Source organism: Parasteatoda tepidariorum, chromosome 7, assembly GCF_982258835.1.
Source record: "Parasteatoda tepidariorum strain Cologne lab strain chromosome 7, Ptep-v5.0, whole genome shotgun sequence".
In the NCBI taxonomy this organism is placed as follows: domain Eukaryota; kingdom Metazoa; phylum Arthropoda; class Arachnida; order Araneae; family Theridiidae; genus Parasteatoda; species Parasteatoda tepidariorum.
This window is the reverse complement of record NC_141761.1, coordinates 113,222,965-113,284,066: the sequence shown is the minus strand read 5'-3', so window position 1 is coordinate 113,284,066 and position 61,102 is coordinate 113,222,965. Positions and strand designations below refer to the sequence as shown.

Genomic DNA, 61,102 nt, shown 5'->3' with positions numbered 1-61,102 from the left:
ATACACAATGCGGACCTACAGATTACTATGTACGGTATACATATATATATATATATATATATATATATATATATATATATATATATATATATATATATATATATATATATATATATATATATATATATATATATATATATATATATATATATATATATATATATATATATATATATATATATATATATATATATATATATATATATATATATGTGTGTGTGTGTGTGTGTGTGTGTGTGTCTGTGTGTGTGTGTGTGTTTATTCAGAGATTCTGTTGGCGCTGATTTATTTTTATATTTTGAGTTTTGAGATCTCAGAAATCATTAAGATTGACACTTCATTCGTAAAATTCCAATCATTAGATTGAAAGTAATTCCAAATGATATCATTTTCTATTTTGAGCAGTGTAATAAAGCTCTTAGTCAAGCAAAATCTTGGTCATTATTTTAATTTCCAAAGAAACTGTATAATTTTATGGACTATTGTTCGAAATGCAAAAATGCATAATAAATAAAAATAATTAAAATAAGATAAATAACTAATACATTATTTTTTTTAATAAAAAAATATAATAATTTATTCTTATTTTAGAGAGGAAGAATATATTGCTTCCCATCGAATAAATTTTTTTTTTTCAGTGGGAAACAATTTGGCGAAATTTGGCGAAATAAAAGAAATAATTGTTGGTAACCTTTCCGATTTGCGGGAGTTTCAGATACAGTGAGGAGGAGGTTTATTTTCTCACTGGTAATCTAGATATCTAGTGTGAAAGTTGTTGTTCATCTAGACTTTCAATGGGTTTCATATTTAGTAAATTGTGGACTCCGGCAAATTACGATGACCCAGATCCGGCCACTGGGCTGACCCCTAGACAAAGGGACACAGTCCAGAATACGTGGAAAATTGTTAGGTCAAACATCAAAGAAAATGGATTGACATTTTTTGTTAAGTAAGACATTTTTAAAATTATTAAGTTTTGAAAGAATACTGTTAAGTAAATTTTAAGCATGGAAATTTTTCATTTTTTAAACCATGTTTGAAATGTGAAAACTGGCATTTTTTGTTTTGAAAATTTTAAAACTTCATAAAAATATGACTTTTTGGTAAACTATAATTCGAAAACTTGCATGTTATTCATATGAAATAAGTTTAAAATTTTTAATACATTTTTGAGGAATCAAGCTGCGGGCAGCGCCAAGCTGCTAGTGTCAGACCTGGAAGAAAATTTATTATTTTTTCTTTTTGTTAAATCTTTTAGTACTTCTCAAGATGGTTTTTTAGTTTACCATTTAGCTTATTATTTCATGTTGATGCCTTCGTTCTCGTATGAAGTTATCACCTTTTGTACTTCATCTTAAAATATTTTTTTCAATTATAAATATATATATTAAAAAAAAAATTTTTTTTTTAAATTATTAAGAATGTTTAATGATGTTTAAATTGAAAATATTAGATATTGTTAGCAACATTATGACAGTTTTACCAAGTTTTAGAATTAAAATATAATTTTATACATATGAATTGATGTGTTCTGAGAAAGGAATTGATATTTTCTGTTACTTTAAAATTAATAAAGATAAAATAATCGTGAATTCAAATAATTTAAAATCATATTACGTGTAAAGTTTGGCATGTTTTTATCTTTTGATTAATAGATTAATTGTAAATCATTATTACAAAGGAAACGATTTGAAAGAAATATTTTGAGTTATGTTACACAATTTAATATTATCTTAAAACTGATAAAAATATTCAAAATTTTAAGAAATGGAATTGACATCCTTGTTTGGCATGGCAGTTTTGTGTTTGTTTTAAAATATAAAAAAAAAATAAGTTCACCCTTTAAATAATTTTGTTTTGCGTATTGTGATCAATTTTTAGGGGGGAAAAACGTTTAGCACAATTATTTCATGTTTATTATGACAAGTTTTTCTTGAAAATATTGTTATACGAAAAAAGGAGATCATGTAAATATATACTGATGGACAAAAAAAATTAGCGCACCAAGGAGTCGTCAAAATGAAACGAAATTTTGCATACGTAATGACTACTTTGATATAAGTAAATGATTAGAAAATCAAATATTGTCGTTTTTCTTTGATTTTCTAATCATTTACTTATATCAAAGTTATCATTACGTATGTAAAATTTCGTTTCATTTTGACGACTCCTTGGTGCGCTAATTTTTTTTGTCCATCAGTGTATTCACGTGAAAATTTTTATCACCCGAATATTTTTGTTTGAAAAATTTACACACTTTAAATCGTTTTATATGAGAGATATTAACTAATTGTAGTAATTTTTTTCCTAATTGCAATATTTTGTAAAGATTTAATTAAAAATGTTGCTCAAAAAAGTTTTTAATATAAAATTATGGTGTATGAAAAATAAAAAAAATAGAGTACCTTAATATATTTTGATCAACTAATCAAATTTTAACCTGATAGGATGCAATCTTAATTTCTAAAGGGCATAACCTTAAATATGTTTATTTAGTGCAGAAGCTATTTTAAGTACGAAATTAAACACAAAAACAAGATTTTTTTTAAGACGAATTAGGATTTTAAAGGTATTAATGTGCATGAACATCAAAATGTTAAAGATATTTTACGAATTATTGATATTTAGAAAATAAACTAAAAATAGCAGTTTCCATAAAAAACCCATTTCAAAACAAGTTAGCGAAGATTTTGAAAGCTATTTTATTATACCTCTTACCGAAATCAACTTATTAAAGAAAAAAACTTAGGTTAGAGCACTCCGGTAAATAGAAATTTGAAGAGGTAAAATATATTTTAAATTTGACACTGAGGAAAAAAGTAGGGTCGTAACTACCAGAATACCGTAAAATTTACCGTGTTTCTGACTTTACGGGATGCCAAAAAGTGTGACTATATTTACCAAAATGCTTTAGTAATCAGTTTGGTAACATTAACAATTAAATAAAGCTTAATAATATGTGAAAAATTTAGTAAATGTGTTGAAAGTTTATTACTTAATCATGATATTTTAGAGCATGGCATAAAAAACTTTTTATTCTTTACAGCTTTATATTTTTTCTGAATGTGTGATAATAAGAACTATAATTTAAAAAAAAAAAAAAAAAAAAAAACAGAATTTCCGGTACACCATTACCATATGAGCAGAAAAATTACAAAATAAATGATTGAAATACCGTATAAAATGTTATTACCATACAGTGCGATAACCTTGCCAGAATTTTTTTTCTCCGTGTAAGTTACACACATTACTTCATCGCCTACTAGTGTCTATCATTAAAATACAAAATTTCATCTCCATTGCTAGTCACATTTTAATTGGAAACTTTATCTGAGTTAATTGTATGTTGAAAATTCCGAGATAAAAAAGATTTATGAAATATTGTAAATCAATCAATATCGTATCTGAATGGTTTTATAATTTTTAAAGCTTCTTAGAATTGTTTACTGTGTTAGGTTACATTATCTAGATTGATTTTTTTATTATAAGTTCGTAAATGGATGTTTTTCCATTAGAAAATGATAAACAGATAAGTTTATTTAAAGCCAATTTTAACCCATTAAAACGCCAGTGCATAAATTAACAAATCTATTCTACTTTATCAGTGCAAAAAAAAACTTACTTTAATTTATTCCAATTAAAATATTTCAAACCATACATTTAATTTCTATTCAATTTAGAAGTTGTATCTAATGCAGTTGTTTGACAATTTATTAAGTTGTGATTTAATATATCAGAAACAACAAAATAAATCTGTTGTTGTTGTTACTAATGCCACTGGCATATATCAGCAATCATGAAATCAAGCTAATTTTTAAGGCAGAGTGTTTGTTTCTTGTTTTATCAATGGCACTATCTATGGCCAAGAATACAACTTCATCCACACACACATCACACCCCGTTTTACAAGTTGGACCCATTCATTCATCCACAGATCGTAATTTTGACCTGAACCAGAGAACGATCAATCTCTAATTCAATTTTTCCCAGAGGTATTGATTTATAGTAACTTGGAGGACTAAGTGATCCCGACAGGTTTAACGTGCACCAGTGACCATTTAATATGCGGAGATTCTTCACCAGTGGGATTCGAACTGCCGTTCTCATGAACACGAGCTCTACGTCCTATCAACCAGGCTAGACCAGGCCAAAAAAATCTAGAAATCACAAAATCCTGCTTTGATTCAGCTGACAGCTGTGCCAGCCAGGAGAAAATCCCATTTTAAATCAATAAGTAAGAAAAATTGAAGACAGTTGGCTTAATTTTAGGGAAAAAATATTTTCGATAATGAATTTAATTATTAAAAATTTAATTAATAAAAAATAATTAATTGTGTTTTCAAACATAATTTTAAATCTTGACATTGATTGTCAGAACAATTCTCACTATAAAATAACCTTCAGCTTCTAGATTTAATTAATTGTTTATTCAATTTGAATAAAAGTTGTCTTGATTCTTTATATGCAGTTAACAGTTGTTGTCATAAGAAAAGGTTGCAAACTATTTCATCATTGACTGTGCAGTCCTGAAAACGAAGAAAAAAAATTCTATTCTGAAATTACTGAGAGTTGTTTCGAAGAGTGCCCTAAATAGCATTCTAATTTTTTTTTCTTTGTAGAGTTAAGTGCTTTTTTTCTTTTTTATTTTGTAGCATGCATGTCTATATGCTTTTTTTTTTCGTTAGTGGGCAAATCTAAACTCAAATTTGAAAACAACGTCATAAAATTTTCCAAAATAAACATAATTGACGCTTTCCTGTCGAATTAAAAGCTTGAAAAATAAAGAGCGAAAGAAAAAGGGTGAAGTTCTGTTAAAATGCATGTTTTCAAATTTTTTCCTAAATAAATCAAGATCTATAATTTGTATCAAAACAAAAATGAAAAGTGCACAATGTCCAGCAAAGTAAATAATAATAAGTAAATAATAAAATAAGTGTTAATGAAAAAATAATTAATGAAAATAATAATTAATAATAATAATAATAATAATTAATGAAAAAATTAATTGAAATAGCAATCCTATAACTTTAGGATACAATTATTGGATTGACTATCAGGCAAACTTAATGGTTCGGAAAGGGGTAGCCCTAGAGAAGCTAATTAACCCTTTTGAAGGCCGTGGTAAGTATACTTACCACCACGTTTTACCACTTTTAATATAGGTTTCCATTTTTCAATAACTTCAGCTTTCTTGAAGTTTGAATAAAATCTTGGAGTTTGAATAAAATTGGTAACCATTTGTCACTTTTAAAAAACGTATAAAAGTTATAAAATACATAATTCCTTTTGAAGTTTGTAGTATTTAAGAAATTTATTTTATTAATAAAGAAAAATAAAAGTCAGTAAGTTCCTAATAGGTCATGTTAAATATATTTACCACCAAAAAAAATGGCATTTTTATAAACTAAATGAGTTTTTTTTTATATCAATTACTGTTCTTAAAACAATTTCAATTCCAAAAATACTTTAATTTACCTTTACTAGAAATAAAAGGCCCATTAAAGGGTTAATCTGTGTTGGTGCTGCGTCCTTGCTTTGAATAAGCATATTTTTTTTTCAAGTATATGTATTTTTGACTCTCAAAATATGGGGTGGGGAAGAAACAATAATATGGAAAATAAAATTCCTGTTGTTTAGTACAGAGAGTGTTGTCGAAAAACTTTTAAAATGCAAGATACATTATTTTATTTTATAACCGTCGTTGAACAGCCGACCCAATTTTTGGGTTTACGACTACTAATGTTCAACTCCGTAGCTTTGTAAACTTGAACCCAATCCAGGAGATAAGGAAAGGGAACTCCTGGATCAAATATTGGGATAAATTTGCCTTCGTTGTTTTACTGTTTGATGGAACTAACCCGCATTTGCGTGACATAGAGAGGAAGATCACGAGAATCTCCCACAGTTAGCCTGACGGCAAAGGGACTCTAGCCCATGATCCATCTACCACTGAGGATATTTCACGTCAGCACTGTGGTCGGTGCAAGCCGGATGCGGATTCGCATCAACCAGCCATTTCTGGGATTCAATTCGCTTTAAACTGCATGGTTTGGTTGTATGGGTAGTTCCAGGAATCCGCTGACCGAAACAAAATCAGCAACAAAAAGTAGATCTCCTGTAAGATCCACCTTAGAAAGTCCAAGACAAACCAGTTGCTGGCTGAACACAGCATTTTTTGAAAGTAGGGAATATCTTTCTGCCTCCCTTAAAAGTATGGCACTTACAGTCCCTGGCCAAATTATCAGACGCACTATAAGATTATACGTAAAATCTTTATTATTCAGGTGATACTCTATACACAGCTTTATTGCACTTGTTTACGTTCGTGTATCAATGGGTTAATATTTCAATGCAATATTTTAAAAATAATTACAAGTAGAAAGTATATAAAAAATCTCCTCAATAAAAACCCATTACATGTCTGTTTCTAGTGCAAAACACGTAATTATAAAAACATTATAGTCCGTCGAATAATTTGGTCTAATTTTATTATAATTTACTAACATATAACACCTGATATAATAAATATTCTATATTCATATAATATATCGCCTAATTTATGGAATCGTCGAATTTATATTATATATCGCCTAATTTAACCAACCAATTGATGCACAAACGTAAACAAGTACAAACCGGTTTCAGTCTCACAAAAACAATAAAGTTGTATAGTATCACCTGATAATTAAGATTTTTACATAGACTCTTATAGTGCGTCTAGTCTGGGACTGTAAGATGGCCTCTTGCAAATCTGACCAAAGCGTCTGTGTTTTTCGATCGCAGTTTATGTCCAGCAGAGTACCAGGGGATGTTCTATGATACCAGTGGTGTGTAGGAGGTATACACCACAATTGATGAAGTTTGGATCTTTCAATAGGGCAGAGTTCCCTATAAGTAAGTGAGAAGCCTGTTTTGGCCTATTTTGCCTAAATTTTGAATTTTATTATTTAAAATGTTATAGTTTAAAAAGATGAAAAAGTTTTCATAGCTAGATTGAAAAAGTTTTCTGCCATTATCAAATAAATGATATGAAAAAAAAATTATTTTAAATTTTATCTAAATTTAAAAATTGCACATGTTATTTCTCCGACCTTACATCATTCAAAGGAACATATTTCTTAGGACGAAAAGTATATAGGCTGATATTTTACTTTTTGAAAAAATATCATTTCTAGTAAAACCAGTTGTATAATTAAGGACGTTGATTTCTTTCATAAAAGCAATAATAGTCTAAATAAGTTTTTTTTTTCTTTTGTATAAGTATTCCTTAATTTAAATTAATGCTCATCGCATAGCTCAGTATTAATTGAAAAGAAAGGGAGTTATCGCCAAAAGTCTCTAATATTCACCAAATACATGAGTTGATTTCTAGAAAAGAAAGTTTGATAAAGAAAGCTCTGCTGATATAGCTGCTTATCGTACAAATTAAACTCTTTTGTATTTGCTCGATTGATGAATTCATTCATCATCAGTCTTTGTTGACGCAATGAATAAAGCCCATCGATAAAAATAAATGAGGAAAATAAAAATAATTTTTAGTGATTTAATTTGGTAGACTAGTTTTCAGATTTCTGTTAGTTTTTAAATTGAGACTAATATTTTAAATAAAGATATTATATTTTGAGATTAGACTAGAAGTGAGAAAACCTTTGAAGTGGGTCAAAAAATCGACTTATTGTTCTCATAGCTTTAAAAAACTACTGCTTTTCTTTATTTCTCTACTTTTTTCTTTATCTATAGAACGCGTTAAGAGCTTCCATCCTAACACTGCCCATCTCTGGTCTCGACATTGGTCGTATGCTAATCAAATAATGCTTTTTTGAGCATATATATATATATATATATATATATATATATATATATATATATATATATATATATATATATATATATATATATATATATATATATATATATATATATATATATATATAACGTCGTTGCCGGGTGGAAGGATTAAAACAGGCCTTAGGCAGGGAAGGAGGGTACAAAATTTATTTATTAATTGTAGATAAAGCAGTCATGAAAGTGTGTACACGAAAAGTTATATGTTATGGAAAATCTTGCAAATTAAACGCGTAAAATGTTTCAATTTAGGGAAAGAGGGAAATCTTAGTAATTGCTATTGGTTTATGTAATTGGTCGAGTGATTCCCACGAAGATTAAAGGGAAAAATGTCCTACTTTTAATTAATGCATAGTTGAGCCAAAAATAGATTTAAGGACAGGATGTGAATTTAAAAGTGTAAGAAAGCATTTCGATTAGATTAATAAAATAAAAGAAAATGATATTCAGAAAGGAGCTAACATAAAAAGATTAATTGAAGCTTTTTATGTTTTATTACAATCCAAAAATTTTAAAAATTATCTATTTGCAAAATCTTCCCTCTGATAGAAGCACAATTAAAATGAAAACAATCAAATTTGTAATATTAACAATATATAAAAGTAATATGAATTATAAAACATTTACATATTTTTACTCATGGTAAAAATTTTAACACACTTCAAAATCTGTAGTAGCATTATCTGCTGATAATAAGATTTTCATTTTCAACAGTTTTTATGAATTAACAGTTTTTCCAGCTTCAAGTCTTTGTTTGAAGATTACTACAAAGTTATTCTCCAAGAAGTATTCCTCATAATACCACAATTTATGTTAACTTTTTAATCATGATGACAAAAATTTATGAACATTTGTTAGAAATGTGTAATTTCTTATGTAAAACACAAAATACAGTTTTACAGGAAAAATTTCAATCTGAAATTAGATTTGAGTATTGTTTATCTTGTTTGAAAACCAAATAAAATTAAAAAATTGACACAGTGGTTGTTATTCTGAAGTCTAAGATTTCAATATTGTCTTTATTTCACTTTATTTATTATTAACCTTTCACATTTATCACTTTAATAGCAAAATATCCGGAATTTTTTTTTCTTTATGTCCAAAATTTGCTTTCTGTAACATTTTTTCTTTTCTTTTTCTCTCTTATTTTTCTTTCTACTTTCTTTCTTTTTTATACTTTTATTTTCTTTCTTGGTATTTTTATTGCAATCATTCACCCGGATTTCAGGAAAAATGTGCAAGGACAAATTGCTTCTTTAATCAGAAAAGGTGATCAGTCTTCTCAGATTTTGCATTACAACTCGTTTAACACTATTAATCACTAATTGAAATCCAAAACAAGCTTTCAAATTCTATATGGTATTAAGGTAAATCAGTTTTTAAAATTTCACTGTCCTAGCTATTTTCCTTATTTTTAATCTGAAGTGCAAGTTTGGTTAATTACCTTTGACAAATTACCTTTTATACAAATTACCTTTACAGCAAATTACCTTTACAGCAAAATAAATAAATATAGAAAAATAAAAAAATACAAAAAAATTATTAAACAATTTTACAAATTATGCAATTTTTCCATGTGCAAATCCATTTAGGACAAATCCGTGGGTGAAATTATTTACTAATAAATTTCGTTGTTAAATTATACAGTCTTTCCATGTGCAAATCCATTTTGGGCAAATTCGTGACTAAAATTATTTACTAAAAGGATTTCTTTGTTAATTTATAAAATTTTTCCACGTGCAAATCCATTTCGGGCAAATCCGACGCTAAAATTATTTGCAAAACTGGCAATTCATGTCTCTTTCTCTTTTCTATTTTTTTCTTAAATATTTATTTTCTGCAATTATTTATAGTTAACTTCTTTAAATTATCCCGTATAATAATACGTTACGTACATCCGTTTTCGGTGTACGCAAGGTCTCTGCGTGGTGATGATCGTCCCCGTAGCGGGGACGCGGACAGTGGATATTACACTATATATCCTTCTGAAGTCCACGAATCAAGATCGCTAAGAAATCCAGATTTGTGTTCAGTGTTTCGCCGTGAACTTATTACTATTCAAACAGGCCTGGAAAATATCAGAACTAGAGCCACTTTTGGGAATGTCTGGATCTTCACGGACAGTCGTAGCTGTATTCAGCACCTGAGCAATTGGGAGAGAGTAACGGACCTGGCTGGGGTCTCTATACTTGGTTTATTAAATGCACTCTCAGCCTCCCATGACATCCATATTCAGTGGATACGCTCACACGTAGGTCTTTTTGGCAACGAACGTGCTGATCAGCTGGCAAAAGAAGGTACTTCACTCCCAACCTCTCCAAACACTTACTCTGAATTATTTTCTATCCGCAAATCTAAAGCTAATAAAGCTTGGCTTGTTCAACTGGATCACAATTGGTATCCCCGCAAACGTCCTGGAGGAGCCCTAGACCTTCAGGGTACACGTGCCGACCAAACCGCTACCTGTAGATTTTTAAGTAGACATACTAACAGCCTCACTTTCAGTGGACAAATTAAACTTTTCCCATCCTGTAAAAAGTAGACTAAAAGTAGTAAACTTTCCCGTTCATGTAAGTTCATTTGAATTCGCTACTCGCTTTATAGATTATGTTTTAAGTTTTATTCTGTTTTTTCTTTATATTTTATTTTCTGTTTTTACGTGTTATTTTTATCTATTGTGTTCTATTTTATTTGTCGTAATTTTTGTAAAAAATTTTTCAGTGTTCCTCACACTATTGTATTGATATATTTTGCTTTGGCTATATTGATACAATATTAGAAAGCACTCTTTTTTGTGGATATAATCGTGTGGGTTGATGAAAAGATTATATCTTTTATTTTCCCGATTTTTAAAAAAATTTTGTCTTTTTTTTCCCGGATTTTTTTTATTTATTCCGGATTTTGTTTTTTGTTATTTTTATTATTATTTTTATTTTTCCCCCTTTATTCATACTAGGGGGCTCCGCCCCCTGCTCGCTACGCTCGCCAACCCCCAGAACTGCTTCGCAGTTCCATTGCATATTGCTTCGCAATCTTATAAAAACATTTTAAAAAATTTAAATTTTAAAATAAAAATGCCAGATATTGAAATCAATTACTTAATGAAATTTATACACTTCTCTGCCCCCTTCACAATTTGATTATCTTTTCTTCATATAGCTGAGAAATTTGGAGCTGTAGCAGAGAATATATCTCAATAAGAAATGCTTTCCGGTTTAGAATTCCGCCATTCATTTCTCTGACGTCTGCCAGAGATATTTCGACGCCTGATAGCAGGCATTTTATTTAGGCAGCAGGCACTAAATAAATAAAAATAGAACTAAATAACTAAGATATCGTTTTAAATCTCAAATCAAAATAATTGTTTGTAGAAAGTTTGTTTTGGTTTGAATATTCGCACGTTTGTTTTGGTTTGAATATTCGCACGATGCCATTGCCATTCTATTGTAACGAAACAAAAAATTTATCATGAAACTAAAAATTTATCAAAGGAACTAAAGATATTGAATTCTTTTTTTTAGAAATTCAGTTCCGTTTTTTTTTTATCCACTCTTATTTTTGTTTATCAATCTATTAATTCAGAAATGCTTTAAATCAAACGATGCTTACGGAAACAATGCTTATGCGAACCACCCGAAAAATGATTTGCTGAATTCTCATTGGTTGAAACTAAATTATTAATTTTATTAATTAATTAAAGGAAATTTTCATAATTTAAGACCTTATTGCACGTCTACATAACAATACCTTTAAAACGACACCTTATTTGTTTAATTCTGTTGCGTAGTTTGGGAGTTTTTAGCGAGACAAAATATTGCTAGCCTATTAATATATAGATGTGTCTAATTTTCTTTTGTTTTATCTCCATTTTGAACGCATTCTCATATTTATTATTCACATCCAGCAATTTAGCTCTAAATTTAGATTAAAGCGAGCTAGAAGTAACATTTTAAGTTGTTCATTAAACTAAGCGTGAGAACCGCAGTAATTTGTCGACATGTTTTTTCACAAGTTGTAAGAAATAATAAAATTTTCTTTTTGCGTGTAACTTTATCGATCGTTGATTGCAAGATTTTCCTTTAACTATTCTAATGAAGCATTTAGATTTTGGGTAATTTGGCTTCTTGCTCTCCATACTATGATTGCAAAATTAAAAACTTTTTTTTCGAGCATGCCTACTTTATTTCTCTTCTCGGCCACACTACCTTGACGCATATACACATACAAAGAGAGAGAAAAAAAAATTTCGAGTCAACAAAAGTATCCAGATTTTCAGATACAAAAAAACAAAACCTATAAATTTTGAACCTATAAAAAACTCGAACACACCTGATACGATACTTAAGACGCAGAGACGATCTATTGCCGGGAAATTTCAGTCTCCTGTTTACATACTTAAACAAAGATATGTGATAGAATTTCGAAACGTCATTCAATTAAATTTAAAATTTTAATTGCACAACGTCGGCCGACGAGGAAATAACACAGATTCTATTTTTAGTTTCTTCAGTTATTGTTCTTTTATGATTTTAATCCTCGTTTAAAAAATTACACTGTCAGTTTTCAAAAGTGAATGAATGGGAAAAACATCCAGACAGATAATAAGTAAAAAAGAATTAAGCATGAATTCAAGGACAAGAAACGTGTTGTTGGTTTTGGATACTTGAACTCATTTAAGAGACACTTCATTTTTCTTTTTAATGCCATTCAATTTATCTGTTGCTGTTATCTGAGAGAGCTTCTTCATTTTATGTGACGCAATTTTAAATTTACAGAATGTTCAAGCACTTGTAATATAAATTCGAATCTTTTTTTTTATTTTTAAATTCAAATATGGGTTTTTACTGATCGACTTCCAGATGGCCTATCATCGGTTCCTTAGCTCTATGCTTTAAAAAAAATCTGTTATATTACGGAAAATATAACAGATATAATATTACATATAACAGATAAAAATCTGTTATAAATTCTTAATATGTTTAAAAACTGAAAAAAAAAAGTTTTTTTTTCTACTCCTCATTATTATTTTAAACTAACACATTCTTCTTCTATCAAGTGACTAAGAAAAATTATGAAATTTTCGACAAAAATAATTTGCGGCTTTCAAGAAGAGAATTAAGCTATATTCTCGAACAATTTTACCAAACGCAAAAAAGAAGCATCTCAGAATTCATCGATGTTGTCCAATGGGATGCTTCAAAACTTTATTTTGAGCCGCAATAGCTCAGTGTATAGAGCGTTCGCCTTCCAATGCGGTGAACCGGTTTCGAATCCCCAACGATGGCTGGTCAAAACGAATCCGCATCCGGCTCGCACCGACCACAGCGCTAACGTGAAATATTCTCAGTGGTAGACAGATCATGGGTTAGAGTCAAATGCAGGTTAGTTCTATCAAAAAGGCAAATTTCTCCCAATACTTTATTCAGGAGTTCCCTTGTCTTCTGGAATGGGTTTAAAATTACAAGGCTATGGAGTTAAACATTAGTAGTCTTAAACCCCAAATATTGAGTCGGCTGTTCAACGTTGGTTATAAAATGAAATAAAATAGCTCTAGTGCGACGTAAATGAACTACAACAACAACAAATTTTCCTCTGCGTTTACAATTTTCTGACGATTTATGTTCTGTCGCAGCTTTACTGATAGAAAAGAAAATCTGCATTTAAATATTAACTTGAAATAATTTGAAACCTCATCGCAAATCACAGATGTTTGTCATCGTGCTGATGCAATTTAATAATTTTATTGATGAAATATCGGTTTTATCAAGATAAATATTGATTTACAATTGATGCAACTGCTCTGATAAAAACCACCCACGCTTATTCTTGAACTAGTTTTAATAAACTTCTATAAGACATAAACACTTTTTTTTATGAATGTCTAACGTAATTTATTCAATTTAAGTAAACATATTGTTTATCATCCCATTGGCCCTGATTTGTTTTGACATTTTTAATGATGTGTTTTGACATTTTAATAGTGTGTTAAATGATCACATAATCTGCGATTATTTGCGATAATAGACTTTTTTCAGAGAAGCGTGAAAAAGCATAAAAGAAATGCATTTACTGCTTGGAATTTTTATTTTATCGATTTTGAAACAACTATGGATTAATATGAAATATTGTTTGACAATACAGGATTTTTAGTACTGCTATGCAATATGTTACCATGAAGAATCGATGTTTTTTATTTTTTCACATTCAAATTACTTAAGTTATGTATAAATTTGACAATACTTCCCCCCCATTAATAAAATTAATCAGCATTTACGATGATAAGCATATTAGTTAATCTGCAGAAATTTTGCAAAATTTTTTTCAGATTTTATTTTACAATGTTTTAAAAAATTTATGAAGCGATAAATTATAAAATTGCATTTTTTAAGCATGATGAGAGGTAAATACTGTATGCTAGTAAAGTGTGTTAGTTACTGTAGACTAGTTAAGTTTTTTCGAAATGAATAAAAAAAATTTAATACTGAATCAAAAGTTTTAAATGATATAGTAAAAATATATATGTAAAAATCGAAAGGAAAAAGGAACCAGAGAAAAAACTTATCATTTAAATATTTCAATGAAGTAAAGTGTAAACTAGTAAAGTATACTAGTTACTGATGTAGACTAGATAAGTTTTTTCGAAATGAATAAGAAAAGTTTAATACTGAATCAGAAGTTTTAAATGATATTGTAAAAATATATATGTAAAAATCGAGAGGAAAAAGGAACCAGAGAAAAAACTTATCATTTAAATATTTCTACTTTTATAATCGAAAAGGATATAATTATAAAACTTTTCTATTAAGTACGAACTGTTTTCGAAAGTATTTTTGAACGAAATATTTTTAAATATTTTGACTGTTTACTCAGAATTAATGTTTTTTTTCCCACTTTCCATTAATAATCGTAAAATAAGCTAAATTCATTGGAGCATTTCTAATAGATTTTTGCCGTTTCCTGCAAGGAATTGGATGTTTTTAATTTGTTCCTCTGCAGTGTCATTTTATGTTACAAGCTCATAAAATCCTCCGACGTGCTCTCGAAGGTGCCACGAAGTATTCGCTTAAGTGACGACTCAAAACACGATAAGTAAAAAATGTTTACCATGAAATGAATAATTACGCTCATCCTATATGTTCTATGATGATGATCCATTAGCTTATGTCAATAAATTTTTTTTTCTGGTAATGCGGCGATAAAAATATTACCTTTTTTCTAAATACGTCTTTTTTATTGAACAAACTTCGAAATCTTTAAATAGCTTTTTTCAACATCTATAAGATTTTATTTACGGTTTCATAATATATTTTTATTCATCTTATAAATTATCTCTTCAACTTGTAGTGAATTTTTTAGCAAACAAATATGCTAGTTAAATATTTTCTCGTCTTTTAAGCATTATCGATTAATGTATGTAATGTAAATATTATTATTTAGTATATTTATTCCATTCCAGCGTTTCTTAACCTTTCAGTATTTGTGGTCCAGTTTTCAATCATAATTTTCATCGCACCCCCCCCCCCGCTTATAATGAAATGCTTATAATCTATATTGAGTATTTTGGATTCTGTTTTTAAATTATTTTTAACTAACTGCCGAAGCAAAAGTAAAAGCGAGCCAACCTGAACATATAAAGCAAATGAAAGCGTAGAAAATTTAAATATTATATTTGAAATGAAAGCCAAACAGGGAGATAACGTTATAAGAATATAAAAGTCGAAAAATTCGTTAATGAAAGTTAACCTAAACGGGGTGAGCTAAATTTAGAAGCAGGGAATACATTTTTTCAAATAATAAAAGAAATAAAACAGAAGCATGACTAAACAAAAGAGAAAAAAATAAGTTATGTTTGTGGAAAGGAATCCACACGACCGATACCGTCTCGAGCATGCGTAGAGCAAATGTTTTCTCATAAGAAGAAGGAAAATGTTCGATAACGCAAGTTTCAAATCCAGCCAGTCTCATTCGAGTCGATCCTTCTATCGCTATCGAATCTATCGTGAATGTATCGAATCTATCGTGAATCCTTCTATCGCCACCGAATCTATCGTGAATTGCAATTCACCTTATTAAATATTCACGGCAGCAGATTTACTCAGACTCGTGGATAAATTTTTAAGCGGTAGTAAGCGAACATTAGACAATAGTTAAGCATCAACCAGTACACAAATGAGCGTGGCTCCGAAAATAAAATCAGGAATACTCAAATTTTGGGCCTCAAAGTTTGCCAGTACTGAAGTAAATGAAGAAAAAAGGCCCCTGTGTATCACTGTGTATTGTAAATGGTCAAAAATGTTGGCCGCTGGCAGCATGAAACCTAATAAACTTAAATGACATTTGGAAACGCTTCATAGTGAGTACGTCACCAAACTGATAGAATTCTTCGAATTAGAATAATATAAAAAGCAAAATTAATTTTTTAAAAGAAACTTTGTCTGTGATTAAACAAGCTTCAATTGCATCTTTCAAAGTTTCATATAAAATAGCCAGATATAAAACACCACACTTATTTTGCCAGCAGCAATTGTGATTGTAAAAACTATGTTTGGAGATAATTTTTCAAAACAATTGCAGTTCATACCTCTTTCAAATGATACTGTTGTTCGTCGAATTGGTGATATAGCTGAAGATGTACAGTGTCAGCTTTTCTCGAAGTTGCGTGACAAATTGTTTTCAATACTGCTTGACGAAGCCACAGATAGTAATAAAGATGCTCATTTAATTGTCTATGTTCGATTTTGTGATAATGTGTCAGTAGTCGAAGAACTACTTTTCTGCAAACCAATAGAACTCAAAATAACAGCGCTCGCATTATTTGTTATTTAAAATGATTTTATGAACGAGGCAAACATACACTGGTTATCATAAATTAAGGAAAAATCACAAAAATAGCGATAACTCTTTCAAAAGTAAGCCAAACCGTGCAAAATTTGCATATGTTGTCCACTAAGAGTAGCTGAGTAAAATTGCAATATGCAAATTAGTGGCGCTGCACTCGGCTTACGTCATCTGCCTGGAGCATAAAAGTCCAAGTTTGAGAGAAAGCACACAAATTTTACTGTGATTGCGACATTGAAAATCTGAGATAGCCAATTCGTAATAATGACCTCTAGGCATCATTTGCCTGAAGAACTACGATGGAGAGCCATCGGGAGACTAGAGGCAGGGCAGAGTCAATCAGAAGTGGCCAGATGGCTAAATGTGAGTCCATCTGTGGTTCATAGACTTTGGAGGCAATTTCAAACCACAGATTCGGCATCTAGGAGGTTCAGTCAAGGACGGCCAACTGTTACGACCAGTGCCGATGACCGATATTTGACATTAAGTGCACGCAGGAATAGAACCGCTACTCCGACACATCTTAGATCCTCTCTTGCTGCAGCCACCGGAAGGTTGGTGTCAACGTCAACTGTGCGCAGAAGGCTCCACGAAGGTGGTCTGTATGCGAGACGACCAGCCATTTGCGTGCCGCTCACATCACGCCATAGGAGAGACCGTTTGCAGTGGGCCCGACAACATGTCCAGTGGACGTCAGATCAATGGAGGCCTGTTCTCTTTACGGATGAGTCCAGGTTTAGTCTAGAAAGTGACAGTAGACGTTATTTGATATGGAGAGAACCTGGGACCCGTTATCATCCATCAAACATCCGTGAAAGAGATGCATACGGAAGAGGCAGTGTCTGTGTTTGGGGAGGCATATCCTTAGGAGGGCGCACATACCTCCATGTCTTTCCAAGGGGAACCGTGAATGCTCAGGTTTATCGAGACAACATCCTTGATGCTTATGTGCGCCCATATGCCGGGGCAATTGGTGATTGCTTCCTGTTACAGGACGATAATGCAAGACCACACAGAGCTCGCATTGTTGATGATTATCTTCAACAGGAAACAATTACTCGCATGGAGTGGTCAGCTCGATCCCCGGACTTGAATCCTATCGAGCACGTTTGGGATGCTCTAGGGAGGCGTGTATCTGCCATCAATCCGCCCCCTCAGACCCTTGCCACGCTTGCAACTGCTTTACAAGAGCAATGGCTCTCACTTCCTATTGAACTGATAGACCGCATAATTGAAAGCATCACACATCGCTGTTTGTGCTGTATTGCTTCTAGAGGCAATCATATTCCATATTAAAGGTACTTTTTCTATTGCAAACCGATACTTCCAATTTGTTTATTTTATACATGTGCTAATTTCTATACTACTATTAATGTCTGATAATTTCTTTTTATGTTGTTTAATACCTTACTATGTGTTGTATATTGTGGGTAAGTTTCATAAAATTCCATGTGTAATTTCTTGAGTTATCGCGATTTTTGTGAATTTTCCTTAATTTATGATAACCAGTGTAGAATGGAAAAATTGCGTCGGAATATGCACCGATGCTGCTCGTTCAATGTCCGCAAAATTCCAAAGTATATAAGCACTTGTAAAACAAAAATTGCTTCAGTGCGTTTGGACACATTGTATGATCCGCAGAGAAGCTTTGACTTCGAAAGAAGTCCTGGTCTGAATATTGTGTTAACTACGGTCATAACTATAGTAAATTATGTAAAAAATAAGAACCCTGAAATTGAGAATCTTTTCCGCACTTTGTATAGACATTTCAGTACATTTAGCGTTACTGTTTTATTGCGAGGCAAGATGGTTGCCACGTGAGAAATTTTAACGTGTTTTTGTATTCAGATAAGACATTACCATTTTCCTAGAACAGTTTGGAAGCCGTAAGTTTTCGTGATGGTTTATTTGGGATCAAATTGAGCTACTTGGTAGACATATTCGAGAAATTAAATAACTTGAATCTTCAACTCCAAGAAGCAAATACGCTAATGTTGGATGTGAGTGATAAGGTTAGTGCTTTTTGCAGAAATTTAGAATTGTGGAGCAGAAATTTAAAGCAAAAAAGAAGATAAGTAAGAAGATATTGATTTCAATATATAGGCCATCTTCGGAACCTGTGGGCCACGTTAGGCTCAAAAGCTACAATTTTGAAATTGTACTATAAAATAAATGAAATTTTATTTTACAATTAAAAGTATACGTGATATGGATTAGAGATAGGTGAATGATTCTACAAAAAAATTCAACCACATAGACTTACAAGGGAAACTAGGGAAGTGTGACTCGCCAATTTTGAAATAAACTAGTGGGATGCATGCCTTATGAGGAATAATTTTAGGGGGCAACATTCGTTTTGGCCCATAGAAGGTCCTATGAGAGATAAAAAATAACTCAATATATGGAAAAATCAGTATTTTATTAATTCAATGCAGACTATTAATTATTGTAATTGTCTCATACTCCAATTAATTTGTAATTAATTGGATAATTAATTACTTTCACGTACTATATAATGCATATTTATTGTTAAAATTGATTTTGAAAATTTTATGTATCTGCAGTTTTTCAGAAAAACCTGTTAGGTTAATTTAAAAAAAAAAAATTGACATCAAATTTTTTTAATTTTTTTTTTCAAAAAACTTTCTAAATTAATTGGAGTATGTAATTGCAAATCAATTAATTAATTAATAATTCTGATCAATTTATTAATTAAAAAAATAATTAATTATCCAATTAATTACAAATTAATTGGATTATGAGACAATTACAATAACTAATACTCTGCATTGAAGTAATAAAATACCGATTTTTCAATATATTGAATTATTTTTTATCTCTCAAAGGACCTTCTATGGGCCGAAACGAATGTTGCCTCCGAAAATTGTTCCTCATAAGGCATACATCCCACTAGTTTATTTCAAAATTGGCGAGTCACACTTCCCTAGTTTCCCTTGTTAGCCAGAAAATTAGAAAAATCCTCGAAGCTCAGCTATGGCTACCTTTGGCTCATCCACTTTAAGTTATGATTTATTAATTTGTTTAACTTTAACAAGTTATTAAATATGTCGAAATGTATTTTGTTTTCTATGTGTATGTGTGCTTTCCTTTCAGTCAGTCAATCAATTCTTTTAAATAATATTTTTTTTTGGATATTCTCGCTGCCCCCCTTTAGTGTGCTCACTCCCCCCTAGGGGGCGGGCCCCACAGGTAGAGAATCGCTGTTCTAATCCGATTGTGGATAAATCAATAATCAATCAATATGGTTGTATTAAATCAATTATTACACTATTATTTATCAAAGATCAATTATTACACTGGTGTGCAAAACTTAAGCAACAAGTGGTTTTTCGGCCACAGCTCCCCAACAAAGTATAAGATAGCCATGAAATTGCAGTATAATATGCACGTAATTCAGTAGAAAGATTATTTGTATGCAAATTTTAGAAATGAAACGTCGTAGGTGGTGTAAGTGTACGTAAACCTTGTGGGTCGGCGTGCGCAGATCAGAGCTGTGATAAAAGGATGAAGAGCACCGTAGTTAAAGACATTCGCTGCAAGTGCATGTGTTATGTTTTGTGAAACATGTCTTCAAGAAATCATTTAGACGATTTTACTCGAGGAAGAATGATTGGGAAGCTTGAGGAGGGGCGTAGTGTGACTAGTGTCACCGAAGAGTTCGGGATCAACAAAAGTGTTGTTTCTAGTGCTTGGAATGCCTTTAAAACTACTGGTACAGCTGTCCGGAAGGTTGGTGGTGGCCGTCCAAGGAAAACAACACCAAGAGATGACCGTTACATTGTCCTCCAGGCGAAAAATGAAACCGTTTTCAGTCAGCGAGCTCCGTATCTCAGCAACTGTGCACAGGTACAGGACGACAAGTATCAAGATTTACAGTTGCCAGACGCCTCCACAAAGGTGACTTATTTGCTAGACGTCCTGAACGCTACCTTTAATAGTTAGCCATCGGCGGCACCGTTTAGAGTGGTGCAGAGAACACGAAACCTGGACAACTCATCAATGGAGTCGCGTCCTCTTCACAGATGAGAGTTGTTTTAGTGCTACAAGCGATTTTCAACCTCAGTTGATCTGGAGAGAGGTTGGAGCTCGATTTCATCCCAATAACATCGCGGAAAGATATCGTTACGGTGGTCCTGGAGTTGTCGCCTGGGGTGGCATTATATTGAACTGGCGGATTGAGCTTCAGATCTTCGACCGAGGTTCTGTAACTGAAGACCGCTACTGCATATAGGTAATCCTACCCCATGTGCGTCTGTTCCGAGGGGCCATTGGACCAGACTTCATTTTTATGGATGACAATGCCCGGCCACACCGTACTGCTAATGTTCAAGGGCTACTGGAAAGTAAAGATATCACACGAATGGATTGGCTAGCTTACTCTCCAGATCTAAATCCCATAGAGCATGTGTGGGATGCATTAAGGAGACGTCTTGCGACACGACAGTATCCTCCTGGTAACACCCATCAGCTGAAAGATGCGTTAAAGGAGGAATGAAGACGTTTACCCCCAAGAACTTCTGGATAATCTGGTGCTTAGCATGGAGAGACGATGCCAAGCAACAATTACAGTAAGGGGAGGGCATATCCCATACTAGGGAACATCTGCCAGTTGTACTTACGCTTCTTCAGGCAATCATGTGTAACGCCACTATATGTCAAATAAAGCCTTTTTTTGTTCCATACCCTACTTTAAGCTTTATATTCATTTCTGCGCCATTATTCTTTTACCATCGTTTAAGTACAAAATAATGTGCATCATATTCAAATTTCTTGTATGGTTTCTTGTAGAGTTGTGACAAAAAACGCACTTGTTGCTTAAGTTTTGCACACCAGTGTATTTACGTTTATCTAATATGTTTTATGATTTATAATCAACTAACTTAGATTTATGATTTTTTTTCTGGTGGTACGTTGATAAAAATATTACCTTTATCAAAATATTCCGTTTTTAATTAAATAAACTTACATTTTTAAGAGCAGTTTTCAACTTTTTATAATTTTATTCATTTTTTTTAATTTATAAGATATAATATTATTTATCTTATAAATTATTTCGTCAAATTTGTTAAGTGGATTATTTAGCAGAGAATTATGTATGCGTATAAAGAAATATTACCATATGACCATGATATGATATATGGTTATATATATATATATATATATATATATATATATATATATATATATATATATATATATATATATATATATATATATTTGGGTATTACTGGGTTTAAAGGAATGTAATGGGTTTAAATTAGTGATAGATTGTGTTGAACGAGTTGTAATGCAAAATCAGAGAAAGCTGATAATTTTTTCGGATTATAAAAGCAACTTGTCTTTACATATTTCTCCTGAAATCCAGGTTAATGATTGCAACAAAAATACCAATAAAGAAAATAAAGCTAAGTATAAAAATAAGGAATGTAAAAACAAAAGAATGAATGTTAAATCAATCAAAAATAAACAAAATGAAATGATTATGGAAAATAAAATTTTGGACATGAAAGTAAACAAAAATAAAAATGTAAACAAAGAGAATTTAACGAAGAATAAAACAAAAGATAGACTGAAAATAAAGATTTAAATAGCAAAACTGAAAAAATCTTGAATTTTCAAGTGTTCTTGAGACTGATTGTGTTAATGTGGGGCCGCATTGTCAAAATCGTGTTGACGGAATTATGCAAATTCAAGATAATGAAAAAAATTTCCATCTTCAGGAATTTTAAGAAATTTTTCAGATATTTTTGCTAAAAATAAATAGTATATAGAGACAATAAAAGTTGAACCTCAAAGGGTAAAATTACCATCAAATTTACCAGTGCCAATTTTTTTTTGTTTCATGAAAATAAAATTAAAGACCAAGTGTCAAACTTTTTATTATCTCATTGAAAAAAAAATACTGAAGTCTTAAACTTCAGATTAAAGACCATTGTGTCAAAAAATTTTTTACATTTTATAATGAAAATTTTTTTGATAAAAAGTGTCAATTTGTATTTTTATATCTCATATCACTTGCATTTTCATATTTTTGTATCTTTCTTGTTATTGAATATGAATATTTACATCTTTTAGGAAATTTTTATAGATTTTCTTGTCTTAAGTGAAAAGTTTAGTTTAATTGTGTTAGTATGAGGAATAACTTTATTTACTGTGATTATAAAGAAGGACTGAAAAAACTTAATCACAAAAAATTTTTGAAAATGGAGATCTAACACTTCATTTCGATAGTAGCGCTACTTCAAATTTTTTTTTCTTCCTCTAACTCTGTATGAAACTTTTTTTTTACATAGTGTGCAAGTGTGTTTTTTTTTATAATTCATGTTACTTTATATCTTGTTGATATTACAAATATTATTATTATTATTTTAATTGTGTCCTCATAAGGAAAGTTTTGCAAAGGGATAATTTTAAAAATTTTTTTGATGTTAGTTAAAATTTTTCGGCGAGGGGGGATGTAGCATAAAAAGCTTCTATTAATCTTTTTACGTTAGTTTCTTTGCTATAAAACAACTCCTACTTTATTACTAATTAATTATTCTATTCCAAATTCTTTCTCACACTTTTAAAAGCCACATCCTGTTCTTAAATCTATTTTTGGCTCAACTATGCATTTAATTAAGAGCAGGACATATCTCCCTATGCTCTGCGTGGGAAACGCTAGATTTCTTTCATAAACCAATAGTAATCCTTATCACTTCCCTTTTCCCCTCAAATATAACAAAATAGAGGGAAATTCCTTTGCTACTTTCCCTAAGATAAAAACTTAAGCACACAGTTTTTGAGTGCGATTTGGAGCTCCGCCTTTGCTAGAAAATGTCTTAAATATACTAAGTGAAGTTAATAAAATATTTTTTGCCTTCCAACTGCTATCTGCGTGGCCTAACATCACTCACCATGACTGCTACCCTTTCATATATATATATATATATATATATATATATATATATATATATATATATATATATATATATATATATATATATATATATATATATATATATATATATATATTAAATTATAATTTCTTATCACTAATGTAGATGTGTTTTTTTCTGGTTTAGCAAAAATAAATTATTAACTTTTTCAAAGTACCATTTCTTTTTTTATTTAATACACATTTAAAAGCTTCAATAACATGTTTCAGCATATTTTTATCATCTCCGAGTTCTTTAAATATTATTATTTATTTTACATTATTTATTTAACAATACTATAGTTTCAACGAATTACTTAGCAAAGCTACAGTCCCTGGCCAAATTGTTAGATGTACTATAAGATTCTATGTAAAATCTTAATTATCAAGTGATACTATAGAGCAGTGTTTCCCGAACTTATGACTTTTGTGTACCCTTTCTAAATTTTTCGTAACGCTGTGTACCACTAATAAAAAAAAATGAATGTATTTTTTACTATAAAAAATTGCACAGAAGTAATAAATCACAACTGGCTGTTGACACCACTCATGATTAACTCTGCAAACAATAGCCAATAGAAAAATACATAATCGTAAATTTTCATGGCTAGCTTTGTTTTTAAATAAAACTTTTTGAAATTTTCGTTTGTTGCAAGATATTTCACATAAGAACACGTACCCCCGCCAAACTGTTCCCGTACCCCTGGGGGTACGCGTACCACACTTTGAGAAACACTGCAGAGCATTATTGTTTTTACGTTACTGAAACCGGGTTGCACTTGTTTACGTTCGTGTATCAATTGGTTAGCATTGTAGTGTAATACGTTAAAAATAAATACAAATAGGACTTATATAAAAAATCTCCTGAATAAAAACCCATTACATGTCTTTTTTAAATATAAAAGTATGGCTCATAAACTCGTGCAATTATTAAAACACTACAGTACGTATAATCATTTGGTCTAATTATTATAATATACTAATATAATACCTGATATAATAAATATTCTATATATAATATATCGGCCAATTTATCCAATCGTCGAATTTAATATTATATATCTTCGAATTTCACCAATTTATGCACTAACGTAAACAAATGGAAATCGGCTTCAGTCACATAAAAACAGTAAAGCTGTATAGAGTATCACCCGATAATCGAGATTTTACATAGAATCTTATAGTGCGTCGAATAATTTGTCCAACGACTGTATATGCTGTATAGTATTTTCACGTGCTTCAATGATCATCCACAAATTAATTTATTATTATTATTAATGAATATTTAATAATATTTTATCAATTATTAAATATTCAGTAATAGTTTACTAATTGATTACATATTAATCAATTATTATATTTGAAGTTTATTGATTACAATAATTACTTTCACCCTCTTTATTTTTTACCTTCTGATTATTCTAAGTCAGTTAAGATTTTCCACATCCCAATTATGCAATTTTTTTATCAGCATCCACTTGTTAAAATTTGTTCTCCAAGTACGATAACCGAAATTGTTCTTATCTAGTAAGGCTACTGAATAGATTTAAATTAGGTCACAAGAAAGATAAAACCTGTTAATAAAATTCATTGTTTGAGACCTTTTAAAGTAATATACTTTGAACATTGAAACTTTTTAACATAACATTCTTGTTGTCTGAAACGGAATTATTAAGCTGCATAAGAAAAATTTTTATAAAAGATATTTTGATACACTGTAAAAAATATATCTTGTGATGCATTATCAGAAATACGTTTTTTGATGCATTGTTAAACCATAAAAATGTATCTTGTGGTACATTCTTAAATATATCTAGCAGGGTTGGGGATTTGGACGTTCTGAACTGGTTTTGGACAGGACACATGGGTTTTACTGTCCTAAACTGTCCTAAACTGACTAAAATTGTCCTAAAATGTCTCAAAGTGTCCAAAACATTAAACAATGGTAATGGGTAAAAATTCTATATGAGTAACCATTGTATATATATATTAATTACATATATAAAAAAATATTTGATATTATGCAAATTTGCTTTAAGTTAGAAAAGAAAAATAACATAATATAATGATAAAAGATTTATAACTTTTGAAGCTCCATAATTCATTGGACAACAAAAGTGAATACCTTATCCCTTAAGTCTGAATAAATATGCTTATAATACTGATAAATTATGTTTTTGTATAAGGATAAATAAATGCAATATTAAAAATAATAATAAACTTTTTTAATAAAACAAAAACTTGTGTGTTTCTTGTACAAAAATTAACCTTTATTTTTCGCAATATTTTTTAAAATTATGGCATAATTTGAATAAAAGGGTTTTGAACAGTTTTAGACAAAGGCGTTTTGGACACGATGGTTTAAACCGTGGATTAATCCATTCTGTCCTAAACTTTGCCAACTCTGATATCTAGTATTACATTGTTAAAAAAACTTATTTTTTGATGCATTGTTAAACTATTTTTTAAAAGCAAACAATTAGAAAAAAGTTTTTGTCCTATTATTTCTTAATAAAGTTGTATTACAAGCTTGTATCTGTAGTTCCCAGGAGTTAATATTAAAAAAAAATTGTTTTATTAGGTAAATTTCCTTAAAAAATTATTATGATAATAGATACGATCAAATTTATGATTATAAATTTTAATGATAGATAGTATGATTTAGTTTAATTATCGGAAATATATTTTTTGATGCATTGTTAAGACATGTCATTGTTAAAAATATATCTTGTGGTATATTCTTAAATATATCTATAGTAATACATTGTTAAAAAATTTTATTTTTTGGTGCATTGTTAAAAACTATTTTTTAAAAGCAAACAATTGAAAAAAGCGTTTTACCTTATTATTTTTTAATGAATTTATATTTAAAGCTTGTATCTGTAGGTCCCAAGAGTTTATATTTTTTTTCGGAAAGCTTATTTAAAAAATTATAATGATAAAAGATACGATCAAATTTATGATTATAAATTTTAATAATAGATTGAATGACTTAGTTTTAAGTTGCTATCTGCCATCAATATCCAAAGTCCTCAATAGATACACTCTTTATAAATCAATACTGAGATGAACGACATTAGTACTTTTTCCAGCTGAATAAAGCTAAACAGCATTTAATAAAAAACACAAATAAAGCTACAACATTTATAGCTTTATTTAAATTGTTAAGCTTTATTCCTAAACAGCATACTATATATGTAGTCGCTAAAACATTAGCACGTATATTAGCTACCTAGCTTTTAAATCGCTAATGTTTCAAAATGTAATGATTTGCCTGGACGATTCGCTTCTGAAAACATTTGATAAGTATATATTATATTATACAAAACTTTTATGATAATTTACAAAATCAAAATTATTTGTAAAGTGATAGACCTTAATTTCTTTTGAGAAATTACTTATCATAAAAATACATTTTTAATATCGTATCACTGTAATGATGGCTCAGGGAATGGAGAGCTCGCCTTCCAATGAGATGAACCAGGTTCAAATCCCAACGAAGCTCTGGTCGATACGAATTCCGACCACAGTGCTGACGTAAAATATTCTCAGTGGTAGATGGATTATGGGTCTCCTTGGGATGTTGTCTTCCTCTCCATGTAGCACAAATGCGGGCTAGTTCCATCAAACCCAATTATGGATTCCATCAAAAAGGAAGACATTATTCTCCCAGTGCCGACATAATATCTTCAGTGGTTGACGGATCATGGGTTAGAGTCCCTAGGTTAACCATGGGAGGTTGTCGTGGTCTTCTTCTCCATGTAACGCAAATGCGGGTTAGTTCCATCAAAAAGTCCTCCTCAAAGGCGAATTTCTCTTAGTCTCATTATTAGTCAAAATTAATGACTTTTAAACTTGTAGCAAAAATTAATCTGCTGTCCGCTCACAAGACCGCAGACATGCAAACGTAAAGTTAAAATTTCACTTTCTGAAAGGCCATTTTTGTTTAGAATTTCAAAGGGAGTTTTTTTTCCCCTTCTTAAATTTGCATGCTTGAAAGTTACGGCAAATTTAGATGCACTTTTCGCAATTTTTTTCTCCTTTTTTTTTCGTTTTGCATTACACTTTGTTTTTCAGTGTAAAAACTATAAGATTTATTAATTTTAAATTGAGTAGGTGCTTAGAAAAATATGCAAGCATTTTGATGGAATAAAAGAAGTTTAGATTTGATAATTAATTCAAGAGTTTTCAACTAATAAACTTGCAAATAAAAAATACCATGCAGACCTATATACAGCCCACTGAAATACAACAAAGTTGAAATTTATCACACTTAAAAGGCCATTATTATTTATGAACTTAACGCAAGTTTTTTTTGAAAAACCAATTTGTTCGAAAGCTATTGCATTATTGCTTTATTCGCGTATTTTATTTTTTATTTTATTTTATTTTTATTTATTTATTTTCTTTAAAAAATGATTAAATATATAATGATTGTTATAGAAAATGTTTTTATATTTCTCAACATCTCCTTACAATGAGCTCGAGCTTGATATGCTGCCAAAATAAAATTTAAAAAATGATAAAATTAATTGCATAAATGGTTAGATAGACTCAAAAAGTTTCATGACTCTTGTCAATGAACTTCCACGCGTGACCCTTTCGTCGCATGGAGAATATCAAGTCGATAGTCAATTTCACACCAGGTAGAGGCAAGCATGTCGGCATCCACAGAGGCTATTGCAGTTTTAAATCTGGCTTTTAGGTCATCAATGCTCGACACGATCCTCCTGTAAACATTTTCCTTTATAAATCCCCAAAGAAAAAAGTCCAGCGGCGTTATATCAGGTGATCTGGGTGGCCAAGGAATTGGACCTCCTCGCCCAATCCATCTTCCTGGAAAATGGTCATTCAGAGAACTACGATAGTTAGAAAAATACAGATATTTTGACTGGAAAATGAAATTATCTGAAATTAACCACACGCGCAGACGATACTTACAAAAGTAAAGATATTCAAACCTGAAAAGGAAAATATATGAAATATTTCATCAATAAGTGCCATAAGTTTGTTTATATCTTCATTATTTTATGAGTTATTAAGCATCAAAATGGGTCCGGGAATTTATAAACACCCTGTATATCTTTATGTTTAAATCGAAATTTATGAAAATAAAAGACTCGAGAGAAATACATGTCATTTCCAATTTGAACTTTTAAGCAAAGACAAATTATTTCTCATTTTTTTCTCCTTACTGTATGATTTTTCCTTGATTATTTTTCAAATCAAGATAATCGTTTATTTCGTTACGATTAGCATATTAAAAATATGTTCTTACATAAAATTATAATAAATTTATATTTTATTAAAAAAAAACATAATATATTATTTCCCCCCCCCTTTTTTTTTTTGAAGAAATAATGATGAATGAGATACAGCCACGAGGGTAGTGAGCGAAGCGAGCAGGCTAGGAGACTTTTAGTTACATAAAAAAAACGATACATTTTTCATTTCAGCGTTCTTTTGCATACAGCAAGATATTTTTATTGTGTATTTCTTCAGATTTTAATCATGAAACAGAATCCACTGGACTCGAATAAGATACCAGAACGAAAGTAATGCGTTCCGCAACAGCTCGTTGTGCACCAGGAGGATCGTGGAGGTTAAGGCTCCACAATATCGTGACCAACGACATGATTGAGGCAACGCGGTCAGCACTGCACACAGATCACCTTTACTTCCCAGACAGGCTGATACCCGTCGTTCGCAGCTGAGTAGGCTTCAAGCCGCAACTGGGGATCGAACCCTAGTTCTTTACCTTGACCAAGGGCCGATCCAGAAATTCTTCCTGGGGGGATCATAGATTCAAATCCCCCCCCCAATAATTTTTTTATAAAAAAAATTTTTTTTTTCATTTTTTTTTTTTTGAAAAAAAAAAGTGAGGTTTTTAATGCTAGTCTTCTCATTTTTTTTTTAACGAACAATAGAACAATACATAAATAATTCAAGGATTCAAAATCTTTAAATAATAAATGTAATGCGTTTTTTTAGAAACTATGGCAAATATGTCAATGATTTTTTCAACATCCAAATCAATTTCTCAATGCATGTTTAATAATGCGAGTCCATTTAATCGTTCCTGATTTTGAGTTGCTCTAAGCCAAGTTTTGAGACGTCCGAAGAGTTGAAAAGGAGCGTTCTGCTGTTGCTGCACTAACTGGCAGAGTTATTAAAATTCTCAACAACATATTGATTGAGGGGTACAAATCAATATCACAGGCATTAATAATCTTGGAAAGATTGTTGGGCACTTCAAGTCCTACTTCTGTTTCACGCTGCCATTTTGCTACCCAAAAACGAAATACTGTTTAGCCAACTTTTACGGAAGCATTTAAGAGATTCTTATAAAACTCGGCAGTTTCACGAACAGCTATAAGATCTTCTTCTGTAACAGTTTGACGAGGTAAAGAAACTCGGTTTATGACTCTTTTGTTGGATTATGATTCTTGAAACAGTGAAGAAAGAACATAATTAGATGGAAAACCTACCTAGGTGTATATGCCCCCTTAAATAATTTTTAAAATATTTTATTTCTTTTGTAAACTATTAAAAGAATTCTTATTTTTATAATTATTTTTAAAAAAAATGTATTTTTTTTTTGGGGGGGGGGGTCATGACCCCTATGATCCCCCCACTGGATCCGCCACTGACTGTGACAGTTCAGTGCCTTAACCACAGAATAATCGCGGCTCCAAATAAGATACTAATATGCCATAAAACTATCCAAAAGGTAACTTGAATCGAATGTTTAATCTTGATTGTAATTTTTTCATTGTATATGGAAACTCCGAAAAACGAGACTAAATCCAGATGTCTTTTTACATAGACTATTGTTTGGTAAAGGTATACAAACAGAAAAAAATTTTATTTTTAAGTGAGGAATTTGTAGGAAATCCTGTTCTATGTAGTGGAAGCTGGATTTCAGGATGATGACATAAATAACATTGTTTTCTCTCTCCAACACTAATCACCTCATTCAAATAAGGGTTTTGAGACATACGCTCACTTCACACCCTATATGAGGCCATATTATTAGACGCACTTCTATGTTAAATTATAACTATACTATACAGCTTTATTGTTTTTACTCGGAAGAAACCGGTTTGCACATATTTACGTTCGTGGGTTAACATTATAATGCAATACGTTAAAAATAAATACAAATAGAAGTACATAAAAATTCTCTTGAATTAAAAATCATTGCATGTATGTTTAAATATAAAAGTATTGAATATAAACTCGTACAAAACATGTCATTATTAAAACACTACAGTGCGTCTAATAATTTGATCTAATTATTTTAATATACTTATATAATACTTGACATAATAAATATTCTATATTTATATAATATGTCGTCTGATTTATCCTATCGTCAAATTTATATTATCTATCGTTTAATTTAACCAATAGATACACGAACGTAAACAAGTGCAAACCGCGTAAAAAAAAACAATAAAGTTGCGTAATATCACTTGATACATAGAATAGAATCTTATAGTGCGTCTAATTATGTGGTTGTAGTTACGTACACTCCTAACAACTCACTTCACCCTATTTTAATAATGGGATAGTCACGTTAGCAGCTTTACCCTATTCAAATGATAATTTTGCATTAATTACGCTCACCTAAAGCAGTTCACTTAGCATCTGAGCTTATAAAAAGTCAAGTATCAGAGAAACATTTTAAGTGAAACTAATCCAATGGTATATTTCTGTAGTAATAATTTATATCAGCTTTGCATTGATTGTTTTTTGCGTCAGCAGGAATCAATCATTGCGATTCTAACACCATTTTATAACATTCATCAAATTTATTCATTTATTTTAATAATTTCAACTGAAAAAATTGAGAATAATTTGTTTAATAATACGCTTACAGAATTCATTGAATATTATAATTACTCTTAAATTGGAGTAAAAGTATAGAAATAAATAAGATGCATTCATTATTATTTACTAAATAGTTTTATTAAAAGATTCTCATGCAATAATTTTAAATGAATCATTAGTGGCGTAATTTACGACATAAAATGGTCCCTAAAAATGATAGTTTTAAAAATAATAGCTTAAATGTCAGAACTCTTCTTTTTATCTAAACATATATATTTTTCTCTTGAGCATATCTTTTATATTATAATTATTCCTAAATTGGTGTAATACAAATCAATAAGATATAATCAATGTAATAAAATACAATATAATAAAATACAAATCAATCAGACAAATTTATTATTGTTGACTGAATAGTTTTATAAAAAGTTTCTTTAGCGATAAATGCAAACGAATCATTAGTGGCGTAATTTTAGAGATAAACTTTTTAAAAAAAAGCTAAAAAATGTAGAAACGTCGCTAAAAAATGATAAGATTTCATTATTGTAGGCTTGCTAATGGTATTCCCGGTCATGAAATGTCAATCAGAATCATTTGAGTTTTGTAAAAAAAAGAAAAGTAAAAAAAGATTAATATTTGCAAGCCATTTAATACTTATTTTATTTTTATCTACTTCCATTGTTTCAGTAAACATTGCAATTGTAATTTTCTGTGTTCAGTTTTTAAATGATGTTAGCGTACAAAAATATATCTAAATATATTTTTGGAGGACGTTAAATAATGTTACTTTAAAAGGAATATGTTAAAATGAAAAATTTTAACAACATTTTTGTGAAAAATTACTGAATTTAATTGAATACGAATATTATAAATTTGGTTAAAACCTGCTATTTTTATAGATACGTTATTATTAATATGACAGAGAGAAGCTAACGTTGGCGCTGATTTTATGTAAATTTAGCTTAAATATTTATGGAGATAAAAGACATTTTTGTATTTAAAAAAATCGCCTTAGGCTGTTTTTCTTATAACTTTAAAAACATTCAATAAAATTAAACATACGTTTTGGATTAATTTTTAATTCATAAATTATTATTTTAAAACTGGAGAAATATTTGCTAAAAACTGCACAAGATATGAATGTTTAACTCTTTGGTATGCCATGTTGTACCATCACATGTGATCCACATGTTGTACCAGCTGTAAGCAAAAGGTTAAAGTAGTTCCTTCATACTACACTTGCACGGAAAAAAAGTAAAAAAGAAATTTTCATAAATTTGAAAAGAGAATCGGGTAACTAACGGAAAAAATTTTGATTTGAATAACATTATGGCGGATCATGTCCTACAAAAGTAAATTTTCTTTCACGTGTTTTTTTCTTCTTTATATCATCATGTCTTGGGGTAAGAAAGATTATTGTCAAGTATTATCTATTAAGGTCGGGATAGCCTGGTTGGTAGGGCACTAGGACCATGTCCAAGAGGTCATAGGTTCGATCCCTCCGGCCGAGGACTGCCCGTGTAGAAAATGGTGACTGATGCACGTTAAATCTGTCGGGTCACAAAGTCCTCCGCGTTCCCATAACAAATCAATACCTCTGAGACCCAAGAGTTTCCTTGCCTTCTGGATTGGATGCAACATTACAAGACTACGGAGTTGGAGTTGTCGTAAACCCAAAATTTAGTCAACTGTTCGATGATGGTTATAAAATAAAATATAGAAAGTATTATATTTTGTTATAAAATTTGAAAAATATAAATCAGTTCATATGATTTTTTATACTTGGCAATAAGGTTTAAAGCTTTTAGAGGTTTGATGAAGCGACAATGCATTACGAAAAAAAACAGGTATTTTTAAACACCCCGTGCCAGAAATTCAACTAATGAACTTGTAGTTTGTATAGATTGTTTTGGTTATTATTTGCAATAACTGCATAAAATTTCGTAATTCTAGCTTAAATATTTATGAAAATATGGACATTTTTTGTATTAAAAAAAAAAACTATTTTTTTGTCTTAGGTTTTTTTTTTGTGCAATAACTTTAAAAATATTCAATAAAATTAAACAAAATTTTTGAATTTAAGAAAAATAATTACTAACTCATTGTTTTAAAATTTAAAAAAAAGTTCGTTAAAAATTGCGCAAGATATGAGTATTTAAAGTAGCTCTTTTATACCTATAAAAATATTGCGTTACATGGAGAGGAAAAGCATTAAAACCTCCCATGGTTCGAAAAGGGACTCTATCCCATGATCTGTCTACCATAGAGGATATTTCACGTCAACACTGTGGTCGGTATGAGCCGAATCCGGAATTCATATCGACAAGCCATCGCTGGCAATAAACAGAGAATTAAAAGTGTTCAATTCAGTAATTGAAATAAATTGAATAAATTAATCAAACGTCTAGTAAAGTGATAACTTAAAGTGTCAATTTACTCGTAAGACCAAAAAAGTTGTTAAATTATTAAAAATCAGATGCGGAAAAAAACAAAGAGCGGAAAAACATTGAAGCAATAAGTATTATTATTTTAATTCCTGGTTCCTTTGCTTTATTTATATAAGTTACTGATTCCTAGAAAGTTTTAAACATGATAACTTATCGATGATTATGAAATAGTTTTAAATTCTTTTGATAACAATTGTAAACTATGAGGAAATATAACAACTTTTATTCAACAGTTTACGCAAGTAATTACTTTAATCTAACAGATCAAGGCATAAAACATTTCATTTTATTGCAGAAAATAGTTAAAAGTTGTATGTTTTAAGAGGGAGAGTAATTCTTATTTCTCCTGTCAAGTTACAGTTTTAAAAATACAATGTCATGTATTTTTATTTGCATTGTATTATTTTTTTAAAAATGTGTTTTTGAATAATATTTTCTTTAAAAAAAAATTACTGTTAAATTTAAGAAAGAAAAAACGTAATTATTATGAATACATAGTATAGATTGCCATGGAAAAACGAAGGCAGCGAGCTCTATCCTAAATTTATGTGTATCTTGTCTATGTCTAATCCTTGTAAAAAAAGTATTAGTATTTATTAGGGTTCCATTAGTTAAGTAATATTTCTTCGTTTGGCTCTAAATTGTTTGTTTTGTAATGTAAAATAAATTTCTTACATTAAATTACAATTCGTGTTCACTTTAAAAGGTAAACTTTGTTACTAAATGTGTTCTTTTATTAAATAAGAACATTACTCATTTAATTCCATTTTAGCTGTAAAAAATGGCTATTTTTACAAAATGTAATAAATTCTCCATGAGTATTTTTCAGTGGCAGATTATAAATAAAAAACGGAACGACACGAAATCACCCACCGTGTTATTACTACCGTTAGATTAACATAGAGCAGGGATGTATACGTAACTTATGTTGTTTTTGTTAGTCAAGGTCAGCACTTAATCGTCGAATAAAAAGAGTTTGTTTGGTCAGTCAAATACATGATTTGTTTGGTTGGTTGACCATGACCCAGCCATATGTCTTGATTAACTTGATGGACAGTAAGAGAAGGACCCGGAATTCATTTCTTTTTTTAGATCGGGATATTCGCTGTGTAATATTGCGTAACTTTTTTTCTGCTGCGTTTCTGAAACCAGTGTTGCCAGATTGAATTACAAATTGCTGATTAGGCTGCTTTTAAATGTCTTCGCAGCTGAAGACTCATATTTTTCTAGCAATCTTAAAAATGAGTTACTTTTTTTAACATAAAAACAAGTAATGAATTAATATTTGAAAAATTTCATTAACTTCAAGCGTCATTCCACTACAAGTTTAAAAGAAATGTTTTTGAACACTTGAGTGGATGAATATAAAGTATTTTATGAATGATTGTAATTTTGCCCTGAAACAGAGAACGATCAATCTCCAATTCAGTACCCCCAGAGGTATTGATTTGTTATGAGAACATGGAGGACTTTATGAACCAACAGATTTAACCTGCTGGATTCGAACTCCCGTTCTCACAAACGTGAGTCCAGCGCCCTGCCAACCAGACTATCCAGCATCCTGATTATGGTACCCCATCCAAATTTTAAGAATTAAAAACAGGGCCTGATTAATGGAATTTCTGCCCCCAATCTCTCGAATCTCTCGGGTTCGACTTGCACTCAATATATATATATATATATATATATATATATATATATATATATATATATATATATATATATATATATATATATATATATATATATATATATATATATATATATATATATATATATATATGACAAATTATGTACTAGGTAAATTTTAAAGACTGTCTCTTCCTAATTTTATCAACTGGGAGTTGGGCGATTACAGCATTATAATAAGTTTGTAAAAAGTTGAGCATATTAATTTTTTACATGTTTCGTATTTAATAAATTCTTATATATTAATTTCTTAAAAGTTCATCGCTTTTGCCGCTGTCTCAACTTTGCAGTGATTTTTTTTTTTTAATATTTAATTTCCTGTATAAAATAATTCTCACTACAGCCAGTTGTGAGCTAGGGGGTTCATTAAGATTAAGGCTCCACATTATCGCGAAGATCGTGGTATTGTGGTCATATTCGTGCGTAGGTAACAAGTAACTAATATTCAATTCCGTAACCTTGTAATTTTGAACCCAATCCAAAAGACAAGGGGACACCTGGATCCAGTATTGGGAGCAATTTGCCTTCGTGGAGGTCTTTTTGATAGAACTAACTCGCATTTGCATTACATGGAGAGGAAGATAACGAGAACCTCCCACGGTTAGACTGGCGGCAAAAGGATTCTATTCCGCGATCCGTCTACCACTGAGGATATTTCCGTGTCAGGGGTGTTTCACCGAATGTCTCTGCTTCCCCCTTTTTATGGGCGTGGGGATGATCAATCACCATACTCTCAGTCTAGTCTAGGTTTTATTGCCTACTAGATTGACACTCTTTTTCGCCCCAGTATATGCCAAATGATGATCGCCAAAAGTGAAAGTTTATAGGTAGGAATGGCTCTTTCTTGAAACACAACCGGTATATTCGCTTGTAGTCGTCTGCTGTCGAAGTACTAGGAGAATATATGATTCTCGAGAAAGAAACTAAAACTAAATCTGAAAACTTTCTTTGAAAGTTTGCCCACTTTTACCTTTTTTATTAATTTACTTTTTTAATTAATTTATTTTTTTAACGAATTTATTTTTTTAACGAATTTATTTTATTATACTTGGTTTTGTTTGTTTATTACTTAATAGAACAAGATTTTATTTCTAGAATGATATTAGAAAAGGTTATTTCCTAAAAACAAGAAATTACACTAATCAAGGGTCCTCTCCACCCGATTTGATTGATTTTTGTTTCTTGACACGAAAGTTTATTTATTTATTTATTTTTTTTAAGTTAAAATCATTCACTTTATAACTTCTTTGTTTCTGAAGAATTATAATTATTCTCTTGTTTAATTTTCAGCCAGTAATGAGCTTCCTAACCCGAATTAGTACACTTTATTAAAATAAAGTATTCTGTATTTTTTATTCGATTTATTTTTATAAGATTCTAAACTGAAACATTATTTAATGTGCGTAAATATCTTGGCTTAGCTATTAAAAAAAAACCCATCAAAAATAGACTTGTTTTAAATTATAACAATTTTAAGCAATATTAATTAAAAGCAATATTATTTTAATAATATTGCTTTTAAGCGTATTCGAAGTCACAGTTGATTATTGTTAGAAATATAAAATAATTACAAAAAATTTTTATCAGACTCTAATACTTTCACTTCAGATGACTCAAAAAGGAAATTGATTTGACTATGTTAAAATGGTTAAGGAAGTGAAGGAGGAATTATGGAAAACTGATTTAATTATTCATAGTTGCAATTTAAAGTATTCCACACATGAAAATCTTACTCTAAGTGTAATAGAAAGAACAATTTGTCTATTTAGAAATAAATATTATTCCTTATTAAAAATTAAAGGAAGCTGATATTTAATAAAAAATAATTAATTTCTGCTAGTTTCTGACTGTAAACAATCTGAACAATCAATAAAATAAAATTCTCACGATATAATAAATTACCCAAAAGAGCTCAAACCGAATAGTCATGACTAGGACTGAGCGATATTAGAAATTATATATCGTGATGCATCGTCAGTTTTGCATCGCGATATAGTATTTTTGTATCGCGATATAGTATTATTTAATTTCATTTATTTGTAAGGCACAGAAAATCAGATTTCTATCAAAACTCCATACTCAAATTGATTTAAGTCAATTTATAAATTTGAAGATAGATATGTTTTGCTTAAGAAAGATGTTAACTAAATTGACTACAATGTACCAATCTTGCTTAAAATATTTATTGAAAAAATGTGTGTAGATACAATATTTGCACCTCTTTATCGTTTATAAGGTATAAGCAGTCTTAATTTAAGTTATATACTTTACTAAACTTTTAACTAGAAATCAAAGAAAGTTTAAAACGATAGGTTTATGAATTTATTCGGAAATCAATTAGTTTAAGTGAATTAAATTTTGAAAAGAAAAAAAAAAGTTTGAAGCAAAAAAAATAATTTTACTAAATGAACCATATCCAATTGAGCGAAATTGAAACTTCATATGAAATTTTTATTTGGAAATAAAAATATATCAACATTTCCGAATGTTTAAATGATAAAAGATGCTCTGTTTTTTCGAACATTACCCCCAGTACTAAACACCCTCTCTGTCGCTTTTGAAACATCACAAATTTTTATTTACTATTATTATTTCACATAAATAATTAAGTTCGTTTGACTAGAACAAGATTCGAATTTTAAACTAAAAAGTGAACATAAGTTTTGCTATAATTTCTTAAAATTTTCGCTCCTTGAAAGATTTATCAGTTTAAAAATAAGAAGGGAATTTTATAAATATATCTAGTTAAAATTATCGAAAGAAAATTTAGAAAATTTTAAAAAAAAAAGCTTGTTAAGAAATTTATTATACGCTTAAAAGAAAGTGTTAAAGACTTTGATTTGTAAAAAACGCTTTTTTTAAAAATAAACAATGTTTCCTTGTATTATTTTGCATAAATAATTACATTATTGTTAAGTTCGATCGTAATCTTCAAATTCTAAATGAAAAAGTAAACGCAAGTTTTGCTACATTTTCTAAAAATGATCACAAAAATAACGAAAGATTTCTTAATTTGAAAATAAATCAAATTGAAATTTATCAATATATTTACCCAACAGTATAGAAAAAAAATTTAAAAAAATAAGTTCGTTAAAAAATATTTTTATGTTTAAAACAAAGTGCTAAATAAAGTTAAAATAACGCTTTTAAAACACCATTTTTTTATTATTAATATTTCACATTTTGCAATTTTTTTTATTTCATTTAAAATGTTCTCGAGATATTTTAAAATACGCATAATGTTAAAGTACGTACAAGAGTCCAACCATATTTACGAGATAGCGATTACCTCCTTCTTTTAGGGGTATCAAAATCCGTCAAAGAAAATGTATGTTTATTTAGAGAAAAAATGTTTTTGTGCTTGGCTTAGAAACTTAAAATATCGTCTACCCTTATTAATTAGCAAATTTGAGCTCACCCTTCAACCAAGCCATTTATGTTGAGTCTTAGAATAGTAAGATCCGACTATTCGACGAAAAGTAATTCCGGGTGATCCGTTTTATTATGCACTGCACAGATGCATATTTATTTTTATATGTATTTAAATGTAAATGACTTAAAACTTAAAATAGACGAGCAGTTTTTTAAAAATAATTACCGTGATCTCCACTGGCTATGCTCATGACTAACACAACAGAATTTTTTAGATTTTTAAAGGACCGTTTGCACTGAATGTGATTTTTTTCGGATGCGACAGAAATCCTCAAAACTCTCTAATCACGTTGCCGCTCGCGTGTAAAAGTGCATCCAGTGAGGATGGCGTTGTAACGAATAGTAAGGATACTTTTAAGAATTTTAATTAAAGATAGATAAAATTCGTAAATTAATTTTCCTGCTGGATGTGAATAATTAAACATTTAGTTTTAAAATCGTTATAATTAAAAATGCACATTAAGGACGCATTTTTTTAAACAAAATATAAGCCATGCAACCGTAAATTTGTTAAATTTTCCGATGATAATTGAAAATAAAAATCTTATTCATGAAAATAATTATTCGTAGCATTCATTATGAATTCGATTTATTAAAAACTTTGTACGAATAATTATTTAAATTATATAAATATATATATATATACGGCGGTACAAGTAACGAAAGTAAAAGTACTGCCATATATATATATATATATATATATATATAATAATTTAGTCCGCGTAAGACTAACTACCTTGCTAATGAATTGCCCACAATCAATAAATGTTCTTCATTTTGTTTTGTTTTAACAAGGAATAAAGATAAAATAACTTATAATTTATGTAAATATTTAACCATTGCTGCCTTTGTGAATGTCTTTTTTTTTAAGAAAACAATCATATTTTGCGTTACACGTAAAGGGAAACCACGAAAATATCATTCAGATTGCTTGACGCTTAAAGAGTTCCTGCGAAATGCTCAGTAATCGTAATGAATTTTATGCAATAAGTGATTTTTTTAGCATCTTTGACAGACAGCCAATTATTTCGGTGAATATAACTAGATGCTCTTCATATTTTTTTGTAATTTTAAATTCATCCCAAAAATCAAAGTAACGCACAATTTAAATATCGGCGTAAAACAATGTTTATAAAAGTTATAAAAATAATTTATTTTAACCAAGATTAAGTTTAAATTAAAATAATTAAATTTTGCGTTACACGCAAAGGAAAGCCGCGAAAATGTTCTTCGGATTGCTTGGCGGTAATAGGATTTCAACTAAATGTTCATCCTTATCTCAATGAAATAATTTTTTTATAAGCAACCAATTTTGATTATTATTTACGCCTAGCCGTTGTGGCTCAGAAGATCAGGAGTCTCCTTCAGGTCAGGCTAACCGTGGGAGGTTTTCGTGGTTTTCCTCTCCATGTAACGCAAATGCTGGTTAGTTCTATCAAGAAGTTCTCCACGAAGGCAAATTTCTCTCAATACCTGAACCAGGACTATCCTTGTCTTCTGGATTGGATTTAAAATTTAATTTACGGAGTTGAACATCAGTAGGAGTAAACACAAAATTAGGTCGGCTGTTCGACGACGGTTATAAAATTATGAACCAGATAATGTATCAATTTATTGAATATAAACGAAAAGCTCTTCTTTTTAACTCAACCAGTAAAACAAAATAAGCTACAATTTAAGTATCGAAATACAGTTATATTCTTATGAAAGCTATAAAAATAACCTATTTTAAATAAAATTAAATTATCAAATTTTGCGTAACATGCTAAAGAAAACTACAAAAATGTTTTTCAGATTGTTTTTATCGGTAATAGGCATTCCAGCCAAATATTCATTATCCAAAAGAAGTTATTTTTAAATAATCAAGTTTTTTTTTCTTCCCATCCTTGATAGATGGTTTATCATCTTTGTGAATATAAGGAAACGTCATTATTTTTAATTCAACCCAGAAATCAAAATTACTCATAAGCTCCTTGGAGTACAATCATAATCCTTAAAGTTATAAGAATAACTTATTCCAATTAAGACTAAATATAAATAATTAAATTTTGCGTTACATGCAAGGAAAAACCACAAAAAAGTGTTTTAGATTCCTGAACGGTAATAAAATTCTAGCTTAATGTTCTTTATCGCAATGAAATTATTTTTTTAACCATTAATTTTTTTTAATCATCCTTGACAGACAAATTGTCATCTTAGTGAATGTTGTGAGACACTTTTCTTATATTTTTAACTTTTAACACGATCCAAAAATCAAAGTAACTTGCAATTTAAGTATCAGAGTAATATAAAAGCTATTGTAGTAACCTATATATTATTACCTATATATAATAGGATTTCTTCTCGATGTTTATTATATCAATGAAATTATTTTTTAATAATCAATATTTTTTTTATCATCCTGGATATATAGTCTATCATCTTAGTAAATGTTGTGAAATTCTCTTCTTATTTTTGTACTTTTTTGTACACAAAGCAGATATCAAAATAACTCGTAATTGAAATAGAGGAGTAAAATGACATTTTGAAAGACTTTTTGAATGAAAATAATTAGAATTTCCATTAAGCATAAATGAAAACCAGAAAAACGCTTTTTACAAACTAATTGAATGCTAACAGATAATAATGAGACTCAGCAATTATTATCATTTTCCAATTTCTTGTGCTTTATATGAAATTTAATGTTTTGGGCAGCTCAGATTGCTCACTAAAATGTTCTTTATTTTATTTATTTAATTTTATTTATTTATTTTTTGTAAGTACATAAATTGTGTTTTTTTTTTTTTCAAGTATTTGAATTTCAGAATGATATAAAGAATTAATTTTTAAGAACACATTAGTTTTTTTTTTTAATTTTAAAGTTTACAAATTATAAATCTTTCAAAAATTCGAGATAAAAAATGTGTTATAAAACTTGCGAATTTTCCTATTTTTCTGCAAAGAGACAGAATGTTATGAATTAATATTAATCATTACAACTTATAAAAGAAGGAATAAATTACAATAAAGAAGCACCACAGCTCACTCGAGGGCGTGGCTATAGAGTAAAACTAGTTACTAGATCAGTGCTGTCAATACTAGTCACAACTGATCTAGTATTCGATTTTTGGTTTCGATTTATCGAGCATGCGCAGCTAATTCGTGTGTAAGAGGGAAGGTGTAGTTTACAAACATATCACTGGCGAGATTTTTGACTTCATATTGTTATGCCAAAAATCAATCTTATGTTAACCTCTGTACTTGTTTCCGATGTCAGTATACCTACCTCAGGAGTTCCTTTCATTCTGTAGGGGTGGGGGTAAAGACCACAGGTGGTATGTTCGGTGAAACACCCCTAGAACCGATATTTCATGTCAGCACTGTGGTCGGTGCAAGCCGGATGCGGATTCTCTTCGACCACCGATCGCGGGGGATTCGAACTCCGGTTCACCTCATTGGAAGGTGAACGCTCTATCCCCTGAAACATCACGACTCAAGCTTAATATTTATTAAAAAAATGCATTATGATCGAAAACATTAAATATTTTAGCTAATTAATCATTTATAGGATCCCAATTTACACAACAGTCCTGGGCCCCTTCACCCTTTGATCCTGTCTTGAAAAGTTCAAAACCATTAAAAAAAAAAAATTCTGACATATGGCAACCTAAAATACCGTCAGCACAAATTTTTAGCATATTAAAATTTAGAACTATGAACTATTAAAACTGAACTTTGAATTGAACTTAACTTGGAACTATTAAAATTGAATCTTAATACGAGAAAGTTTGGTCGTTAAATCAATTGTTATTAAGGTGCTCGCTTTCTTTTTTATTTTGTACTACGTGTTTAAGACTTCTTATATCTTCCCATTTTTTTAAAAAAGAATTTCTCTGAAGTTGAAAATAGATATTGCCATTATTTGGACATAAAATTGGGATCACTGAATTTAATTTCTATTGGCGATATATTCCATATGCCGTTTTGCTATTAAAGTCTAATTGAATTCTCGTAAGAAATTCTAAATTGAATTCTCTAAAAATTCAATTTAAAATTTAGAATGCCTAATTGAATTCTCTAAAATATTATTCTTTTCTTCTTCGAAGAAATGATACTTTCGAATTGAAGAAAAAACAATTAATATTTATTAAATAAAAAATAACGTATATGTGTCATTCTCACAAAAATGTGATTTTTTATGTCCTTTAGCAATAAATATTAGGAAATACAGCAGATTTCTTAATATTTTTCTTCATCATTTTTCGTAAAGTTCTAACTAACAAATCATATGCATTTCTGCTAAATGTACTTAATATTTCACTCTTATTTTTTAATAAACATAACTTCAAAATCCCCTCCGTGGACGTCCCTACGTCTGTGACACAAAATAATTTTTAATGGCTGTTAAACAATTTAAATGTTATTTTAATGATTTTTGTAGTTTTACCTAGTTAAATGTTTATAGTAACTTTTTATATAATATTTCTTCGAAAAAAATTTATTTTCATAAAATAAATTACTAGTAAACTTTGTCCATCAAAAATGAAGTCTCCCTCCATGGACAATTAATATAATTCGGTAAATATGCAATAAAGGGCAGCATATGTGAAATCCCTATAAGACAGCTGCTGGGAAAGGTATCCATTCCATTTTCTAATGTTAACTATCAGCTGTTTTTGTTCTCCTTGGTGTTAGTTTTGGATTGTTGTGTTCAACTGGGGTTTGGCAAAGTTCTCACCGTATACTCCGTGAACATCATAAAGAAGGTAAGAAGAAAAAAAATTTTTTTTTTGATAGATGAATTTTAGATTGCAAAAATAGTATATTTAATAAAAAGAACAGCCTCATTTTTGTAACTTTAAAATTAAAAATCAGTAAAATTCAAGAACTAGTTTTTGTCTCCTCCGTGGACGTAGCAAGTGCACGGAAGAGAAGACACCGTCAATGGAAGAGACAATGTGTTAGATAACCATAATACAATTTAATAATTTAAAAACTTTTTTCCTTTAATTGATATTTTTTTAAATGGAACAAATATGTTAATTTGTTTCTATTTTTAAAGAAAATCAATTACGTTTAACTTTTTCTTCTCAGAGAAGTAAATATTGGCAATTTTTCTAAATAATTTCTGTGATGTTTAACATTTTTCACATGGTAAAACCAAAATGTAAAAAAAGAAAACAATAAAATGTTCAAATGCAAAAGAGAAGGAAACAGAAAAAACTTAGTATGAGACAAGCTAGACAGAAATTAAAAGAAAACCCTATATTGTTTGAAGAAAGCAAAAAAAATTAAGAGGAACAATACTTTAAAATCTGTGTCAGAAAAAGATTTAACAGAAAAATAGTGATTAAATGTACTTAAATTTCTAGAAATTGATAGAACAAGCCGTTTGTGCCCAGGGAAAAAAGAAACAATAACAAGAAGAAAAGAGAAAAAACAAAAACGTTATTTGGATGACAGTATGTTTAACTTGCATAAAATGTTCATAAAAGAGTACCCTCAACACTCAACTTTCACGTGGAGTCTGAATTTTTATTTTAATAGTCTTTACATTTTAATTTATTAATATTCAGTAAGAGTTGCTTAAATAATTTTACATCTAGGTTAAAAATGGATGTTTCCTTTCATAGCAGCATGATTAATCGGAAGTAGCTCTATCTCTAGTAATGAAATATTTTATTATTTACTTATTAATGTTAAACTCATATCAGTTGTACCCAATAATTAATAAATTAGTCTTCATTGACATTTTATATTTTATAACATAAAATGTCTCCTCCGTTGACTATTACATCTCCTCCGTGGGCAAGACAGCATTTGAAATATTTTAAATCTTGTAAAAAATAAAATAGAAAACTTGACCATTATTATAAGGACATATAACAAAAATAAATAAAGGTATTTATGTAATTTTTATCACTTTTTTAATTACTTTAATTTAAGAAAATTTTTTTAGTCTATTTATACCTTTTCAGTGACCCATATGTTTTTTTATGGACACGCACTTATTTTTAAACACAGCTAGAAATAGTTTCGAAAAATAATGTGTGTAAGTCCATAAAAACCATTATGTTAATTATAAATACTTGTTTAATGTTTCATATCAGGAGAAAACCACGTTCACATTTATTGGCGAGAAGATGATGTCTTACAAAAATAATGCGTTTGTTTTTTAAACTGAATAATGGTATAATGTTAACACTATTGTTGAAGTTGATTTCGGATAATTTCGGGCGAAATTAGGAAAGTTAAACATCTTAATATTTTTAGAAAGCTGAACATCAAATTTTGAGATTTGTGTTTAAATATTTTGCCGCTAGTATTGTGACTTGAAGTGAGGTAAATATAGATAAGTTAAAAGATTTATAGTTCAACACTGAACATACCATAACCGGTCAAATGACCGTTTAAGAACTTTTGCATCGAAACTGCGCCTTATCATCTTATCGTTTTTGCACATTGGACTTCATCACTTTTTTTTAAGAATTGTATACAGTTAATATTCTATTATTATTATTATTATTATTTTCTTTTGAATAATACCTGTCGTATACCTATTTCTATCACAACCGGTCATTGAACGGGGAGAACAATTTATTGCGTTATAAGGTTATCCGATCAGAAATTACTACGTAATGCATTTTCAACGTATAGTATTCGATTAATTGCACATTTCTGCAAAGACTGCTGCGTAGTTAGTTCAATCAGAATAACTGTGAATTTAAATTTCAAGCAAGTACCGAAAATTTTAGATTGGCATATTTGTGTAAGAAAAAGTAACAAAAACTAAATGTTTTGGTAAGTAGCTTATATTTTATTTTGATAGCTTTACTTCATTTCTAACTAACTGTTAGTTTTGTCCAGAAAAATGTCGAAACAATCAAGACAACACAAGTTCTTAGAGGAATTACTATTAATTATAAGAATAATAATTCTTTTATATTCTTATAATTATAAGAATAATTATAAGAATTATAGAAATAATAACAATTATAAGAAATATATTTATGGAAAATGTACAATGAATTAAAAATTCTTTTTCTTTGTATTTGTAATACAAAAAAATTGATAATATACAATTTTTGTCTAATTATAATAAAGTTTTGTTAGCTTATTTCCTTCCTAGCATCCATATTTCATACATTCAATCACGAAACATAAAGTCATATGGTGGAAATAGGTACATATTAAGTGTTGGTATGTTAAAACACTTAAAGCACAAATAAATCAAACTACTTTTAATTTAAATGCATACCTTGTTATGTTTCTTTTCTCTGAATACAAGTTTGTTTTCACTTCCAAAGAAATTTTGCAATAAAATTTCAAATCTTTTACTCAATATACATAAACGTTCAAAAAGAGTGATCCTCATTAATATTCCAAAACATTAGCTGAAAGTTATTTATGAGAAAAACGATTTCTCAAATGCAATCAAAGCAGAATTCTATTTTATTACCACGTTTATATGAACTTCCCTTCGTGTATGTCTGTCCGGGTGGAATTTTGTAATCGATTTTAAACTAACTTCCCGACTAGCTACAAACTTCAAATTTGGCACATAGTTCAGAATTGGATGACAATGCATGAAAATGAAGAGAAAAAAGACATACAAAGTAAAATAAAATTAAAATTTAAAAAAAAAATTATTTTCGAGATTGTCTTTTGTTGTCGATTCCATTATTTCAAATTAGTATTACATGTCAGGTGAAAAGATTTTTATTGTCGGAGTATTTTTATTGGCTGAAAAATCACGTGGTAGGATCCAGTTTTTCCTCATTCATTTCCAAATTGTTTTGGTTGTCATCAGCATAAAACTAATGAAAGTCGTAAAGGTATTGTTTTTCTATAAAGATTTTTGTATCCCTAATTTAAAATGAAATTTCTATTATTTTATTAGTGGTCTTGTAGTAGTCTTGACTACTCTTGACTAAGAAAAATAATCTAAATAAAAATATATATTTTTAAAAACCACGTCATTTGTAGTGAAGAAAAATTATTAAAAAGTAATAATTTTTAAAAAATATAAAATAAAAATTTAAAAAATTATAATTTAAAATAAAAAAATTCAAAATAAAAAATAATATTTTTAGAAACCACGTTTTTGTAGTGGAGAATAATAATTATAAGAAAAATTGAAGAACGAAAAACGTGGGGCGCATGAAATACATAACAGTATATATACACATACACATTTTCTTACTCATACACATGCACAGCCGCATATACATCCACATACATATGCATATACACAAACATATTCCACATTCAGATACAATTACAATTACAGATATACCATACACATATTCTCAAGAGCACACATACACACACGAATATAACATTACTGTTATGTATTTCATGCTCCCCACGTTTTTTGTTTTTCAATTTTTTTTAATTATTATTTTAATTATGTTACATTGTTCTCCGTCATTAAAGTAACGAACAAATTAAAATTCATATTTGATATAAGAGAAATTACAAACGTATGGAAAAAATATGTATTCTTTTTTATTAAACGTTAAAACAGTAAAAAATAAAATTCCGCATAAAAATTACTTCTTCTCTAATCGTTTGCTCTACTTCTTCTCACAACTTTTTCTTCTTTTTTTTTTAATTTTTCTACTTTTACATTAAATATAGTATCTTTTTGGTTACAAAGTATTAGGGGAAATATTTATACGAAATATAGAAACTTAACGTAAATTTTTTTTTAAATAGAAATTAATTTCGAAATTTCTGAAATTCTACCATTAAATAGCAACGCGATTCCTTGTTTAGAATTAAATGAAATTATTAATGATGTTTATTGACGGAATAAAAATTAATTTTCCCCCCGCATTTTTGTCCCCCGAAAACGATAAGGTTAAGTTGTATTGCAGATTTGAAAAGTTGTAAGAATACTCTTTTTTTTCTTTTTTTTTAGTTCTTTGTTGTTTTAGAATCTGGCGTAGTTTTTCACAAGTAAATTTCTTTTAGTAATATTCCATTCTATTTCAAAGCATTTAATATCTAGATATCATAAAATGTTACTAAAAAATGGATATTAAAACGCTATTTGATCTGAAACTCAACTTAAACGTAATTATGGATTTTTATAATTGAATACTTTCTACCTTTGACATTTATTTCCTTTTTTTCTTATTTTAAATTGCTTACAGCCTACGCATGTCATCGTAATCCACCTTAATTACCATTTATTAATATTTAAAAAATAATCCTTCACATTTGAGCATTTAAAGCACGTAATTATAATGTCTATAAATATGAGTCTGTGTTTTAACTGTAACAAGAAAATTTTTTCGTTAAAAAGCATCTATAGAAAAAATAAATTGATAGATATAGAGAAATAAATATCTTGACGCAATGGCTCTAAATTATCTTGTATTCTAAATTTACAATAGATGGCGGAAATGTTCTTGAACAAATCTCTAATTCTTTCTTTTTCTTGTTTATCAGATATGCACATTTGCAACGCATTATACTAAATAAAAAACTTAAGATTTCTCAAATTCTGATTCATGTAATATTTTCAATACAACTTCCTGCAATGATATTATTACCCTTGCAAAATTTGTCTTTATAACATTAAGTATGTATAATCAGTAAATTAACGAGACTTGGGGCATTGAACCTAAACTATGATGTTTTTAAAAAGAAGAGTAAATAAAAAGCTAGTTAAAATTATGTTGTTGATATGACTAACTTAAACCATGATGTGTTTTTTTTTAAAAAAATAATTAAATAGATAAATAAGAAGCGAGTTGAAATGTTGTTGCTGATATCCGACAGCGATTCAATTTTCCCTCGCTAGGTACTACAACTACTTGCCATCTAAGGAATGATAAGCAAGCAGCTGCCAGTCTAATTATTCCGCTTGAGAAATTAACACGAAATGGAAGGAAGCTCAATTCAATTTCCTGGAGTTATGGAGATAGAACCAATGGTTACTGTTATTTGCAAACTTTAACAAACCTCAGAAAGGCAATCAAGCTGAAACATCTCGGTCTACTTTGCACATTCATGTTGCACGACGGCGGTAGCTCATGAGCAACTAAATTATAAAGGGACTTATGAGGAGAATCGAATAGGAAGTTTTGAGCCACCCAACATAGAGACCAGATCTCTCGCATGTGGCTCAAAAAAGCTCTGTTCAAACGGTTTCAGGCAAATGGCGAAGTCAAACGACATCTATACGCCCCTGGGCAATACAGGTCTAACCAGAACGTAGCATAGCAATATGTGACAATAGTAAGAATGCCAAATCGATTGTAAACAGTATTTTTGATTTATTTTTCAGATAAGTTTATGTAAATTGATTTTCCTTTTTAGATTTTTTCATAAATATCCTGAATACCAGAAACTTTTTCCATTTGCTGACGTTCCTCTAGAAAAGTTGCGTGACGATAAGAAAGTTTTAGCCCATGCAATGGCGGTCATGTATGCTTTGAATTCCATTGTTGATAGTCTTGGCGATGTTGACTGTCTTGTTCAAATTTTAGTACGAATAGGATCAGGCCACAAACCTCGAAGTATTCAACCAATTCATTTTGAGGTAATTTTTCTTCTGGAAATTTTTTATTTATTTTTGAGATATGTTACAATTAGGTACCTGCAACTCGAGAAGAAAAAGACCGCTAAAATCTGCTGGTTGTGTATAAACTATGTGTGTTAACGTTTTAGCTATTAAGCTTTATTTATGATCGCGCTAAATCCCTTTTCGGGTCAGATTTAATTGGGGACCTGCAAGCGATGTTACGCGTAGATGTCGAACCTGATTGGCCGTTGAATCGTGGCATTTGCTTAGGCCACGTGGCATCACTTGCAGGTAGCCAATTACAGTACTCGTTATTTCTTAATTAGGAGAGAAATTATACTATGAATGTAAGTCTAATATAAGACTGTTCATTGTAGATAACTGCCTTATTAACCAATCCATTTACTTTAAATTCATATTTATTATTGATGAAAGCTTTTGTTGCACGTCAGAAGTTTTTAGGGAATAGCATAAGATGCTTCTTTGGAGACATGTTATCGACAACCTGGATAATTTTCCAATTTTTTCTCAATTTACTTATAAATTTAACATCAATTGCAATTTTGCATATTGCAATTATGTATTTTGCAATTATGCATAAAATAAAAGTTCATTTAACAAAATGTCGCGATTGTGATTTAATTTTTCTCCCTTAAGTTATTTAAGCATCTTTTGAAAAGAGGCGATTTGCTTACCATTGGCGTGGAACATATTTAATTTTAATTTATTTTAATTAAAGTAATTTACTTTATTTGAATTTAATTTTTTTTTATTACAACAGTTATTACCTGACAATAAATATTGAATTATTACTAAAGTAATTCTGACTACATCTATTCTTGTTTGTATGTGATAAATTACTAATTATTGCCAAAATTCTATTGTAAGGAAATATAATACGCTTTCACTGCATTTTAATTCTTTCTAACTTGAAAAAAAAACTGTGAGAAGAAAGAAATATATTCCTCGGCCATCTAAATAAATTTTAATCATTACCATGAACAAATTAAATGAAATAAACTCATCAAAACGTGATGAATAGAAAACAATCATCATGCTTCTCTAGCTTTGAGTAAACGTAATAAACAGATTTATTTTTTAAAAAAGTTATGCAAATGATGTTTTAAGAAATTATGAGATGTTCAAAATAAGTCCCGATTTATTTAATCATAAATGTTATATTAAAATGGCACGATAACATATTGCTCTGATACTTATTCAATTAAACATCGAAATAATTATATTTCCAAATATTTAAACAATCAGTACTCAATTCGTAGCTTAGGATTTTAAAAAAAAATCTAGTCCTCTATCCTAAATTCTTTTTAGGTTCGTGAAAAGGACATTATTATTTTTTTTAGTTTATTTTAGTTATTTATTTTTAAATGTTAATACGTTTTCGCATGCTACTATCAAAGTGTCACCGTTCATGCCGCCATTCATGATTTAGAACGTTTTGTAATTATTAAAGGGGTTCATCAATATTTAAACACATTTTAAAATTACGTAAAGAAATAAAATCATCTTCAGGCATCGTCCATTAAATGTAACACTCATTTTTTTCAACTCGAAATTTTTTAAATTTACTGAAACTAAATTTCCAAAGAAAAGCTATCGAAGAATTTTACCCTAGCTAGATGAAACATAAGCTTTAAATCTATACCTGAAATGAAAATTGTAACCTATACCTAAACCTAGAAATGATTACCTATTATGAATGAATACCTATACCTAAATGAATTGACGGAAACCTTACTCTGCTTTGTGCTTCTCAATGAATCAACCTCATCCAGCCTGGAAATGCTTGGTGGCTTTCTTAAGCATTGCCGCATAACATTTTTAAATGTTGGTAGTTTAAAAAAATATTTAAAATCAAACCTACTAATAAGAGACACTAAACAGTTAATTTATAAATGCTTAATCAGACCTATCCTAACATATGCCTCAGAAACTTGGACAACAACACAGAAAGATGAGAATTCCTTGGGAATCTTCGAACGTCGGATCCTAAGATCCATTTTTGGGGGCAAACAAGTTGATGGTACTTGGTACAGACGTTCAAACTCAGAACTCTATCGGGCCCTTAGAGAGCCTGATGTTGTCAAGTATGTAAAAATCCAAAGAATTAAATGGGCTGGTCACATCATTCGAATGAACAGAGAGCGTTCGACAAACATAATCTTTTTGGCTCAGCCCATCGGATCAAGGCCCAGAGGTCGACCAAAGCTGAGATGGGCCGACTGCGTGGAAAGAGACTTTTCAGTCTTAAAAGTCTCAAACTGGAAGACAACTGCCAGGCGGAGGCAGGCCTGGAGGAAGTTGATTGAGAAGGCCAGGGCCCACCCGGGGCTGTCGTGCCATTGAGGAAGGAAGGAAGTAATAATACCTAAATGAATTGACAGAATCCTTACTCTGCTTTAAGTTTCTCAATCAATCAATCTCATCCAGCCTGGAAATGCTTGATGGCTTTCTTAAGCATTGCCGCATAACATTTCTAAATGCTGGTAGTAATAATACCTAAATGAATTGACAGAATCCTTGCTCTGCTTTAAGTTTCTCAACTAATCAATCTCATCTAGCCTAGAAACGCTCGGTTGCTTTCTTAAGCGTCGCCGCACAACATTTTTAAATGTTGGTAGTATATACATTAATTGAAATTTGTTATTTTTGTTTTAGAATATACAAAAACTATTTTATGTCTTTTCAGAATCTTGCCAGTTTTCTGGTCAGTTTTCTAATCGAAGCCCTTGGAAAGAGCGTTATGGACGACAGTGCTGTAGAAGCTTGGCGCACAGCTTTCAAAGCAGCAAATGGCATTATCATAAATGCTTTACAAAATGCTTAATAAATGACTGTAGCTTTGGTATTTGTAAAAAGAAAATATTAGCTACATTTATCCACTTTTGGAATTTGTTTTTGTTTTGTTTTTTTGTATTGTTATATAACTATAAAAGCATTAGCTATTTGTTTTTCTTAAAGTGATTTTGATGTAAAAAAGCTTTTCTTTACATCAAAAAAAGTTAAAGAAAAACAAATTTAAACTTAAAAAAACTGTTGTTTAAATTTTCTGGTTTACGTATTTTTTGTGAAAAGCTAAGATAATACTTTCTTACAAGAAGACTTTGTTTGCAGAAATATACTTCTCAAAAACAGTTAATAAAATCAAAATATTGTTATTTTTGAATTGTTTTATTTCATTTAATTTTTTCATCAAATTTCATGGGCAATGAATGCTGTAGATGGAATATAACTACTATTTCATATCCTTCTGATTTCGAACTCTAGGATATCAGAAAGTAATTAATAGTACTATACTCTTTGCAAATAAAAGAAGCATTTCAAAATTACTCGTTTTTCCCCACTCTCCACACTTTTAGAATAGTTTCGGTTTTTTCGCAACGGCTTCAGTAAGAAGTTGGAATATAATTGCGTATAGAAAAAGCAAGATTTGCCGAAACGATAGTGATGGAGAGCCTTAAGAGGACGCACGGGAGAAACTTTTCATTGCAAATTTTTTTCCTCTCCATTATTAACTTAAAAGAAATGAAAAATGAGTTCAGGCAAATATAGAGTAACCCTTGAAGTTTCAATATCGAAATGCAAACAAATTACACTGGCGTGCAAAACTTAAGCAACAAGTGCGTTTTTTGTCATAACTCTACAAGAAATCATCCGACTGACATGAAATTTGAATATGATGTACATTATTTTGCACTTAAAACGATGGTAAAAGAATAATGGCGCAGAAATGAATATAAAGCTTAAAGTAGGGTATGGAACAAAAAAAGGCTTTATTTGACATATAGTGGCGTTACACATGATTGCCTGAAGAAGCGTAAGTACAACTGGCAGATGTTCCCTAGTATGGGATATGCCCTCCCCTTACTGTAATTGTTGCTTGGCATCGTCTCTCCATGCTAAGCACCAGATTATCCAGGAGTTCTTGGGGTAAACGTCTCCATTCCTCCTTTAACGCATCATTCAGCTGATGGGTGTTACCAGGAGGATACTGTCGTGTCGCAAGACGTCTCCCTAATGCATCCCACACATGCTCTATGGGATTTAGATCTGGAGAGTAAGCTGGCCAATCCTTTCGCGTGATATCTTCACTTTCCAGAAGCTCTTGAACATTAGCAGTACGGTGTGGCCGAGCATTGCATCCATAAAAATGAAGTCTCGTCCAATGGCCTCTCGGAACAGACGCACATGGGGTAGGATTACCTCATTGCAGTAGCGGTCTCCAGTTACAGAACCACGGTCGAAGATCTGAAGCTCAATCCGCCCGTTCAACATAATGCCACCCCAGACGACAACTCCAGGACCACCGTAAATATCTCTTTCTGCGATGTTATTGGGATGAAATCGAGCTCCAACCTCTCTCCAGATCAACTGAGAATCGCTTGTAGCACTAAAACGACTCTCATCTGTGAAGAGGACGTGACTCCATTGATGAGGTGTCCAGGTTTCGTGTTCTCTGCACCACTCTAAACGGTGCCGCCGATGGCTAACTTTTAAAGGTATGCAGCGATCAGGACGTCTAGCAAATAAGCCACCTTGTGAAGGCGTCTGGCCACTGTAAATCTTGATACTTGTCGTCCTGCGGCTGTGCACAGTTGATGAGATATGGCGCTCGCTGACTGAAAACGGTTTCTTTTCGCCTGGAGGACAATGTAACGGTCATCTCTTGGTGCTGTTTTCCTTAGACGGCCACCACCAACCTTCCGAACAGCTGTACCAGTAGTTTTAAAGGCATTCCAAGCATGAGAAACAGCACTTTTGTTGATCCCGAACTCTTCGGCGACACTGGTCACACTACGCCCCTCCTCAAGCTTCCCAATGATTCTTCCTCGAGTAAAGTCGTCTAAATGATTTCTTGAAGACATGTTTCACAAAACAAATCACTTGCAGCGAATGTCTTTAACTATCGTGCTCTTCATCCTTTTATCACAGCTTTGACCTGCGCGCGCCGACCCACAAGGTTTACGTACACTTACATCACCTACGACGTTTCATTTCTAATATTGGCATACAAATAATCTTCCTACTGAATTACGTGCATATTATACTGCAATTTCATGGCTATCTTATACTTTGTTGGGGAGCTGTGGCCGAAAAACCACTTGTTGCTTAAGTTTTGCACACCAGTGTAGAACTTATCATCTCTTAATATATTTTGATATTTCACTCTACGAACTCACTTTTTCTGCACTGATTCTTTATTTAAGTATAACGTTAAAAATAATTGCCAAGAATTCCTACTAACTGCTGTTTTGTATCGCACAACTTCTTTTAAAAAGTAGCGCACTGTACTACAAACTACGGAGAAAAAATAGCGATTACCGTAGTTTTGCTACTTGTAGTGTGCTACTTCCGACCGCTGGTCATGACTGCCCCCAGCTTTGAGCCGCAATGGCTCAGAGGATTGAGCGTTCGCCTTTCAATGAGGTGAACCGGGTTCGAATCCCAGTCGATTCGAATTCTGCATCCGGCTTACACCGACCACAGTGCTGACGTGAAATATCCTCAGTGGTTGACGGATCATGGGTTAGAGTCCCCTTGCCGTCAGACTAACTGTGGGAGGTTCTCGCGATCTTCCTCTCCATGTAATGCAAATGCGGGTTAGCTCCATCAAAAAAAGTTCTCCACGAAGGCAAATTTCTCCCAATACTCGATCCAGGAGTCTCCTTGTCTTCTGGATTGGGTTCAAAATGACAAGGCTACGGAGTTGTACATTAGTAGTCGTAAACCCATAAAATTGGGTCGGCTGTTCAACGACGGTTATAATTATAATACCCCCACTTTTGAGCCAGAAACCTTTATCATCAGAATTACGCTGCTTACCTACAAAGCCTCTTCTGGAAGATAGTTTATTTACGTCGCACTAGAGCTGCACTATGGGCTATTGACGAGGGTGTAGGAAACATCCCTGAGGATGATCCGAATACATACCATCGCGATTTTGATACTCAGCAGAAGGGATGGCTCTCCGCTTTGGTAGCCCGACGAGTTGCGGACAAAATCAAGTATTTTACGGTAAATTTTTTTAACGAGGACCGATACCGCACACCCTCAAGTGGCCACCCATTCGCTTACTGACAGCAGCCAGTGATGCTTGACTTCTGTTTGTTCTACTAGGAACGGTGTCTTTACGATCAGCGGGACTCTGGTAGATTGAGAACATAGAAATCCTTACTTACTTCAATCTGTTTTTAAATTTGAAAAAAATAAATGATCGAAGTTCGTTTAGCAAAAGAGTGCAAATATACCCCTTTAGAATGAAAGCACTGAGACCCTTTGAAAAATTTCTGAAGATTTCTTGTGATCTCTGTGTATATATGAAGACTTATGTTTTCCCTTAATATTAACCTATAATTTTCAAACTAGACTACATTTATTACAATATACCTATAGACCAAACCAGACCTCAAAATTGTAGAAGAATTAGTGGGGGCACAAGAGAGCTGAATGGTGATGTCAATATCCTCTTTACAATAAGAGCGTCAGGAATTAGAATGTTGCGGAGGGGGGAGTTCTGAATATACAAAATGGCTTATATTTTCTTTAAATATTAACCTATAATTTTGAAACTTGGTCCAGTGCATTGTTGGAACGAAATATATCACCTCCCAAGGCCGAAAATAATAGACAAATTAGTAGGGGCACAATGGGGCCTAATTTTATTTAAGATACAAATCCTCGTACATAAGTTAGAATTTTGAACCCCTTTAAGTGATCTGATGAATGTTGTCCCGTAGTCTAAAGTAAGAACCTGATAATACCATAGGCACTAGTGTAAATCCCAGGGAGAGCTATCGTAGCCTATGAAAGTACAATATTATTAGCTAATAACGTTTTCTTTTTAATACAGCATATGCAAAACCTTCGTTTGTTTTTTTACTGTATGGTAATTTTAATGAAATATTTTAAATTATTGTCTTAATATTCTCTTTTGTAAGGAAAGTGTCGGGACACTTTAAAATATTTCTGAAGGCTTCTCCTGCTCTCTGCATACACATAAAGACCTATATTTTCCCTAAATATAAACCTATAATTTTCTTACTTGGCCACTTTTATTATAACAATGTACAGTGCGCAAAATAAAGAACGGACCACTCGAAACAGCTTTTGATCTAATGATCGAATATTCGCTCTCTAGGACTCATTGTTAATGGTTCAAGGGGGTGACCTCAAATATGTAAATTAGTGCAGATGAAATTTCAAGCTCCTAAATCAGACACAAAAACATTTCTTCTCCAAAAAGGAAAAAAAACATAGTCCCGCAGTGGACTGATCGTAAAGACACCGTTCCCAGTAGAAGACCGACATCTCTGGCTGCGGTTAGGTGACCAGTAGGGACCGAGGATGGGCGGTATCGGTCTTCGTTAAGCTGTTCTACCATAAAGTGCCCCCTCCGCAGAGGATCAAAATTGCTATGCCCTATCTTCGGATCATTCTCAGGGATATTTCCCAGACCGTCGCCAATAACCAGTTGTATAGCTCTAGTGCGACATAAATAAAGTACTTATGAATATATATATATATATATATATATATATATATATATATATATATATATATATATATATATATATATATATATATATATATATATATATATATATATATATATATATATATATATATTAACGTATTTGAGGTCCCTCCCTCTAGCCATTAAGATTGAGTCCCAGAACGGGGAGATCTGATCATTGGAACAAAAGTTATTGAGGGTGGTCCGTTTTTTATTTTCCCCTCTGTACAGTACAGAACGCAAAAAAAAAAACAGATATCACCCTGAATAACTTTCGTTCTAATGATCGGATTTTCACGGACTAAGTGTTAATCTTGATGGTTCCTGGGGGTAACCTCAAACATGCTAATTAATTAGTACTAACTAGTAATTAAGTTACGAAATCAGACACAAAAACGTACTTTCTCTTTATTTTTAAAATGGAATCCCTCTCCAATTTCATGGTGTCCCGAATATCTGTGACAAAATCCCCACTCTGAGTCATATTTTATTAAAATGCTTTTATCATTTTCTTTAAAAATTATGCTGTTCTTTCGAAAAATGATAGAAAAAACATCCTTTCCAGAGCGAAGTATCTATGTGATTTCAAAATTATTATTATTAATCTTTTTATTTTATCAATTTAAAATTTTAGCTTGCAAATTTTTTTAATTCCGAAATGAGAACAGAAAAATTAGGAGTATTTCTTTCCTTTCTGATGAACAAGAAAAGTATCTTTAGAATACAATTCTGCAGAAAAAAAGGAAAGAAATTTATTTGCTCAGCTACTTTATTGCTTCAAATCTTTCTTTACTCTGTTTTTTAAATTTAAAATCAATAAATATGAAGATGCGGAGTATAACAGTTTTGGTTATAACTATCATTTTAATTAATGTTAATTATTATAATGCTTTTTAACTTTATTATTCTGTTTTTGTCGGAGAAAATGGTAACTTCGTTAAGTCATGAAAAGTTCTTGGAATTAGACATGAAAAGTCATGAATTTGAAAATCTAAAATGTAGCAGATACCCTACCCTGTATTAAGGTTTTTGCAATACTTTTTTAACTCTGACACTCTTTTCATGAGATAACTTCTTTTGCCAACGATTTTGTCCTTTCTTTGTTAGTTAAAACAAGCTTACGCATTCTTATAATTTTTACATTTTATATTTGAAATTTCAATGTCGAAAAACATGTATGAAGTGACCCCTAATCGAAAGAATCTAAGTTAAATAGTTGTAAGGCCGATTATTACGAAAACAATTAACTACTCCGGTTCAATGAAACAATTATAAATGAATCATTAATATTTTTGTTTTTTTATTACGAAATATTAGGAGAAATTTGTATTCATAATTTCTTCAAAACGTGTGTTAAAACTATTATTATAAGTTATTTAAGTAGAAAAAAGTCAGATGGAGGAAAAGAACAATTTTTGAGATGATGATTCTAAAAATAGCACGTTTTTCATATCTTTTTAAAAAATTTTATTTTAGTAGTTGTTTAACAAGACAAGGCATATCGAACATTTTCCTGATATAGCAATATTTTTTTGAACTGTGCAAAAGTTGAGAAATCATATAAACAACTTTTTAAACAAATATTTTAAACTTTTTAAAACAAAGGGGTAACTTTCTTTAAGTTGGCGCACAAGAATAACTTTGAATGTCGAAATAAGATTGTATGTGCATAGTTTTTTGCTCATTTAAAAAACAAAACAATCTGTTGTATTTTTTCGCTGTGCAAACATACGCATTTACTTTTCATTACTCAAATAAATAAGAAACAATAAAAAAAAAGAAAATTAACAATTTATCTTCATTTTTCGTAAACAATAGTATTCTTAGTAAATAGTCAGCTGTTCTGTATCGAATGATATTGTGTGTGATCAGTAGAATATTTTTAATTTCTTAACAAGATTTAATTCTCAGATAGCTGGCAATAATTCTAATTTTTCTTTCAATAAGAACTTAGCAATAATTTAAAAAAGTAATTTTATTTTAAAGGAAAACATAAATTAAAGTATTAAAACGATTGATTAGCATATTATTGGAGAATAATATATATAGTAGCATAAAAAAGAAGATTTTGCGTTAAAATTCAATAAAAAAAGTTAGCAAAATAATTCTGCGAAACAAGAGCAGGCAGATAATTTACAAATTTCTTTTAAGATTAAGGCGATATATAAGATGTAAAAAAGTTTTAAGATCATTAAAAATGCTGACTACGTATTTTAATTAATATTTATAAAATATATATTCAAGAAATTGATAAATATATTACTCCAAATCTATGCATACGTATGTATAAAATTGCATCAGTTATTAAAAAACAAAATAAAAAAATAAAAAATAATCGCATTAAATAAGCACAATCTGGTGTATAATCATATTCTATCAGAAGCACGCTTTTATAAAACTAGACATTCGTTGAATAAAGTGTTTTTTATTCAAAATGTTTTATTCAAAATGTTTCATTCAAAATGTTTTATTCAAAATGTTGTATTCAAATTTCTTTACTAAATTGAAAATAAATTATTAAACGACTAAAAAAGAAACATCGTATTTTATAGTTTGAGAGAAATAAAAATAAAAAGATTTGCAAACGATTATTAGTGAAAAAAATATGAATGAAATTTTACGCTACGTGCGCGTTCCTCGCAAATTTATCACATTTTAATATTAATCGCCCCATTTAATTATTTCTTTATTGTCGCCAAATTATTTTTTTAAAAATAATTAATTTTAATTCTTTCCAGCTTCTAATAAATAAAAACAGTTGAAACTTTAGATTTTTCAATTGAAAAATATGTAGATTAATATGGTATTAAAAAATTCATACCTTTTAATTCCAAATTTTTTCATCCTCAATTTAATTAAATAATAAAAAATAATTAATAATTATAAAAGATTATTTTTTTCATGAAACTATCTTTGAGTAAATGAATTTTATGAGTGGGTGCAATTTTCTTTGAATTGCTTTATTAGTTTTAAAAATACGAGTAAAAACTTAAAAAGTGAAATTAACATTAAGGGGTACGAACTTTGGATCGCTCTCCTGACCAAACTATGGGGACCATATTTCCCAGATTGCGGCTACCCCCTATATTTTGAAGGTTAAGAATCCAAAAAAAAAATACATGTTTATTTAGAGAAAGTAAGTTTTTGTCTCTGATTTCGTAACTTAATTACTAATTACCACCAATTAATTAGCATATTTGAGGTCACCCCCAGGAATCATTAAGATTGACACTTAGTTCGTGAAAATACGATCATTAGAACGAAAGTTATTCATGGTGATTCGTTTTTTTTTGGGGGGGGGGGGGGGAATGTACCTATACCTATTACACTGCACCTAGAATTTATCTAATATTTTTAATATACACAATAGCCTGTATTCTCTCTAAATAATAACCTATTATTTTGATACTTGGTCAAATAGATTGTTATGACTTACCACACCTTTTCTCCTGTGGTGTTAAGAAGCATTTTCATTGCTTAAGATTTTTTCGTATGCGAAAGAGAAACTTATAGAAAATATTTTCCCGCAAAAAACTCGCCAATCAGATTCTTATTAGGGTGAACTTTTTTGGAATGTTAAAAAAAATTGCAAGCAAGGAATATGTTCTTTCAGATCCGGAAAGTCAGAATGCATGGTTAAGTGTTTGAGAACATATATGGAAGAGCCGATATGGTAGGAGACCGAAGGAGTTCCAATCTAAATTATGTTAGTGTAATATGATCCTGTGCAAATATTGTATTCCAATCATAATGTATTCTAGAATCATAATGTATTTCTGCTCTAAAAAACTACAATAGCTCATTAGATCAGCTCTTATGCGACGTAAGTAATAAAACCATTCAAATAATGTTATTCTGTTTATCAACATAATATAACGATCGGTTCTTCACTAACTAGAACTCAGTTTAATGGTTCAAGAGGATAACTTCAAATATGCTATTTAATAAGTGCAGACGATATTTTAAATTATGAAATCAGACACGAAAACAAACCATCTCTGAATATACCTTTCCATTGACGGATGAGGGATCCTGAA

The 61,102-nt window shown here is 30.2% G+C and overlaps 1 protein-coding gene across 1 annotated transcript; it reads left to right on the top strand.

Annotated features, from left to right (window-relative positions):
• The first annotated feature begins 702 nt into the window (after positions 1-702).
• On the top strand, positions 703-52,710 carry glob1 (globin 1). The gene is made up of 3 exons (XM_043053401.3): positions 703-949; positions 49,330-49,552; positions 52,242-52,710. Exons 1-3 carry the CDS (start codon positions 795-797, stop codon positions 52,377-52,379), a joined length of 516 nt encoding a protein of 171 aa, XP_042909335.1. The 5' UTR covers positions 703-794; the 3' UTR covers positions 52,380-52,710.
• The last annotated feature ends 8,392 nt before the right edge of the window (positions 52,711-61,102 follow it).

Coding starts and splice junctions, on each gene's coding strand:
- glob1 (XM_043053401.3), top strand. CDS start 795: ATGGGTTTCATATTTAGTAAATTGTGGACTCCGGCAAATTACGATGAC. Junction 950..49,329: donor GGATTGACATTTTTTGTTAA/GTAAGACATTTT, acceptor TTTCCTTTTTAG/ATTTTTTCATAAATATCCTG. Junction 49,553..52,241: donor TTCAACCAATTCATTTTGAG/GTAATTTTTCTT, acceptor ATGTCTTTTCAG/AATCTTGCCAGTTTTCTGGT.